The 71757-nt window shown below is 45.1% G+C and overlaps 2 protein-coding genes across 7 annotated transcripts in view; both read right to left on the minus strand.

Moving 5' to 3' along the window:
- Window positions 1–12674: 12674 nt before the first annotated feature.
- HDAC8 (histone deacetylase 8) lies at window positions 12675–54727 on the minus strand. 3 transcript variants are annotated; one of them, XM_066580936.1, is made up of 11 exons: window positions 54583–54727; window positions 50617–50669; window positions 48168–48298; window positions 46457–46598; window positions 45807–45919; window positions 39500–39577; window positions 23915–24023; window positions 22813–22985; window positions 17697–17791; window positions 16386–16491; window positions 12675–12896 (listed from the first exon to the last, which is right to left on the minus strand). In XM_066580936.1, exons 1-11 carry the CDS (start codon window positions 54667–54669, stop codon window positions 12874–12876), a joined length of 1110 nt encoding a protein of 369 aa, XP_066437033.1. In that variant the 5' UTR covers window positions 54670–54727; the 3' UTR covers window positions 12675–12873. The 3 variants fall into 3 exon arrangements, 2 of the variants coding, with proteins under 2 accessions (XP_066437033.1, XP_066437034.1); XR_010786953.1 differs by lacking the exon at window positions 17697–17791; XM_066580937.1 differs by lacking the exons at window positions 12675–12896; window positions 16386–16491; window positions 17697–17791; ... (1 more) ...; window positions 23915–24023; window positions 39500–39577 and having other exon boundaries at window positions 45812–45919; window positions 46435–46598.
- A 6969-nt stretch (window positions 54728–61696) lies between these two features.
- Window positions 61697–71757, minus strand: part of PHKA1 (phosphorylase kinase regulatory subunit alpha 1) — a 70877-nt gene continuing 60816 nt past the window's right edge. For 3 of the 4 annotated variants that reach the window (XM_066580941.1, XM_066580938.1, XM_066580939.1), the window contains exons 29-34: window positions 71051–71089; window positions 67964–67993; window positions 64544–64714; window positions 64390–64443; window positions 64044–64244; window positions 61697–63404 (exon numbers count right to left, since the gene is read on the minus strand). In XM_066580941.1, coding sequence (XP_066437038.1) covers window positions 63231–63404; window positions 64044–64244; window positions 64390–64443; window positions 64544–64714; window positions 67964–67993; window positions 71051–71089 — 669 coding nt within the window. In that variant the 3' untranslated portion in view covers window positions 61697–63230. The remainder of the gene's footprint in view (window positions 63405–64043; window positions 64245–64389; window positions 64444–64543; window positions 64715–67963; window positions 67994–71050; window positions 71090–71757) is intronic. The other variant, XM_066580940.1, reaches the window with a different exon arrangement.

Here is a 71757-nt window from a genome sequence, read left to right on the forward strand (position 1 = left end):
CCACTGATGTTGGCGGCTATGGACATACAGCCTTTGGGACTTTACTGGCAGTAAGTCTTCTTTCCAAGCCCCAGTACTGAGCCCTGTGTGCTTATGGTGCGGCATCCAGAGTTCACGACCTACGGGCGCTCACCATCTGCCCGTACCATCCCCTCCCCGCAATATTACAGCACTACTAATGGGATTAGGCCCAAAAGGTATAAACCGCACCGCAAAGGGCCTGGCTAGAATCCCTCCTGTATGTACAGCGGGAAGCCTATACAGACCTGCAACATGATCACGGAGATGGCCTGGGACTTTTAAAGTGGTAGGCACCCCCTTTTTACTTGCTAAATCTCCACCATGACTAACCAATGAAAAAGGGCCCTGAGAAAAGAGAGTTCTACTGGGGGGAACATGATGGCTTATTATTGATGCCACAGAGAAACATTTTTACTCTTACCCTTGTTATACTACTAGCTAAACTTATAAAGAGCATTTACCATCGTTGTTGCATTGTTACATTAAGCCATCGTCTCCATCTAGTGGCTGTAACTAGACCAGCAGCCCATACCCCCTAGCTAAAAGAATAATTTTTACACCCTTTTTTTGCATTTATTGCTCCTGGGCTGTTCCCTTTTAGTTAACCAGATTTTCTATTCACATATATACTCTATGTTGACCACGGAAATTGCACTACTACAAAGTCCGTGATCACCAACTGTTGTGGCAGGAAACCTCTCCCATCTGCCTGAAATGCCTTCCATGTCACAAATGTTTGCTGAAATTGCACCATCCACTTTGACCAAACACAAGGCATTGCCCCCCTTTGGACATGCCCTTCAGACAGCCATTGTGAAATACACACGGGGCTTCTCATTTGCTCTAACCTATCAGCACCATGTGTTGGTCATACTTGGCCAAATTTTTGGACGAAGCCCATCAAATCCTGGAAACTACACAAATACAGATAGCACCTTCTTCTACACCCAAAGCACTGCCACCTCTTCTCAGACGTGCCTGAACCTTGACCCGCTCCTCAAGACGGCCACCCAGATTTTCAGATAGCAATTCCTGAGTTGGTACTTCCATTGCCATCTGAAAATTAAGATTGGATTTCCTCTTGCCCCTTTGGAATACTTTCCCTCTGAACCTTGTTGAATTAGGTGAGACCACTCTAATTCTTTTTGCCTTTTATTAACTTTCTGATTTAATGTCTTACTCTGTGATTGACCCTTGGATGTCTGCAATACAGAGGACATGTGGATGCATGTGGAATCATTTTATACCAAGAACCTATGATGTGTTCTGATGTACTATTTCCTATTTTATAAGCCAAATAAGCAATTTAATAATCCTACAGGCTGTTTAGATGTTCAGTTGTCCTCATCAAGTAGCAATTCTTGTACTAACAACTCACCTCCCTCCCTAATCACCGTTTCAGATTTGGTTGGTTCTCACCCTTTGTTATATTTCATCTTTTAGGTTAGCGGGTTCTTTTCCTATGAATCTTAAATTTTGACACTCCTTCGGTGTGCGTTCCGTTATGGATACTATGTTGCTTTTCTTACTGATGACTGCTGGATGCCTGAAGTTAAGGCCCGCTGTCCGTCTTAGGACCCTTGTTGTCCTCTCGTTTTCTTTGCTATATGTTTCTTGTGCTTGTTTGTTCTATTCTCCATCACCCTCCTTCCCCTCAAGGTCATCATATCTTCTCATGGCTTGCCTGTTATTCACAATCGAGGACTCTCAGCTCTATAGGGTAACTTACTCTAGGTCCCCATTTTTCAACCCCGTGGTCTGTATAATCTCTCATATTGTTAGGGGGTTTAACTCCCCACGCAAAAGGAAACAAGCTTTTATAACTTTCTTGAAACACCAACCTGATATTATATGTCTTCAAGAAACCTATTTCTCCCATTCTTCTTTGCCTAGTTACTTTCATCCACACTATTCCAGAGTTTTCAGGCCTCTGCATCTAAAAAACACAGTGGAGTCTTAAACTCTTCTCCATAACTTAATACTGTTGATCAGCCGATGGTCATTGTCAATGTCTGTGTCCCCTCTGAAAAGCCCTTAGCTACCCTCATGCTTATTAATCAGAAATGCCTGAAATATCCTCTAGTAAAGATTATTTGGGCAGGTGATTTTGACTACCCTTTCTCACACACTCTAGATAAGTCTAATTCATGATCTGACCGGTTTACCAATTCACAATGAGCTGAGTGGGCGAACACTTCTTTAGCTCTTGCACCTAACATAGATATTCTAGGCTCGATTACATCCTAGTTCCCAACTCCTTGTTACCTTTTCTGGCTGTGACTTGACATCTCCCTTGCTCCTAGTCAGGTCACGACTTTTTTCTGGCATCGATCATGTGCAATTCGTTAACTTCCCCCCACCTTCAGATGGCGATTGAACGAATCCCTATTGCAAGATTCATTATCCTCCCACATGCTCTCCAAACATATTTCTGAGTTCTTTGAGCTTAATACAACTTCAGACTCTACTGCAGCATGAATATGGATTTCACATAAGGCATTCCTTAGGAGGCTTCTTATCCACTTTGCTTCAAAAAAAAAAAAGAGAGAAAGATCTAAAGTTCACAAAGCCTTACAGTAGAGACAATTCCAGTCTCCAAAGACAACAACTATTGAAGAAATTAGAGGCCCTAAACTTAAGATGAACGCGTTCTTATACTGTTGGGTTGAGGAGGCTCTTCAGTAGACCACATCTTTCTACTTCAGGTATGCAAATAAATCAGATCGCCCATTAGCAGCTGAACTCAGGGAGAAGGAAGGGACGAGTTTGTCTTTGATAGCAACACTACTCCAGGCACTACAACGACAAACCCTAATCTCATTAACAATACGTTCACTTCTTACTATACTAAATTATATAAGACGCATTAAAGCAATATTTTAACATTAGGGCACCGTTTTTGGAATCCCTCTTAAATCCTATCTTAACACCATCCCAAAGAGCTGAACTAAATGCCAAAATAACTAGATGAGTTTGAACACACCATAAAAAAGCTCAAACTACGTAGAGCGTCAGGAGCTGACTTCTTCATCACTCTATATTATAGAAAGTTCAAAGACCACCTTGGCCAGCCCCTTGCAAATACGTTCCATAACTTATGATGGGATAAAGCCCCCCACAGGAGTTTTGAGATTCTTATCTTACTGTCATTCCTAAAACCAATAAAGATCCTATGTTCCCTAAAGACTACAGGCCAATTTCCCTTGTAAATTTGGATTATAAAATATTTACTTCCATTTTGGCCGCATGTTTAAACTCTGTCTTACTGAGATTAATTCATACAAATCAAGTTGGGTTTATCCCATCTCAACAGGTTCCTGACAACATCCGTAAAGTCCTAAATATCATAGGCCACACTGATAAAGCAAAATTCCCTATGAGCCTATAGGCCCTGGATACAAAGAAATACTTTGACACCCTTTCATGGAATTATCCATTATATAGTCTAGAACATGTTGGAATTAGGGGTCCTTTCTTGAAGGCCCTAACTGCGCTATACTTCACCTCCTCTACTTTACAAAAACTTTTAAGTAATCATGAATTACCTATTCCCTTTAGATTCAGGGCTATGCAGGGATGCCCCCTATCCCCAGCATTGTATTGCTATCACTATTGATGGCATAGCCATCAGATCTAACCTTTACATAAAAAGTGTCACAGTGGGTCGCCAAGAGTATAAACTTAACGTCCAATGGCCGACACTCGTCCCCGTGTACACTCGCTCCCGTGCTGTTACACAGGAGTGAGCATCGCTGGATAACTCACAGCGCGGCCAGCAGGGAGGCGGGGCGGCTAGAGGAGAGTTCTCTCCCAGCTCTTCCCCACCCCTCTCCATTCACTGTAAGCAGAGGCCGTTCAGTACTGACCGGCTGCTGTTTACACTGAACGATTGTCGTTCAGGATTTTAAGCATGCTTAAACGGAACGACTAAACGATTCTTGTCCAGTCATTTAGTTTCTACATGCTTTTACACGGGACGATTATCGTTCAAAACCCCGCAGGTTTTGAACAACCAGAACGATAATCATCCCTTTAGCCCTTTTGCAGATGATTTATTCTTAACTTTCTCTCACCCCTTAACCTACTTACCTAATCTAATGCTGATCCTAGACAACTGGGCAAACCTTTCTGGCCTTAAAGTCATTAAATAGCTTTTATTAACTCCCCAGATTCCCTAGTTAAATGTATTAATCTTAATTTTAACTTTAACCATATTATATAACCTATTTAGGTATTAATCTCACCAGCTCTATGTCTAAGCTTTACAAATAGAATTACCCGTCTATGATCAAAAAAACTAACGCTTGAAATTACTGAATGGGAGAACCCACTGCTGTCTTGGTTAGGGAGAATTAATGTGATAAAAATGGTCACACTTCTCCAAATATTGTATCTATTTCGAATCTTACCTATCCTAATTTCCAGGCTGACCTTAGAAAACTTTCAACATGCAATCTTCAAATTTATATGGGCTCATAAACGCCCTAGGAGTAAGAATATAATTATGCACCATCATAGTCAGCTAGGAGGTCCCAAATCTCACTAATTATTTTAAATTGGCACAGATTGCTCAATCAGCGGCCATTTTAGGAGGTTCCTTTAAGGGTGGAGATTGAAGAAGAACACAGGATCTTCCCATATACTCTTTCTTTCTTAACCTGGTCCCCAGACCCTATGATACCGAATCTATACGCGAAAAGTCCACTTACTCATTATTCTATTCTGCTGTAGAGGAATGTTTGGTTCAAATATGGGCTGGCTTTTAAATCTTTACTTTTGCCGATTAACCCTAATCCAAATTTTACCCCCAACTTAGATCTGCGCCTTTTCTATTAGTGGAGAGCTAATAATCTGACAGCACTTGGTTACTTTGTCATTAGGTCTAAGCTCCTAAATCTTCAACAATACATTCAAAAATGTTGCTCTCCTGGAACAGAGCACAAAAAGTTAACCAAGTGTTTCATTTGTTACATTCTTTAACTCCACCATCTTCTATCCCGCATCCTACATTTTGGAGTCCTTATATTTACAAGCCCTTTTGCAGAAAGGCATTATCTCCTTTATATATAGTGTATGAAATCAGCCTCTTTCAAATACCAAATTGATATTTATGTGGAGGTGGCAATTGGTCCTACAGGTTGCTGTGAAACCATTACGTAAGACGGTCAACAAGTTTCTCTAACAATCATTTACAGAATCTACCTTGTTGCTCAACGTCTTCATTATTGTTATCCATCTTGCTCTCCCTCTGTTTTCGGGGTTGTCAAGAGGTTGGTTCTCCTTTATATATTTGGTGGACCTGTCCAGAAGTAATACATTTATGGTCCTAGGTTCATAACGTATTGAATTGCTTGTTTGTTTCCAACAATCTTCCTCTTGGGTGACTGTACGCCTAGCTTTAAAAAATCAGAATCATAAACATATTTATTTGGATGGCAGCAAGGATTCACATAGCTTCAAGATGGAAGGTGGCATCTTTGTCCACCCCTCAAGTGCTTATCAGAATCTCTACTATAATGTTGTTTAAAAAGATTCATGCAGCATGAACGGATACTATGCAGCTTTCCTCAATACCTGGCAGCCATGGATCACTTATTTAGATGTTCCAGGTCTTTAACACAATGTCTCCGAAACCGAATGAAATATGCAGAAACATTCTAGCCCCCCCCACCGCACTTATGGCTATGCTGTCCATGGAATCCTATGTGAGTCCAATCTGACCTCCTGACCTATATTGCCTACTCCCTCTTCTTTCCCCTCCCTTTGTCTTTATTATTTTATTGTTTATCCTAGTTGAGAATTACTCATGAGCACATTGCTTTAAAGCTTGTTTTATATGCCTAACAAAACAATAAAAATCTTTTTTTAACCCCTTCCCGCTCCAGGACGTACCGGTACGTCCTGGGAGCCTGGTACTTCCTGCAACAGGACGTACCGGTACGTCCTGGGGATAGCGCGAGATCACATAAGATCCTGCGCTATCCCGCAGCGGGAGCCGGCTGTCAGTCACAGCCGGCGTCCCGCTGCAACAGCGGGGGGGCATCGGAGATGCGCCCCCCGCTGTCATCCCCTTCCCTGAGTAGATCGCGGCAGGGAAAGAGTTCACAGAGGGATCGCACTCCCTCTGTGTCTCCGGCCGGCTCTCGCGATGTCATCGAGAGAGCCCGGCCTGTCACCATGGTAACAGGACGCCAGACACTGGCGTCCTGTATTGCCTGTGCCTATAATGGCTGTATAAGCGATAAGGCATGGCAGAGCAGTAGCTCTGCCATGCCTTATGACAGCGATCATAGGCACAGTGCTGCAAGTCCCTCGGAGGGACTCGAATAGTGTAAAAAAAAGAAAAGAAAAATGTAAAAAAAAGAAAAATGTAAAAAAAAAAATGTAAAAAAACCCCTTTATGCTTTTTCTAATATTAGCATAAAAAAAGGTAAACAAAAATTAAAACCCCACATATTGGGTATTGACACATCCGTAACGATGTGTACAAAAAGTTGAACACGCTTTTTATTTTGTACGACAAAAAGCGTAAAAAAAAACGCTAAAAAACAGAGGCAAAATGCTAATTTTTAGCATTTTGCCTCCCAAAAAATGCAATAAAAGTGATCAAAAAAGCCGTACATTCCCCAAAATGGTAGCAATAAAAACTACAGCTCATCTTGCAAAAAATAAGCCCACATAGAGCTCCGTACATAGAAAAATAAAAAAGTTACAGGACTTTGAATGCAGCTATAGAGAAGAAAAAAAGATTTCCAAAAAAAGGGGGTTTTATTGCAAAAAAGTGTAAAAACCTCAAAAAAATATAACAATTTTGGTATCGTTGTAACCGTACCGACCCGCAGAAAAAATTTAGTGTGTCATTTATGCTGCATGATTAACTCTGTAAGAAAAAGAAAAAAAAATCTATGGCAGAATTGATGCGTTTTCTCTCCCTGTTATCATAAAAAAAATAATAAAAGTTTTACGATATAGTCTACGTACCCAAAAGTGGCACAGATAAAAACTACAGCTCGCCGCGCAAAAAACAAGCCCTTATACGGCCGCGTCGACGGAAAAGTAAAAAAGCTATGGCTTTTGAAAAATGGAGATGGAAAAATACCAAAAAATCGCTTGGTCCTCAACGCCAAAATAGGCCATGTCATTAAGGGGTTAAACTAAAATTGGAAAAAAACCTTCTGAAAATGTTACCTTCTTATTGTAGATTTTGAATCCATGTCTCATGTAAATATACACTTTGTAAAAAAAAAAACCAAGCACCTAGAAGTTGTTGTTTTGCCAATAACTCGTACATAAATCTAGGGTAGAAATATAAGCTGCATTTCCTGACTTATCGATAAGATCATCAATGCGAAGTATTGGGTAACTGTCAGACCTGGCTATCGCATTAATTTTACGAAAATCTATGTAAAATCTAATTGTTCCATCTTTTTTACCGCCCATCACTACTGGTAAAGACAAAGGACTTTTAGATGGTTCAAAAACTACCAATTTAAGCATTTCCTGAACTTCATTTCCTGCCTTGTTCTTTAATTTTTCTGGTATTCGATAAGGTTTTTGTCTAATTGGTCTCCAATATTTATTTCATGACAAATTAAAGACACACAACCAGGCTTACTGCCAAAAACATGAGAAACCTAACAAAGTCAAGTTCACAAGTCACAAAGTTGCGCTTCTGATAATTTTGCATTTAGGGTAACATCTGACCACTCTCAAATCATAAATCTCTTCAGACCAATCCTGAGAAGACTCTGTGATAATGGTACAAGTAGTATTATTTTTTAGATTTCCCTTTGGTTCAAGCCAACGTTTTAATAAATTTATATGGTAGACCGAACTTTTTAATCTGGGGTTTCAATTTCAAAGTCTACAGGACCTGTTTGTCTGAAAGCTTTATAAGGTCCTTTCTAGAGATGAGCGAGTATACTCGCTAAGGCACATTACTCGAGCAAGCCTTGCCTTAGCCAACTATCGGGGGCTGCCGCGGCTGACAGGTGAGTTGCGGCGGGGAGCAGGGGAGAGCGGGGGGGGGAGAGAGGGAGAGAGAGATCTCCCCTCCATTTCTCCCCGCTCTCTCCGCCCCCCGCCGGCCCCTGAATCTTTAGGGACGAGCGGGGAGAAAACGGAGGGGAGATCTCTCTCCCCCCCGCAACTCACCTGTCAGCCAAGGCGGCCCCCGAATCTTTAGAGACGAGCGGGGAGATACTCGGCTAAGGCACTACTCGTTCGAGTAATGTGCCTTAGCGAGTATACTCGGTCATCTCTAGTCCTTGCCATTTCACCAACTATTTTCACTGCTAGAAAGTAAGATGAGAACCTTATCACCTGCTTTTATTGATTTATTCTTGCCATGTTGATCATACCTTTACTTTTGGTACACTTTGGCTTTGTAGACATTATCATGGGCTACTAATTTCAATAGTTTCTCTCTCACTTGTAACACATGTTTTACCTCTCTGATAACATCCAAAAGTCCTCTGGGTCATCTACCACATAACTATTCAAATAGACTAAACCCCGTAGACTCTTGTGGAACCTCCAGGTACGCCAAGTAGTTCATACACTTGTGACAGGAAAGAATTACTACTTTGATCAGTGAAAATATGCTTAGGTAATCCAACCCTGCTAAACACATTTAAAATTTCCTCAGCAACCCTTTTAGCAGTAACTTCAGGCCAATATATAACATTATAAACTCCAGGCCAATAGAACTGATAAAGTACCAATGCCAAAGTCTTTTTATAACCCAAATGACCAGCAATGGGAACATCACATGCCAATTTCAGAAATTCTAATCTGAACCTCCTTGGCACAAACAACTGTTGTACTTGCACTCCTGTCTTTGGAGGACTACACTACACACTCAATCCTATTTTCAACTAGGAAGAAAGGTGTAGTAGGCTGTCTACCAGTCTTAACCTCTTTAGTTAGGTAAACCTTCCTTATACAATGGGTGTATATCAATGTCCCATTTTTGCTCAAATCCAATATCAATGTCCCACAGTCCAGCATTCATATACTTGCCTTCCTTGGAAAGTCCTTTCCTGAAGACCTCCTGCTGTTCTGGAACACTATGAGACACTTGGTCTTTGGTGACTCCATGATGTTCTCATAAAATTGGAAAACTTCTTCAAAGATTTCAGCTTTATCCTGTGTCGTGGCTTGAGCTCTCGTAGTCACAGCAGACAACTGGCCTACTCCCATTAGCCAGTCCTTGAATCCCAAAGTGGTTCTGCCAAGAATCACTGGTACTTGTAGTTGAGGAACAACAACTGCTGGCATTGTAAAACCTTTTTCATTCAACTGCAGTTTAATATTTGATGCCGAGTAATTTTTGGTATCCCCATGAACACAAGTAATAGGTACTTTTAAAAAACTCTGTTTTCTGGGTTACCCAGTCCTCCTTTACCAGACTCTGTTTACTGCCAGAATCCAGCAAAGCAGCCACAGTCTGTCCATTAATTTGAACTGGCTGGATAAAGTCATTGGAAACAAAGAATGTTGTTGGACTTTCAGTGCTTTTCCTGGGGCAAAATTTGTCTACATGTCCCTTCGCTTGACAAATAAAGCACATTTTTTCACTGCTAGTTGTTTTTAATGGTGTCTGGGCATCTTGACCTCTCCCTCCTGTGATCATTGTGGATGGTCTATGGGAACCAGTTACATGTTTGCTTATGTCTTTTTTTGTAAGAAGAGAGTCATCTGCCAAAGATATTGCTTTGTCAACATTTTTGGGTCGACCCAGGTATGAACATCAACTAGAAGAATTGGTAGAAACTGTTCAAGTATTATTGCTTCACTGATTTGTTCAATCATCTTGGTGTCTGGTTTCATCAATTTTATGTATGAACCTTGGAGACGGGTAAAAACTTCTCTTGGGCCATCAGTGTAGCAGTACTTGAGTTCTCTGAACATCTGCCTGTAGATTTCTTCACGGATGTCATATCGCCTTAAAATGGTCTCCTTAACCAAGTAATAGTCACTTACATGTTCATGTCGCTGTATGACAGCTGGGCTTGTACGGTAAGATATGATGTTCGTCTTACCACACACTGTTCCTCAGGCCACTGACGGGTGCTTGCGATCCTTACAAATGGTAGTTAAACATGTCTCTATATCATCTTGTGAGGGTCTTTCCAAGAAGACACAGTCACAGGTGGAGAATGAGCATGTAAAACTATTTGCTTTTCACATACTGTTTGGAATAGTTCTGTCCAACATTCATCCTGACGTTGCAATTCTGCGCGATTTCTTCTGGATTCCTCCATTTGTCTTTTTTTCCGCTTCACTCTATTGCACAGCCATCCATTTAATCAAATCAGCAATGCTTTCAGGTAGTCTTTTCAGCAGACCTGGACCTTGGATCTACAGCACTTGGACCAGCTCCCTGCACCTCTGCTTCGGGCATCTCTTTGTGCAGTCTGTCTGACTTTAGGTCTGGCAGCTTGACTTTACATTTTTTTGCACTTATACTCAGCAATTCGCTTTGCAGATACACCTTCTTTTGCCTTACCACAGCAGGAACGGGTCTTGCACATAACTCCTTTAATTGCTTGGAGCAATACTCATGCTTGATCTCACTGCTGCCACCATATGTGAAGCTTGGGATTTCTAAAGAAGCAACAGACCTTGCTTTACTGAAAATATGGCGTTTATTGAAAGCAGCGCATCTTTACATGGGCAAAAACAGAGTCCTTGAATCCACAAACATTTTCTGCATTGTCTCTTGATTAATTACCCCCTGGTTGCTTTCTGTTACTCTTTTATATTAGTGGAAACTCCCACAATCCTTTTCATGGTCTCTCTATAAAATCATTTAATTGCTGCGGGTCTGCCTCTTATAGCTTCAGAGCAGACATCCTGCTGCAGCTTCACCAGTGCAGGAAAGTGATATTATAACACATAACAAAACATATCGACACATTGTCTTTAGAACATCTTCCTCAGTTGTCATACATGATTCCCAGGTGACAAACCAAAAAGAAGGGAATAGATACAGTACTAGGTGGCCAGTGGAAGAACCATTTCCACTTTTTAGTACATAGCACTCATTGAGAAGGGGTTAAAACCGCTTGTCCTCCGGGTTCTCAGCTGTGACTAACAGCTGGGGACCCAACCTGCTTCTGCTTGATTGCAGGAACAGAGGTTTTGATCCCACAACATATTTTTGCTATTTACCGGGATTAACGCCCAGGATCAAGCGTTGTACATTTCCCACTCTTGGTACTTAAGAAGTTAAAGTTTTCTAATACATTATTAGGAGCATTAAATGGTACCATTAAAACATACAACTTGTCCTGCAGAAAACAAGCCCCTTTACGGTTATGTTGACCGAAAAATAAAAAAAAACGTTATAGGTCTTGTAATGCAGGGATGAAAAAAACGAAAATGAAAACTGAACAACGCTACCGCTGCACCCTTATATTTTTCCCCAGCAAGGATTCTAAGCAGTGTGAACAAGTCCCAATCCACCCCTGATTTCTGATATATTTAATACTTTCCTACTGGTTTAGGCTAACATTAGGCCATACTGCCCTCTTTCTTTAAAAAAAGAAAAAAAGGTCACAAAAACCGCAATTTTTCCATAAAAATGTTATGTAAAAGTACCAACCCTATTGGACCAACATGGGGTCTATGTAACTCCCAGGGGTTGTTTTTTGTATAGTATTGTCATATAAGATGCAGAAGTGATCTTTATTGTAATCTCATGTGCTAGGACAAAGCTTCTAAGCTTGGTGGATTCACAACCAAATGCAATGACATTATTTTACTCTCCCAACAATCTCTACTTCCCTCATATTAGCATTTTGCTTTGGTGGTATGCTGGACTCCAATGTTAACATTCACTTTCAGAGACTGCTTTGGTACAACAGGGTTAAAAAAGGGCCTCTGCCATCATATTTGAGCCCCAGAAACTACATTATGGGGCTCAAAAGGTAAGAGGGTTCCAGGGAGCTGCTTTTTATACTCACCGAGTACCCCGTTACAGCACTGTGCTCCATTCATGTCTATGAGAGAGGCGTGAGCACACAGCCTTGTAAAAAGAGTTGCACTGTGCATGCGAACTGCAACAGGGGACTGGGGAGTATAAAAACAGCTTCCTGGACCCCACATCCCCTCACCTTTGAATCCCATTATGTAGTTTATGGGGCTCAATTACAATAAGCAGAAATACATGGCAGATCTCGGGGCCATCACAAGGTCCCAGCCTACCATGACATCCCAAACGGCACTTTGCAACCTCATACCCTTCTTCTGTCGGACCATTTAAATGCTTCTGTCAGTACTGACAGCAGCAGCTAAATGGTTAATGGCCAGGATCAGAGTTATCGCCAATCCCCACCGATGCTGAAGGGTGTCATCTGTCAAAAACAGCCAGTATCCACTATGGGGCCAAATCTGCTCCCAAGCATGCTCCAAACTCAGGCACATGTTAAATATACATGCAAGTTGGATGTTGTCAAGGGAGTAATGGACTGTCCAGCCTCTGTATGATGTATGCATAGTTCCCTATTTACCCGATGAGGCCAAAAGAGTATCCTTTTGACCTCATTAGGGCCAATGTACGACACTAAACCTTTTTCCTGCTGTATTGACCCTTGTAAATAAATAATGAAGATGCAAGAAAAAATAAATAAATCCCATGAAATTTTTTTTGTAAACAATGTTTAATATTCACAATACAAAAAATTCTTCCAAGAAAGCATGTAAAAAATCTGTGTGTCCATCATAGGCATCAGTCAGCAATATGGGAAAACAGCACTCCTGCAGAGTTGGGAGTTTGATGCATATATTAACACTTGCACACTGTACACGGACTGCAGTATATCAGCAGGAAATGCGTCGGCCATGGAGTTACACCATACGCTTCAGGTTATCTGAAAAGTGAGAAAATACCAATGACGTTTGGGAGAGCTGTAGAATATTTATTAATAATAATCTTTGTTTATATAGCGCCAACATATTCCGCAGTGCTTACAAAAACAGGGGAGAACATATACTAAAAAACCAAAGATACCTTATATCAGCACTCTACACACATCTGCTGTCAGCCCAAATGGACCATGACCCGCTCTCTATTTACGATAAATGAGAATCGAATATTCCCACATTGACATCAGAGGACTGGCGGGAGGTGATGGAATCACATCTACGTGTGTCACCGGCAATTAATAATGAACTTATACAACTATATATAATGCATCAGGTATATCTCACAATGGTCAATCTATGTAAGATGGGCAGAAACGATCCTTCATCCTGTCATAGATGCCATCAGTCGGATGCCGATTTTTGGTACCTGATCTGGGAATGCCCCCACATTGGAGATTTTTGGAAAGAAATTTTCACCTTTCTGTCTGCGCTACTGCCAATTCCTCTGGTTCTGAACCCAAAGGTGGCATTGTTCAGACTGCAGGATGAGGAGGCATGAACCCATCCTGACAGGATATTTATTAGAGAAGTGCTGTTTCTGGCCAGGAAAACTGTGGCTATGCAGTGGATGGCACATGGAGGATGTCCAGACAAATTTAGAAAAGTTTGGGGCCTGTGGATAAACTCGCACACCACACTATAGATTAAATAAGCATAGCGAGAAGAAAAGTGGTGGTAAGGGGGGGAGGGGAATACCACACAATGAACCAAGCATATTAGAGGGGTTTTTTGTTTTAAATGTTTATTATCTATAACAAATGATATCGAATTGATAAAGTTTTGCTATAAGATTAAGAACAAATATGAAGAAATGTATATACACAAATGTATGTAATATTTGTTTTATGATCTGCTAATAAGACAAAGTTAAAAAAAAACAACAAAGATACTAAAACCGGTTACATAAAGTAATCAATTGATGGAAACAGTAGGGGTGAGGGTCCTGCTCCAACGAGCTTACATTCTACGAATGGTGGGGTGATACAGAAGGTAAAGGGCTGGAGATGTGCACGGTATGGTGAGGTGGAGAGTGAGGGATTCTATACACATAAACAATGGTCAGGCCGTATAGTGGCTGAATCGGGATGACTGCAGGTGGCGGTTGATTATGGCTAGCAGGGATTGCAGTCGGTAGGACAGGGAGCATGTTATCAGGCGGAGTACAGAGGGGTTTGGTTTAGGGGATATGGTATGCCTCCCTGAAGAGGTGCGTTTTTAGAGCACGCCTGAAGTTTTGTGTGTCGGGGACCGCCTGGATAGTTTTGGGTAGCGCGTTCCAGAGGACTGGTGCTGCACTGGAGACGTCTTGGAGGCGGGAAAGAGAGGTTTGAATTAAAGGGGCGCTTAATTGGATTTTGTTAGCAGAGGGCGCGCACTGGGTGGTGGATTGAGATGAGAGAGGCAATGTAGGGCGGTGCAGTGCTAAGGAGAGCTTTATGGATGAAAGGTAGTGAGTTTGAATTGAATTCTATATTTGATGGGCAGCCAGTGCAGTGACTGGCACAGGGCAGAGGAATCCAAGTAGCGGCTGGACAGGAAGATGAGCCTGGCTGTCGCATTCAGGAAGCATTGGAGAGGGGGAGAGTCTGGCGCGGGGGAGGCCGATCAGCAGCGGGTTGCAATAATCAAGCCGAGAATGGATGAAGGCAACCATAAGCGTTTTTAGCATGTCCACGGTGGGAAAAGGGCAGTTTCTTGTGATGTTCTTGTGGTGCAGGTGACATGTTCGGGCAAGAGATTGGATGTAGGGGGTAAAGGAGAGATGGGAGTCAAATATAACCCAAACACAGCGGGCGTGCTATCTGGGAGTTATAGTGGTGCCATACACTGAGATGAAAATGTTAGGAGGTTGGTTAGTGGAGGACAAAAACGCCAGTAGGTCAGTTTTTGAGAGGTTCAGTTTTTAGGTAGAGAGAGGACAAAGTGTTAAAAACAGTGGACAGACAGTCGGTGGCATTCTGAAGGAACGGTGCTGTGATGTTGCGGGGAGAGATGTATAACTCGGTGTCGTCAGCATAGTGATGGTACCGAAATCCAAATCTGCTGATGGTTTGTGCAATAGGGGCTGTGTAGAAGGAGAGGAGGAGAGAGCCAAGGACCGAGCTCTGGGGGCCCCAACAGCAAGGGGAGAAGGAGGGGAGGTAGAGCCAGCAAAGGAGACTCTGAAGACAGGTAGGAGGAGAACCAGGAGACAGCAGTGTCCAATGAAGGGAAGCATACTGAAGAGGACTTTGTGGTCAACAGTGTTAAATGCTTCGGAGAGATCGAGGAGGATCAGTAGGGAGTAGTCACCCCCCGATTTGGCTGTCAGGAGGTCATTTGACACTTTTGTAAGGGCGGTTTCTGTCGAGTGTATAGGGCAGAAGCTGGACTGCATGGGTTCAAGAAGAGAGTTTTCTGATAGATAGCTCATAAGGCAGGAGTGAACTAGGCGTTCTAGTAGCTTGGCGATGAAGGTGAGATTTGAAATGGGTTGGTAATTGGCAGCATCCGTCGAGTCAAGAGTCTGTTTCTTTAGCAGTGGGGATAGGATAGCATGTTTGAATGAGGAGGGGAAAATGCCAGAAATCAGAGAGGTTTAATATGGTGCTGAGATGGGAGATAACCCCCGGGGAGAGGGACCGGAGGTGGTGGAAGGGAAAAGATTCGCTAGCGCAGGTGGTGGGGCGAGTGGAGGAGAGCAGTCTGGAGACTTCTTCCTCTGTCGTTGGTCTGAGTACAAAGAGTGAGCAGGAGCTAGATACAGTACTGATGAGACTAGGGTCAGGGCTAGTCTGGGATTGGGAGGTTATTTCCTGCCGGATGTCGTTGATTTTCTTTTTGAAGTAAGCAGCCAGCTCTTCAGCACTGAGATCCCTCACCGGAGGCTGCAATTTAGGGCTGAGAAGGAAGTGAAAAATATCAAAAAGCCGTTTAGGGTTGTAAGATAGTGAGGAGACTAGAGAGGTGAAGCAGACTTGTTTGACGTGGTGGAGGGCGAGGTTTATATCTGCAGTCTCCTGTTTCTGACAGCTCAGCACCCGCTTTTCTCCTCTTAAATTGCAGGGGTAGGGCTATACATTTACAAGGTCCTGGGTTTAGTATCCAGGACCACACAGTACAAGTACAGCACATGGTCCTATACAGATTAACTAATCCAACAACTGTGTGAACATTACACAACAGACAAGGGTCTCAATATCTGGAAGTATACATTGAATATTCTCATATAGCAAGTAAAATCATGAGGAACTGATACAGAAAATATAATGGAAAAAATCGCTGAACATTTCATTGACCTAAAACTGTTAGGTATAAAGGGGAATATATATATATATATATATATATATATATATATACATATATACATATATATATATACACACACATACACACAGTGAAAATGAGACGAAGAGGCATTGCCCAAATTATGGCTTGGTGTTTCCTACTCTTACCTTTGATTGCCGCCAAAATCTCTTGCACTCTTTGAGGATCATTTCGGTCCGTCCGACAACTAGGTGTAATCTCAAGCACGTAATCTGGCCCATACTCTGTGAAGAACTAAAAGAAAAAACTACTCAGGTATATTGCAGCCTCTTATTTTAGCATTTTCAAACAAAAACTTTCAAGAAAGTGGACAGGTCCCACTAATGAAAGCCTATTATACAGCGCCATGTCCTGCCTAAATCCATGAGCATATTAGCACCGCTAAAGGAGCATATTAGATTAACTAAACTGTTGAGATCGGACAGTGTCTGCACTGACAGCAGGACGGGTGATCAGCTCATCGCCGGGTAGGTCTACTGATAAGTAATCAATAGTTCTTGTCCGGAAAACCCCTTTAAGGGGTCATGCCAAGATGCGCAACCCTTTGAGAATGTAGAGCTCAGGGCGATCAGCTGATGTAATGTATTATTACAGAAGGCCCACCAGGACAGGAACGGCTCTTACTGAGTGGCTCCCCATTTTGGGACATAAAAGGGGGTCCCAAGCAGGAAACCCCGCTATATAATGTTGATATGCCCTAATTGGGCATTTAAACAGGGGATGCAGTCTTTAATGAAAAAAAATGCTAAATTAAAATAGGTGGAACAGATCATAGTTGTGCATTACATAACAGACAAAATTAAAGTTGGCCTTGCAGAACTTGTAATTTCACGGCTAGACCAGTCCTTAGTTGACTTGTGTCCTCCTCCTGGCTTTCCTTATCATAGACCATTCTCACCTTTCATCTGACTCAGATCTGTATTAGTCTACTGGACTGAGTATAGATGGATAGATACATATGACATCTGGAACGATCTTCCATCCTTCACGGCAGTGTATGCTATACAAGCTCCATCTCGCTACTACTTTAGGGTTATTTATATTAACTCTTCTTTTTGGAGCATTGTGCCGTAAATTCTTAAGGTTGTAAACAAGATATTATAACAGGCCTCTTTCAATAGCGCACAGGTGAAACGAATACCAGTTTGCAATTATGAAAGAATCCAGAAGTTTATTAGCTTAAGAAAGACTTTGTAAAAAAAAATGTAGAATGCAAGGAGGGCAGCCAGCAGATATGATGAGGAGGCAGACTACCAAGCCAGGAGAACAAGGAGTCAGTATGTAAGTCACGTACAGAGGACTCTTTGTTTTATAGTGTCTTCTAACAAAACAAGCATTCACAAGCTTGGAAGGGCTAAAGCGATTCAAGATTAAATGTGTATCATTCAGGTCTTTCCCCTTTCAAAACGCTTGAAAAGTGGCCTAGGAATATTGTGTACCTCATGGTCTGGGATTTCAGAAGATAAGGTTCGGCCTAGGATTACTGCAGTCAAGTATGTCCAGCAGCGAGCCGTATTGGGAAGATGGTATCCCCCTATAAATGGAGAACAATAGTTGTCTAGTAGGAGCTGAGATGATGGGATCGCTGGTGATCCATTTAATAAATATAGGAAAATGCCTATAATGTTTATTAGATGGATATATGTGCCGCCAATACATGACACTTCCCAAAATCTTAAGGTAGCAAAATTTGAAAACATTAAAAGGGGTTCTGCCATTACAAAAAAAAAAAAAATTCTATACTCACCTATTCCTCCCCAGGCAGACTCCTTACCGCATCTTCTCCTTGCTGATCTTCTCCAGCCCCCCCCCCCCCCCGGGTCAACTCACCTCCAGCCGGCCAGATCCTCTTCTTATGAAGTCTGCATTCCTCGCATTCTGCAGGTCAGTGCCGGTCACGTCCCTAGCAAAGATGATGTGGCTGCATCAAAAGGTGCAAAAAGTTGTTAAGAACTTTATTCTCCCATAGCAGAAAAAATGACAGCTACGTTTCGACCTGTTGGTCTTTATCAAGCTTGATAAATGTAGCTGTCGGTTTTTCTGCTATGGGAGAATAAAGTTTTCAACAACTTTTTGCACCTATTGATGCTGCCGCGTCATCTTTGCTTTGGATTTACCTTGTGAATATTGTTCATATTCCGCTGCGGCTGTTGCATTCCTGCGGTCCTACCCAGATTGGGAGTTAAACTGTGCTGCAGGTAACTATTTTTCTACTTTGAAGGTCCAGTCTCTGTGACGTAGCGTTTACTGGCTAGGAAGGAATGCTGATCTATTGCAGAGACAGCGTGCATTCACAGTCTCTGCAATAGCTCGGCACTCCCTGCTAGGCTGTGAAAGCTATGTCACTAGAAACCTAGTATATATTGCTGGGCAGGAAGAAGAATGCCTGTGAATGGATGATTTGTCACAAGAAGCAGAAGAATCAGCCAGCTGGAGGTGAGGTGACCCCTTCTTCCCCAGGGACTACAGGAGACAGGAGAAGATGATGTTAAGTAGACTGCCTGGTGAGGCATAGGTGAGTATAGAATTTTTTTTTTTTTGACAGAACCCCTTTAAGGGCTCATTCCCACAAGCGTAATACGCGGTGAATGGAGTCAATGAAAGTACATTGATTTTCATTGATCCATTCACATCTAAAAAAAAGAACGCAGCATGTTGTATTTTACAGCGTATTACGTGTGTACAGCCCTATGGCTCTCTAGGGGTTGCGTATTCAACATTGTATATACACAATACATTGCATATGTGCGGCGTTTAATACACAACTCCAAGCTTATCCAAAAAAGGCAGCAGGAGCATTCAGGTGCAGTAAAACAGGTATTATTTTCTTTATTCCATCCTCAGTAATCACGCAACGTTTCGGCCGTTACAAACAGCCTTTGTCAAGCATGTTACAAAAAACCACAACCCCCCTTAAATAGTTTAAAACAAGGAGAGTACAAGCATAACATTGGTTAACAGGTTGTTCGAGGAGGAGGACTCTGGATCCCTGGGTTGTCCTGGATTGGACACAGGAGCGGCTACGGCGCAGCTGATAGCTGATTAAGTGGTAGGAGGAACAACCTGTTAACCAATGTTATGCTTGTACTCTCCTTGTTTTAAACTATTTAAGGGGGGTTGTGGTTTTTTGTAACATGCTTGACAAAGGCTGTTTGTAACGGCCGAAATGTTGCGTGATTACTGAGGATGGAATAAAGAAAATAATACCTGTTTTACTGCACCTGAATGCTCCTGCTGCCTTTTTTGGATAAGCTTTGAGATTTTGGAAGATTTGGATCCGTCTCCTGGTCAACGGCTGTGCAGAGAGAGCCTCCCCTTGGATAAGGGTTTGCTGTAGTGCTGCGGGTACTTGTGTGTTTTTGGAATACACAACTCCGCCATGAGACAGAATTGGTAATTTAACAAAATTTAATGATAAATCACACGGCACATGACAGCGTGTGTGAGATACGCTGTCATGTACAGTGCACTACCACTGACGTACGCAGCAATAGCCGGCTCACTGCCAGTTCACGTGTCAATAAAACGCTGCACTATACATGCAGCGTTTTACACAAACAGCCGAAGGAATGAGACCTTGTGGAAAATGAAGCTGTATTTTGTAATCAGATAATGGCTTTAATTTTTGAACTACTTTAGTTTTTACAATGTAAACCAAAAAACAGGAAACTATAATTACTTACTCAATTTTCAAGTAGTCTCCATCACAGCACCACTTTCCTAGTTGGTACCACAGAGTCTGACATGCCAAAACTTACCCTATTTATTATAAAGACAACAAGGTGATTGAAAGGCATGTCCGACCAGTTGATTGCTGGGGATCCACCACTCAGGATCACAGACCACCCAGCCCGCTGCACAGACATTGTCATAGGGGTGACAGCAGGTAGTCTAATGAGCAGCCACCTATTACACTTCTGTCTCCACACTGGGGTATTGAACATAAATTTGTAAAAATAAACGCCAACTGATGATCTAGCAAGTTTTAACATTTTGCAAGACACAATTTTTATTACCTATTATAAATTTGTATTTTTTCTTTGCATAATTTCAATCGCTTGTTTTTCCTTCTGTCTCCTCTGCTAATGACTAGTCTGTGCCCGTTTACACAAAGAAATGTAAGGAACACCCTCTTCTTATTGGGTTGGAGAATTTTGCAGGATCAACAGAGTCTGCATGTATACTGAGAGCACTGGCCCTTTAACAAATAATGCAGGAGAAATCATAGAAGATGATGGAGGGAAGTCAAATCCATTAAAGGGGTTGTCCCGCGAAAGCAAGTGGGTCTATACACTTCTGTATGGCCATATTAATGCACTTTGTAATGTACATTGTGCATTAATTATGAGCCATACAGAAGTTATAAGAAATTTTTCACTTACCTGTTCCGTTGCTGGCGTCCTCGTTTCCATGGAGCCCGTCTAATTTTCGGCGTCTAATGGCCAAATTAGAGGCGCTTGCGCAGTCCGGGTCTTCTTCTTTTCTCAATGGGGCTCCGTGTAGCTCCGCCCCGTCACGTGCCGATTCCAGCCAATCAGGAGGCTGGAATCGGCAATGGACCGCACAGAAGCCCTGCGGTCCACCGAGGGAGAAGATCCCGGCGGCCATCTTCAGCAGGTAAGTAAGAAGTCACCGGAGCGCGGGGATTCAGGTAAGCGCTGTCCGGTGTTCTTGTTTAACCCCTGCATCGGGGTTGTCTCGCGCCGAACGGGGGGGGCTGTTGAAAAAAAAAAAAACCCGTTTCGGCGCGGGACAACCCCTTTAAATACTTTTTTCTCAAGTGTATTCACGAAAGCAAAAAAGAAATATCACACGAGATGCAGGAGGATAAAACGAACCCCCCCAAAAGATCGCCTGCTTAACTGAGGAGGAAGTGCAGAGCCGGTTGAAAAAGATTCAAATCGACAAATCGCTGAACCCAGATGGAATACACCCAAGGGTTCTAAGGAAGCTAAGTGATGTGATAGACAGACGGCTATTTCACTTCAATAATTGGAAAAATATTCGAGGGGTTTCAGAGAGACGCCATCTTGGAATACCTCAAGGAAAACAATGGCATAACTCCTCATCAGCATGGGTTCATGAGGGGTCGATCATGTCAGACCAATTTAATCAGCTTCTACAATGAAGTAAGGGGTGGAAACAGGCTGAACTAGATGGACATTGTCTCCTTTCAGCCTAACATACTATGTATGTCTGTCAGCCAGTAGACACCATGAAGAAGCAAGTGACTGCAATCAGAAGCAACACCAAAGGCTTTATCAGAATACAAAAACAAACGGCAAGGGTTAAAAAAAGCAAAACCCTTTTAATCTGAAATTCATAATTGGCACCAAAAATTGTGAACTGCCCCTATAAGGTGTGGGCCCAGTATTCCACGTGAGCTGGACGGTGCAGTAACCGAGACATCATGTTAAAGAGGGATTTCCTTGCCAAAGGCATTCCCTGAGTCCTACCCACATTGCTTGGTCGGTGCCGACATGGGATCTATGTCTGTGATCCTGAGAGCCAACGGCAGAATTCCCTTCAGGACTTGAGCCTAGGAGGTGCAGAAACGGTCACTATGGAAAACATTTCTCACCTCTGACCTTGTCTGCTACCCAGCCTGATATCGGAGGCAGGAAAAAGGACAGAGAACCCCCACCGGCAGGATGCTGCTTCTTCATATCATAAGGGGCAGGTAACAACTGGGAAACGTAAGTGAGAGGGGGCATTAAACGTTTTTTTGTTGTTGTTTGAGGTGTGGAAACCCTCCTAGTGGTGCCGTCATGAAGACATACTGGAAAAAAGGTATTACCGTGATAGGATGGTCAAACACATCAGAAGACACCATCTGAGCAGGTTCTAGAGCTTAGTATCCTACTTATGTCCTGGCGCACGCATTCTCGTGATCATTTTAACTGCTACCCATCATGCCCCTGCCCTTTCATGTCCTAATGGATGTGACACTTTCCATTAAGGGCCCTTTTAGATGAGCCGCTTATCAGTTCAACGTCTGAGTGACGTCATCGTTGGCTCGTTTGCTCTCATTCAGCCTGTTTGGACAGCTAATGCATCGTTGGCTCGTTCTAATGAGAATCGTTCACTTATACAGCGAATGTGAAAGACGGAACGAGAGGGACTGAAGATCAATATTTAACCTGAAAGAAAATGAACAATTCTGGTTCACCGTTCAGCCGTTGGTTCGTGTTTAGACCAAATGATTATCGTTCCCTTTCACTCGTTTGAACGCTTTTTCGAACGATAATCGTTTCATCTAAAAGCACCCCAAGACGTAAAAAGTCTCCGCTAGTCCTCCTCTGGAAAACGGTGTCAGGCTTTCCCCGCCTCTCTCACCCCGCTCACTTTCTGCAAGTATGGACATAGCAGAGAAGGGAGTAAGTGGCGGCTGGTGTACGTTATCAGATTGGTTAACTCTTTAAATCATATCGTGAAAATGGCGCACACACACAAAATGTAATAGGAAACAGTTGACTACGCAAACAAACACAGGAAGAGCGAGTGTGCATAATGAAGGCTTACAACACTAGTAAAAGAAGAATACAATGTCTTCACCTCCTCCTAGGATGAGAGTCGGCAGCTGCCACTGTAAAATATACTTCAAGCATTTCCCAATGCCCTTAGGCGTCATGTTAAACGAACACATAGGGTCTCCTGCAATCGTATCGGCCCCCAACTGCAGGACAACTGCTTCTGGGTTAAATGTTGTAAATACCTCCTTCAGCACCCTGTAAGAGAGAGGACAGTTCATGCAAGAAAACCTGACATCTTAAAGAGACTATTATGATGAACAGTCATTTTAGGAAAATCTATATACATAGTATGTTAGGCTGAAAGGAGACAAATGTCCATCCAGTTCAGCCTGTTTCCACCCTCCCTTGTTGATCCAGAGAAAGGCAAAAAAAAGAGGCAGAAGCCAATTTGAGGAAAAAAATCCATCCTGACTCCATAATGTCAGTCAGAATAATCTCTGGATCAGCGTTTGAAAGTTCCTACCTGACTCCAAGACCCGGATCAACAACCCCGCTGGTTATTTAATGTCTATATCCTGTAATATCGTACAGCTCTAAAAAGATGTCTAGTCCCCTTTTTAAACTCCTCTATTGATTTTACCACCACCACATCCTCAGGCAGAGAGTTCCATAGTCTCACTGCTCTTACAGTAAAGAACCCCCTTCTATGTTGGTGATGAAACCTTTTTTCCTCTATACATAGAGGATGCCCTCTTCTTACCGTCACAGTCCTATCACAGCAAGTTATCTGCTATCCACAGGATAGAGGATAACTTACTGATTGGTAGGGATCCAAATGCTGAGACCTCCTACTGATCCCAAGATTTTAGCACGGGCGCTTCCCTAATAGTAGGCAGCAGAGGGCATGCATGCGAGTCTCTGCTCTGTTCACTTCAATGAGCGTGCCAGAGACTTGAGCTCCGCTATCTCCAGAACTTCCAGTGAAGTGGGTGGACCAGAGGCACGCATGCACGGCCTCTGCTGCCCGGCATCTATGGTGTTGTCAACAGTCAGACCCCAACCAGTCGGCACATTATCCCCTATTTTGTGGATGGCAAATAACTTGCTGTGATGGGAATATTAAGAGAATAACCCTTTAAGCGAACTTAAAAACCCAACATTCCTTGCCAAGTGAGATTTCTTACCCTTCACAGACTTGGTAATATTTGTCATCCGTAATTCCATCTTGTAAGGGAACATTTACACTGTAGTAGCGCCCCTTCCCGAGGCCAATGTCACTGACATCACCCGTCCCTATAAAAGGATAAACGGAGTTTCAGACTTGCATAACAATATTGTGTGAGGGCATTGTAAAAAAGCAAATAATGGACTAGTATGCACACTTTACTTTACAACCCTCTTCCTGGCCAGCCTTCGATTCAACAAGAACAGTACGTCCCTGACAATGGCCACAACATATTTAGGTGGAAAACCTACTGAGCCGCATCACGAGACAATATATGGCAAAACCATGCCAGGCACTCACTGCCATGCAGGCGGAAAGTCAATAATAGCATCCAGTGTTGAAGCCCAAACAAAGTGATTTTTTGTGAGAGAGGATTCAAAGCCGGCTCTGTTCCTGACATCTGAATCCCTGACTGCTTTCTTTGGAACTGCACAGAATTTCAGGATCTCTGGACTGAATGTCAAAAGAATTCAATCCTGCTTAGAAAGATAAACAGAAATGTGGACTTCTTCGCTGGATCTTGGATACTTTTATTGCATCTCATTCGTAGCGGAATACAATGCAGATCTTTGTCCTGGCTGGAGAAATCCCGCTCATATATTTCTATTTCTTATTGAGAAGACTAAATTCAGGTGCAAGAAATGAAACGACTGCATTAAATCAACCACACGGCCATGTACCTGCCAAAGAAAAGCTTGGTAGTGTTAGGTATGGCTTGTACTGAAAGCTCACCAACTCTAATGCAGTGTAAGAGTAGAGTTTGCCACAAGTCAGGGTGTGACATTTGTCCTGGTAACTAGAAAAGCCACGATAGCTCCGTTGAGGTCAACTATAAATGTCACCATAGTTCCGCTGGGGTCAACTATAAATGTCTTGATAGTTCCGTTGAGGTCAACTATAAATACCACGATAGCTTCATTGAGGTCAACTATAAATGCCCTGATTATTCCGTTGGGGTCAACTATAAATGCCACGATTTTACCGTTGAGGTAAATTATAAATGCCACGATAGTACCATTGGGGTCAACTATAAATACCACGATAGTTCAGTTGGGGTCAACTATAAATACCACGATAGTTCAGTTGGGGTCAACTATAAATACCACGATAGTTCAGTTGGGGTCAACTATAAATACCACGATAGTTCCGTTGGGGTCAACTATAAACCCACGATAGTTCCATTGGGGTCAACTATAAATACCACAATAGTTCCGTTGGGGCTTCTAAACTGCGTCTTGAAGTAACAAGAACTGTGCACTGGGAACCTCATGAAATGGGTTACCACGGTTTAGCATCTGCGTAGAAGCCCAAGATCACCATGTACAATGCCAAGCATTGGCTCGAGAGATGTAAAGTATGCTGCCACTGGACTCCGGAGTGATGAATCACGTTTCACCATCTGGAAGTCTGATGGATGAATGTGGATTTGGCTGAGACCTGGAGACTACTAACTCCTGAAATACATAGGGGGAGAGTTCTGAGGAATTAAGTGGCATATAAAAGTTTCAAAATTTAGCACAAGCCCTCACTGTGCAAAAATGATGCAACTATTTTTTTGAGCCACCCTACGCCACTCTTTTCCTTAAATGGGCATGGCTGCCCCATCCTGACACATGTATAATTTACTCCAGAAATTGATGTAAATAATACTAGAAATCTACTCCAGCTCGTAGCTGGCATAGATTTCTGTGGAGGCGTACGGAGAGGCCAGGATGTGCCTAATGTATGAAGAAGTGTGCGCCTATTATATTAATGAGCAATGTGTGGCAGCGGGGATCGTATCAAGACCAATGCTTCAAACACTAGTCTAATAATTTTCCCCATAGTGGCTACTGTGAAATTTGCTAGAGGAGAGAAAATTGTACGGGACAGAATTTCACATGTGTGGGTTCAACTCCTTGTATCCAGTAAAGGGTAATGGCAAACGCGATGGACAACTTTGACATGGTAAAAAAAAGGGTTACATACTGTGGAGTTAAAGGGGTTGTCCAGTTCTAAACTATTGGTGGCCTATCCTAAGGACAAGTCATCAATAGTATATCAGTGGAGCTGCAGCACTCAGGATCAGCTGTTCTCCGTGCCAGCAAGCTCATGTACGGAGCTAATTTCCACAGAAAGCAAACAGCTCCATTGTTACTGCAATGGCCAGGCTTGATATTGCAGGCCAGGTTCCCATTGCTAGGCATGGACTGCAAAACCAAGTTTGGCCACTGCAGTGGGAACATAGCTGTCGGCTTTCTGCAAAAATCAGCTCAGTGCACAAACATACCGGCTCGGTAAAGACCTCATTGGCAGGGGTCCTGGGTGACGAACCCCTGCTAATCTACTATTGATGACCTATGGTTAGGATAGGCCTCAACAGTTTACAACTGGACAACCCCTTTAATAAAGTTGCATTAAAGTTTCAGCATGCAATCTCCATTTCTTCATTAAATTCCAGGACCTCCAATATCTAGTTTGCAACCTACTCCTAGTGTTAGACTTTTCTCATGTCAGTGTGCTCCTCCCAGTAATACATGTCGGATATGAGATTTGTGTGTCCAGGATGCTGCTGCCTTCACTAGCTCCCATGTACCAGCACAGCTTAATTACTAAACTAGTCTATCCGTGGTGCTCTCCTTTCACCCTAAACTCATACAGAGCCTGTGTGATCCTTGCCCCCTGCAGACTAAAAACTGGGAAGTTTTCTCTGTCTCCACAATCTGATGTAGAGTGTACATCCCTATAGAGGGACAGAGCAGAGAGGGCATTTACAGCCCAGCGCTGTCAGATCTGTCACAAGGACATAATAATAATCTTTATTTGTATAGCACCAACTTATTCCGCAGCTATATGTAGAAGTTAGTGTCGAGTAAAATGGCAGGGAATTCTTAAATTTAGAAAGTTTCTTAATTTTACATTTAGGAAGCAAAAGAACAAAGAAAAAGAGATTTTTTTTTTTTAAATTCGTTTTATTTTAAGAAAACTGAAGCATTGTAGAATACAGAATACAAAGAATTTGTTAGTTGTATCATCGTTCATGCATATATTTCCATTGTATTTAAATCCATATAACTTATTGCTGTATTTCTAGAATAACTTGACAACAATAAACTTTATAACTTTTTCAAAACGGTTCTGCTCTGGTTTGTTTCGGTCTTAATAGAGGAACTGTGGTGCAGGTCTGCTGACACTTATCTGAGGGGGGGGGGGTGTAAGTCGGGATTCGGGGCTATTCCATTTGTAGGGTAGAGTGGGAGTCAATCCATATCCCCCATACTTTCCCGAATTTGGCGGGGCATCCTCTGTTTTGGTAGATGATTTTCTCGTAGGAGATTATGGTGTTTACCATTTGGGTCCAGTGTAGGATGGAGGGAGCCTCCACCGCCATCCACTTCATAGCTATTGTCTTCCGGGCCATGAACAGGACCTTTTCAAGAAAGGTGCGGGTATGGTGTGGCCATATTTCCTCCTCTAATAGGCTAAACAGCGCCACCTTGGGGTCTAATTCAATAGTCAGTGGGGGAGGCAATAGTGTGTTTATGAGGTTGGTAATTTCCGACCAGTATTCATTAATTGGGGGACATTCCCATATCAAGTGCCAGAAGTTCGCCTCTGGTTGACGGCACCTGTGGCAAGCATTTGAGGATGTGGCGCCCATTCTGTATAAGCGGCTAGGGGTGAGATAAGCTTGGTGTGTTATGTATAGTTGGATTAATTTATTATTTACAGCAGGGGAAACTACCAGGTGGGATTCGGAGATGTCCTGCCATTCCTCGGGTGTGAGAGATGGAATAACTTGCTTCCATTTATCATATGCTACAGGTGGGTTAGGGGCTATTTTGGCCGAGAGGAGATGTGTGTATAGGGCCGAGATTAGCCCCCTAGGTCCCTGAGACTTGAGGATGCCGATTGTAGGGAATTTAGATATATGTGTTGAAGCGGGTGGGAATTGGGTATTTAGGGCGTGTCTCAGCTGGAAGAATCTGAATAGTTGGAGATGTGGGGACTGCAGCTTATCGCGTAGTTCTGTGAATGTAGGGAGTATTTCATCTGTGTATATGTCGTTTAGTGTGTGTACCCCTTGGGCCATCCAATATTGTGGATCTGGGATTGATTGTAGGGCGGCGAAACCAGGGTTATTCCAGAGACAGAGCTCGGGTATTATGTCTTGGTATCGTTGTAGCGCTTTCACCTCCCTCCACACCCCAAGAGCCAGTCTGTGAAGTGGGACCACGTCAGAGGGGTTAGTATATTGTGGGAATTCTAGGTAATTTAAAAGATTATTGCCTTTTACTTGTTTCGCCAGTTGTTTGTCTGCTATGGGCAGCTCCCGGTTCAAGACCCAGGTCCGTATGTTCCTCAGCTGTCCTGCCAGGTAGTAGAGTCGGAGGTCCGGGAGGGCCATTCCGGCTTGCTCTTTGGGTCTTTGTAATGTCGACAAGCTTAGTTTGGAACGAGTGGAGTTCCATACAAAGGAGATGATCAGGGAGTTTAGTGTCCGAAAGAGGCGTTTGGGGACTGTTACTGGCATGTGCTGTAGTATATATAAACATTTAGGCTGAATGGCCATTTTAATAAGATTTATGCGCCCCGCCACAGAGAGTGGTAGTTTGGTCCATCCCTTTAGTTTGTGTCTCATATCGTCCAGCAACGGGTCTATATTTTCTGCTATAGCGTTGTTGTGGTCGTACGGCATTAGTATTCCCAGGTATTTGAATGTCTGGACTGGTCTTAGCCCGTATTTAGTTACGTAGGGGTCGTTTCCGGGGTTGGAGTTTGTGTATAGGATTGTCGATTTAGACCAGTTGACATATAGACCTGAAAAACTGGAAAACCTGTCTATGTGGGTCATGGCCTGGGAGAATGAGTTCGTTGGGTCTGATAGGAAAAGAATTGTATCGTCCGCGTATAGTCCCACCTTACTCTCAATGTCCATCCATCTAATACCTTTTACATTAGGGGTATCTCTCAGACGTATCGCCAACGCCTCAATAGCTATGGCAAATAGGGCCGGGGACAAAGGGCATCCCTGCCGGGTGCCTCTTGCCAGTTGGAATTCGGGTGATGGGATGCCATTTACCACTACGTTCGCGCTCGGGGATTTATATATGATTTTGATCCATTGTTGAAATTTCGGTCCAAATCCAAAGCGGGCCAGACAGGCCTCAAGAAAAGCCCACTCCAGTGAGTCAAAGGCCTTTGCCATGTCCAGTGAGACTAAAGCCCAGGGCATATTATATTGCTTTCCCAGTTGCATAGCTGTCTGAACTCTACGGATATTTATTGTCGTAGATTTCCCAGGCATGAAACCCGTCTGGTCCGGATGGACAATGGATAGGATCACTTGATTTAATCTAGTTGCTAGGATTTTGGTTAGGATTTTGTAATCGGCATTTACCAGTGAGATTGGGCGGTAGGAGCTACAGTCTGTCGGGTCTTTTCCAGGTTTCTGTATCACTACTATGGAGGCTTTGTAGAATGAGGATGGGAGGGTGTTGTCTATTTGGGCTTGATTTAATGTCTCTAATAGTAGCGGGGTTAATTGTTCACTGTATTTCCGGTACGTCTCTATTGGGAGACCATCTGGACCGGGTGATTTATTAGGGGCCATATCCTTAATTACCTGCTGGATCTCCTCCAGCGTGATAGGGGCTTCCAGAAGTTCGACCTGATCTGCGGATAAAGTTGGGAAGTTTAAATCCTCCAAGTAGCTCAGGTTATCCGCCACTGTGCTCTGAGAGGAAGAGTTATATAGATTACTATAGAAATCTTTGAAACAGTTTGTAATGGATGGGCCGTCAGTCAGCTCTACCCCGCTTTGGCTTCTGATCCTAAGGACCGTATTTGTTTTGTTTCCCCGCCTAATGAGGGTGGCCAGTAGGTGACTGGATTGATTTCCCAGTTCAAAATAATATTGCTTTGTAAAGAATAATTTGCGTTTTGCTTTAGCATATATTTGATGTTTATGAAGTCGAAGTAGGCTGAGCCAGGCTGTTTTATTGGCATCTATGGGGTTGGATGTGTACATCTTTTCAGCCTCTATTGTCTGGGTTTCAAGCTCTCTGTCAGCCTGAGCTGTCGATTTTTTAATGTGTGAGATGGTGGACTTAAGGAATCCCCTTACATAAGCCTTCAGGGTATCCCATTTCAGGGCGGGGTGGGTATTCTCGCTGTGAGCCTCTAGGAACAGGGATATGTGAAAAGGCATTTGGTCGTCTGGTCCGATTAACTTCAACCAAAAGGGATGGAGCCTCCAAGTGGGTACTATAATTTGTTGAGGGAATTTCAGCGTTAGCAGTATGGGGCTGTGATCGGATATGCCACGTGGGCAGTGCGTGATGTTAGAGAGGTATAATGCCAGATCCGCTGAGCTAAATATGTAGTCAATCCTTGCCAGCGCGCTATGTCCTGGGGAATGACAGGTGAACTCTCGCACGTCAGGGTGTTTAAATCGCCAGAGATCGATCCAGCCGACACTTTCGATTAATTGTTTAAGGGAAGAGTTTTGGGTGGAGGTCGTATTAGGAGATATGTGGAATCTGTCTACAGCTGAGTCCATTACCATGTTAAAGTCACCTAGGCAAATCACCCCCGCCGAGGGGTATTGATGTGCGTATGTTATAGCGGATTGTAGAAGGTGGAGGTTATTATGTGGTGGGTTATAGATGGATAGGATAATATAGGGTTTGGAGTCGATTTCGCCAAATATGAATATGAACCTGCCTTCTGGGTCCCTGCGAGTATTGATAGGGTTCCAACGCAATGACCTATGGATGAGCACAGAGACTCCTCTAGAGAAGGAGGTGTGAAAGGAGTGGGCAGCCCATTGCACCCACGGTTTTGCAAGGGCGTCGGCCTTTTCTTTAGTTAGGTGGGTTTCTTGCAAACTTATTATGTGTGGGTTAGTTTGCCGAATATAGGTAAAAACCGCTCTTCGCTTGAGGGCGGTGCCGAGACCCCGGACGTTCCAACTAAGGCATTTTAAAGCCATTTCTGATTATGTGAGCATGTACTTGAAGTGTTGCCTCTGTGTCCCTGGGGTAGGGAGAGAAGGGGGAGATCGGTAGGTGTAGGGAGGGGAGTTGTGTCAGTGCAGACCTGCTAAGAATATTGTTAAAGAGCAGATTACAACAGTTTAAACCTTTAACCTTTGACATTTTGCTTAATTTCGGCATAAATGTCAAAAACATCAAACAGAAATAAACAGTTTAGCTACAATCTATTCAGAAGTAGCAGATGTTTCTCTAATATGGGGGGGGGGGAATATCCCGGTGGCCTACAGAGGATCGTGGGTATTTGCCAGATCTATTGGCGATTCTAAGGTGTTGTTGCCCCACGCTTCACCGTCTATAGGTCAAAGGGGTATCAGTCGCACAAACCATGACTGGATATAAAGTCCTGCCGTAGATGTTGCGGGATCAATCGTCCTTCGGTGCTTGCGGGTGCATATCCAGCCACTCCGAGGCCTCGGTGGGGGATTGAAGAAAAATCACTTTTCCTTGGGCCACAATGCGCAAGCATGCTGGGTATGCCATTGAATACGGGATGTTTCTTTCTTTGAACTTTCTTTTGGCTTCTATGAATGTGGCCCTTTGCTTTTGTAGCTCGGCGGAAAAGTCTGGAAATATGGAGATTGTTGCATTGTTGTGCTTTAATGGGCCCTTTAATCTAGCCTGACGGAGCGCCGCATCACGGTCTCTGCAGTTGAGAATCCTCACTAGGAAGGGGCGCGGGGGGGCTCCCGGCTGCGGTGGTTTTGTTGGGACCCGGTGAGCTCTTTCCACTGCAAAATGCGTAGAGAAGGTTTCGTCGCTTAGTAGGGACTTCAGCCAGGTTTCGGCAAATGTTTCTGGGTGGGAGCCTTCTGACTTCTCGGGCAGACCAATTATCCGTAGGTTATTACGGCGCGACCTGTTTTCTAGGTCGTCCGTCTTGGACTGGCAATATTCTGCTACCCGTGTGGCTTTTTTAACTGCTACAGAGAGTGGGCGTAAGGAGTCCTCTGCGTTGGAGATGCGATCTTCCATTTCTCGCATTCTACCTCTCATGTTCTGCAAGTCCTGTCTCAGTAACGAGACATCGGACTTTATCTCTTCTATTTTATTGGTGAGAGAAGACTTGCAGGTATTGATTGCTTCAAGGAGCTGTCGCATGGTCGGTTCCGGAGACTGCCCGCTCTCGTCTTCAGGCTCCCTCATCTGGGTAGGTCGTATTGGCCGCGGCGTATGGTCTGGGGTCTTAGAGTGGGCAAACTCTTTTAGCTTCTCCGCTGCTGAGCCACCCCTGGCCCGCGTGCTCATGGTGGAGGGCGTAAATTGGTGTGGTGGTTTATGGGAGTGGATGCTTTTCTTCTTTTTCGTTTTAAGGTTTTAAGTTTCGGTGGTTTAATACGCCTCTTACAGAATTTGGATGTTGTCGGTTAGAGTCACTATGGTTGTACAGTTGCGGTGGTTATTAAAGGATAAGGGACTTTTTCCGCTTGGCGTACTGCGATATATGAAGTATCAAGGGTTATTGATGTGATGAGGGCCGGAGGGCAACTCCAATAGCTCGGCGTGACTTTGCAACGCTTAGATGTTGATGGTTATACAGTTCTTGTAGTTTTGCGCTTATACTGGCTGTTAACAAGTGAAGATTTCTGTCTTTTCCCGTTCAGTGTAGTATAATATAGAGGGTATCAATGACGTTACTTGTGGCAGGCAACCAATGGTAGAGCCAACCGTTTGATGCGACTTTGTGGGATTTAGATTTGGTTAGTTATTCAGTCCTTGTAATTATGTGGTTGCAGTGATTGTTAGAGGGCGGAGGTCCCGCGGTCCGGGTCGCAATTATATAGAGTTTGGTTGAGTTTATGTTCGATTGCAATAAAGAGATAGGAGTTGGTGCCGGTTCTATGTCACAACACTATTCGCCGCGGGGAGTGGGTCGAGTAGATGGGGCTGTGGGTCCAAGCGGTCCGCTCCTCACGCACTCCCCCAGATATTGTTATGTGGTAGTATAGGCAGCTACAAATGTTTTTTTCTCCTCAGGGGGGTAGTAGGGGCCTATTGTTGTGGGCAATTTGCCCGGTGTATAGTCCCGGAGGGGTCAATGTCCCTTGATGAGTGCGTTGTCCCTCTGCTGTTTACTTACAGTTTAGCTGCCGGCTCCGCAGGGCCGGGTCCGGGGGAGGAGAGCACCGCGGCACGGAACTCCCGGGGTCGCCGGGTGTCGCGAAATGGGTCGCGGATAACTGACTGGTAATGTGGTCGGGTCGGCAGCTGTCTGTCTGGTAGCTGTTGATAGAAGTCAACCAGCCAAGGAGGTTCCCAGCTCGCCGGTCCGCAGGTGAGGCAGCTGTCAGGACTGGAGTTGGGGCTCTTTGTGGTGCCCTGTGTCACCGGAGGGCCGTGGTGAGGTATAGCAGGACGGTCTGTGCGGCCGCGGTGTCCGTGCAGCCTCTGCACGGGAGAGAGAGGGTCGGAGGCTGTGAGCCAGGCAGCCCCCTCCGTTCGGGAGGGGCCAGCTCCCCGCCAACTGCAGAGGATCTTCAGCCGCTCCGGGCCGGACGTCGGATCAAGCCGCAGCTCCGATCGGGGCCCCCGCAGCAGGTACTCCTTTCAGGATCGTGGATTGAGTCCTCCCGGATGGGTCTCGTGCGGTCCGCGCGTCAGCGCGGGCGGGCGGCAGCGGAGGTCTCGGGACGGCGGGGCGGCCGGAGCGGCTTGCGAGTCACGGCTCGTCCCCCAGCCCCAGCGCAGCTGATTCCTCCCTCGCCGGGAGGGCAGGTCGTCCCGTTTCAAAGGCCGGGGTCCCGCCGGCGGGGGTCTTCCTCCACCCGGGTCGCGTCCGGCCGGCGGTAGTCAGGGAGAAGAGTCGGCTCGGGCGATGACCGGGTCCTGGGGGAGGCTCGTCGGGCAGCTCTCAGTGGGCAAGGGCGGCTCTTAGGTCTCCACTTGGCCCCTCAGGCAGGGGAGCCGGGGAGATCCACGTCGGGCCGAGCGCGGGAAAATAGCGGGGCACTGGCGCCGCTCCCCCTCGGTCCGCGGCTCCGTTATGGGTTCAGGGGGCTCTTAATTGCTTCCGGGCGCGGTCCCAGCGTCCCCTCAGGAGTTATGAGTTCCTAGGCGATGTCTGGGATCTCAGGATTTGGATCTGGCCAGGATTTTTGCAGGATTTTAGATTTTCTCCTCGGGAGCCCTCCTCACGTGCGACTGCTCATGTCGGTCGCTGGCCACGCCCCCAAAGAAAAAGATATTTGTAACCCTTTCCTGCTGTACTTAGTTTTTGTTTTTCTTATCCCCACTTTCAAAATAATCAGAACTTTTTTATTTCCCCGTTGACATGGCCAAACAAGGGCTTGTTTTTCACTGGAGAGGGGTGTTTTTAAGGTATCATAGTCAAATCTTTTTGTTTTTCAAAAAGCGCTTTCTGTCACCATCTTCTGACCCTCACAATTCTTCTTCATTTTTTTTTTTTCCATCGATGGTGCCCTTTAAGGGCTTATTATTTCTGGGACAAGCTGTAGTTTCTATTAGTACCATATTGGGATATATATGACGTTTTGGCTACTGTATGTGGCCGCGCAAGCGTTTAAAGGGGTTCTGTCACTAAAAAAGAAAAATTCTATACTTATCTATTCCTCCTTTGTCAGTCTACTTACCAGATCTTCACTTCCCCATCTTCTCCTGTCTCCTGCAGTCCAGGGGGGTCACTTCACCTTCAGCTGCCTGATCTTTCTGTGAGGTTACGTACATTGGTTGGCAGTCTTCTGCCTACCAACCAATGTACGTTATGTCACGTCACAGCTCACAGGCCAGCAGGGGGACTGCCTATCTTCTTTAGAGATTGCTCATGCGAGCTGTCTCTGAAATAGATTACAATTCCTTCCTAGGCAGTGAAGCTAGAGCACAGGGACCTGACCTTCACTGACCCAGCTGGAAGGAATTTGAGGAATGCAGCATTCATAACAAGCTGGGCCCAGCGTGCGTGACCCAAGACACTGCAAAAGCTCAGCTAGGAGAAGATGTGCTAAGGAAACTGACAGGGAAGGAATAGGCAAGTATAGATTTTTTTTTAAATGACAAAACTCCTTTAAGCCTGTAATACATGAAAGAATAAGTGCAACTGAATAGAGTCAGATAAATGTGACATATCTAACCAACGAATGCAGGGCAAGCACTATACTAAAGCAGGGTAGCTGGATAAACTATTTGGGAATAGATTAGATTAATTGTTTGGGCATGCGCTATGAGAGTTGTTAAAACTAGACCCCATAACTGAAATGAATCAGAAAACAGCCCATAAAGTCCGTTCTGTGTTATGACTGGTCAGGAGTCATGTGACCTGGTATAGTAGACAGCGCATTGGTTGTCCGATCAAATGAGAAGAGGAGACACAGCTTGAAGAACAAATGTGATAGGCTGCAAAGGTAGGGGAGTTTTCTATCCTCTCTCTTAATGGCACGTCCTGGAGGGTTGCTGGTGGTGTGTACTGCAGGCATACCATCACTGCTAAAATTGTACATATATATCCTACTATAGTACAACAGTTTATTAACTTGCCATTCCAGCTCAATACAAATAATAGGTTGGGAAGGTCGCTATATTTTAATCCTTTCCTTTTGGTTCAGCTTTAAGGAATAGTTCAATAAAAGTGAAGTTTTAAGATAGTTTGGTGGATAATTGGTAATTGCTTGCCCTCAGGCAATTGGTAAACACAATTATAAAACACATTACCATCCAACTAGGGTCCCTTTGGTATTTTTCTCTTTGATCTGAATGCAAGCCTGAAATACTGCAGTTTTCATATTGTCCACTAGAGCATGGTTCCCCAACTCCAGTCCTCAGGGACCGCCAACAGGTCATGTTTTCAGGATTTCCTCAGTATTGCACAGGTGATGCAATTATTGTAGTTGCCTCAGACATTGCCACAGGTGTTCTCTCTATAGGATATCCTGAAAACGTGACCTGTTGGTGGTCCCTGAGGACTGGAGTTGGGGATCCCTGCACTAGAGCACATACAGTAGACTGGCATTTCTGATTTTCTTTAGCTCACTTTCTAAATTTGCTGTGTCGTCTCATTGCATTATCATTAGAAGGTGGGAGATTTTTAATGACATCTCTGTTGTACTGCTGAAGGCCTAAATAAGTGTATGGACAGTTTTTGTTTTTTAAACAATAAAGTTTACAAAGAGGAGAGCGCTGATAAAAAGGGTCAGTCCAAATTACATGCATTTAAGTGAAAAAAATTGCCCCCCAGGTACAATGGCTGTGATTGGCTCATTGAGCGCTGCAATGATTGGTTCTCGTGCGCCGTGGCTCAACCAATTACTGCAGCGCTTGATGAACCAATTACAGCCATTCAATGCGATGGCTGTGATTGGTTCATTAAGCGCTGCAGTGATTGGCTGAGCTACAGCGCTCGAGGACCAGACAGAGCCAGCGCTTCCTGGAGGCTGAGTTTTTGAGCCTCTGGCCAGGAAGCGGTGGCTGAAATCTACAAGCAAGTGTGCCGAACCTGCGGAGAAGAAGTGTGCCGAAGCGGACAGCGACTGTAAGGTGATGTATTGTTTTTTTTTTGTTTTTAAAGGCAGCCGGGGCTTATTTTCAGGGTAAGGCTTATATTTTAAGCCCCTTCTGAAAATCTTGGCAAAAGAGTGCTATAAAATCACGATATTGCGGAGAGAAAACGCAGCGATATCGCACAGAACACAGTTGCAATTTTCTTATGGCGATATTGCTGTTGCCCGTGTGAAAAAGGCCTAAAGCACATGTATCTGGCAACACCATCTATAGTGATTATATCAATTAATATAAGCAGCTAAACTAATAAAGATAGACAAATTATTTTTCTTCTACAAACTTACAATTAATGAACATAAGTTAAAAGTCAAATACATGATGATCTGATACTCTGGCTATAACCACACACAGTTACGAGAAAAATTAAGTGAAGCCTTTGGAAATACCTGGATTTCTGCATTGCTTATTAATAAAATATGGTCTGATTGCTGAAGTCACAATTATAGACAAATACAATGAAACTAAGCTAATCACACACAAACATTTGTACCTTTTGATGCCTTGTTACGTAAACAGAGTAAACACCCGCAATACAGGGAGAAAGAGTAAAGGTCCATTGAGACACAACGATTATTGCTCAAAATATGTCTTTTGAGCGATAATCATTGTGTCCATTTACAGCGCAAGGTGATCGCTCAAACGTTGCGATCTGAGCGGGGATGCAGAAGACGAGCGGGGCCGCTTGTCTTCTGCATCCAGCTGTTTCCCGCTCGGAGCGCCCGGCTGTTATACAGCTGAGCGGGGCCGCTTGTCTTCTGCATCCAGCTGTTTCCCGCTCGGAGCGCCCGGCTGTTATACAGCTGAGCGGGGCCGCTTGTCTTCTGCATCCAGCTGTTTCCCGCTCGGAGCGCCCGGCTGTTATACAGCCGAGCGCTCCGAGCATGGTATAAAGAACGCAGCTGGACAGCTGTGTTCTTCATACCCCACATGTGTTCAGGGAGCAGGATACAACTGAAACGATAACATCAGCTGTATCCCGCTGTGAATCCCTGATAAGGCTCATCGTTATCTTTCAGAATGCTGAAAGACGAAAGGTTTAACGAAAAAGGGCACGATGTCAGTGCAGTTAGAAACAACGATTGTTGCTCAAAAGACGGCTTTTGAGCGATAATCGTTGTGTCTAAATGGGCCTTAAGGCCGCTTTCACACGGCCGAGAAAATCGCGCGCGATTTGTGCGTTGCAAGACGCAGGAATATGAACCCGTTCTTTTGAATGGGGTCAAACATATGAGCGATTTTTACCTGGGGGGAAGGGAATTAAAAAAAAAATTGCAGCATGCCCCATCTTTGGGCGTTCCCTCGGAATGCCTTGCATCGCCCATTGTTTTCAATGTGGCCAGCAACGCATCACACAGTGTATGAGGTGCATGTGAGTGCAATGCAAGGTTTCCTACTGAAAACAAAGGGAAACAGCCTGCGATCCTCTTTGGTCTTTTAGCCACGGTGGAGGGTCGCAACTTCACTTAACACAAAACCGCATTGCATTTGAGCGGAATTCGTACGTTTGCAGTCAGTGCCTGCTTTTACATTGAACGCTAATTGTTCAGATTCTTGCTGATCATATCAGCCCGTGTTAAAGGGCCCTAAGTGAAACTCTGTGTTAAAGGGCCATTCCGGTAAGATAACGATATCACCTAGCCACAGAAGCTCAAGCACTTGGCTATCACTTGCGCTCCTGAAGAAATGAATGGGGCTGTGGTCAAGCATGTGCGCTACCGCTCCATTCATTTGCCATTCTTTCAGAGGGACACAGAACCCGTTTTGGTGATTGTGAGGGTCCTATCAGTCAGATAGCTAGTAGTCCTCTATCTTGTGGATAGGGAGATAGCTTTATCTTCATAGAACACCCCAATAATGACTTTCCTAAGAACTAATCAGCAAAGGGCGTTTCAAATAAGAAGATTGAGCGTGTGGGTTTCACAAGTGCTTTGCTTCTTAAACAAAGGCACACAAAGCCTGATTATTGTTCTCCAGAAAATTTGGTTAGTGTGTATCATGCTTCAATGCAAATAACTTTCAGAAGATATGTTAGACACATGAGGTTGAAAAAGGTTTTAAAACGTTGGATGTTAGGGGTGTTATTACCAGCAAAAAATTTTCAGCAGCTGGCCACATTGTAAAAAAAAAATAAATAATAGAGTATACTTACCTCTCCTCGCTCCCCCTAGACGTAGCTGAGCAGCTCCCACAGTCCTGGCACCGGATTCTGGGTGTATGGCCTAGCGGAAGTCAGATGACTGCTGCTGATCAGAGGCTGCAGTGTCACTGTCCTGGACTCCTGGCATCACGGTGCCCAGAATGTAAGCGCTGATGTCAGGAGTTTTGATAGTGACTCTGCAGCTTCTAATAGGCTGCAGCAGCCACCACTTCTTCTAGGGTGTACACCCAGAAGCCAGGGACGTGGGTTCTGCCCAGCTTTTATCTGGGACAATGAAGAAAGGGAGGTATACTCTATTTTTGTATTTTACAATGGGCCCAGCTGCTAGAAAATTTTTGGTGGTAATGATAAAACCCCTTTAAAAAGACATGAACGGTACAAGTGTGAGTTATTTATTACTGTAGTTAGATTGTGTTTGTCTGTAATTGTGCCTTAGATAACAATCAGAGCACATTTTATTAGTAATCAATGCAGAAAAGGTTGCCTTATATTTTCTCGCAATTGTGTAATTACTGCATGCAGCTAGGGGTTTAGTCACACGGGCGCCCGTGTTCCTGCATGAAGAAGACAGCCGCACTGCAGGTGCGGATGACTCTCCGCACCGCCCGAAGAAAGAACACGACCGGCAATGGAGCCGGTCACATGTTCTTTCTTCCGGCGGAGAGTCGTCCGCACCTGCAGTGCAACTGTCTTATAGTGCAGGAACACGGGCGCCCGTGTGACTGAGCCCTAAAACTGTGAAATCAGAAGATGCGCGATGTAAAATCCCAACAGTAAATAGGAAAGCAAGAAAATACAAAACATGAGTAATAAAACTGGAATTCCATTGCTTATTACATACCTGGAAAGAAGCCGGGAGAAAATTTATGTAAAGAAACAGTCATAACCTTAGACGTAAAACTAAATGCATCTTCTACCCCTGAAACAAAGACAAACACCACACATAATTAGTTCTAGAACACCAATACTAGTGACAGGTCCTCTGTCACTTGAAATCACACTTTGATTTGACAACATAGAGAAATTATGTTAGAAATTTTGAAGACAAACTTGTTAAAAGGGTCTCTTGACAATAAGCTGCCTATAGAGTGTCCCAACCGCTGAGTCGACCCCGTCGCCCCAACCGCTGAGTCGACCCCGTCGCCCCACCCGCCGAGTCGACCCCGTCGCCCCACCCGCCGAGTCGACCCCGTCGCCCCACCCGCCGAGTCGACCCCGTCGCCCCACCCGCCGAGTCGACCCCGTCGCCCCAACCGCCGAGTCGACCCCGTCGCCCCAACCGCCGAGTCGACCCCGTCGCCCCAACCGCCGAGTCGACCCCGTCGCCCCAACCGCCGAGTCGACCCCGTCGCCCCAACCGCCGAGTCGACCCCGTCGCCCCAACCGCCGAGTCGACCCCGTCGTCCCAACCGCCGAGTCGACCCCGTCGTCCCAACCGCCGAGTCGACCCCGTCGTCCCAACCGCCGAGTCGACCCCGTCGTCCCAACCGCCGAGTCGACCCCGTCGTCCCAACCGCCGAGTCGACCCCGTCGTCCCAACCGCCGAGTCGACCCCGTCGTCCCAACCGCCGAGTCGACCCCGTCGTCCCAACCGCCGAGTCGACCCCGTCGTCCCAACCGCCGAGTCGACCCCGTCGTCCCAACCGCCGAGTCGACCCCGTCGTCCCAACCGCCGAGTCGACCCCGTCGTCCCAACCGCCGAGTCGACCCCGTCACCCCAACCGCCGAGTCGACCCCGTCACCCCAACCGCCGAGTCGACCCCGTCACCCCAACCGCCGAGTCGACCCCGTCACCCCAACCGCCGAGTCGACCCCGTCACCCCAACCGCCGAGTCGACCCCGTCACCCCAACCGCCGAGTCGACCCCGTCACCCCAACCGCCGAGTCGACCCCGTCACCCCAACCGCCGAGTCGACCCCGTCACCCCAACCGCCGAGTCGACCCCGTCACCCCAACCGCCGAGTCGACCCCGTCACCCCAACCGCCGAGTCGACCCCGTCACCCCAACCGCCGAGTCGACCCCGTCACCCCAACCGCCGAGTCGACGTCGTCACCCCAACCGCTGAGTCGACCCCGCTGTAAACTAGATAAAATCTGGCAGCAAGTGTTTAATTTCTTCAGTGTCATCACAGAGGGAATTAAGCATTATACAGTGCCCATGCCGTCCCCATAACCTCCCCAGACCTTCTTCATATTACTGAACATACAGAGAGACTTGTCAATCAGTGTCTGGAGGGAGGATGAATATATGAATATTAAGAAGCTGCATTAAACTCCTCTGGGGCCATGTGCAGTTCTGTTTCAAAAAAAGGGATATTTGTTACTTAAGGGCCAATTACACGTAACGATTGCTGCGCAAAATCTGTTTGAGCGAAAATGAGCGTTAATCAATCCTTCTAAATGTAAAGCCATCCTACATTATTAGTTTACTTTTCGTCTGTTGCTGTTTCGACAAACATAAAAATCATTCGCTCGCTCACTTTCTGCTGCGTCTAAACGCTCCCCACTCAGTGTGTCACATAGAATGTGAAGTACCGAGCGAGAAGTCGGGAGAAGTGAACGATCCTCAGCAATGATCCGCCTGCCTAATGATCTGCACGAGCGCGAACAACTAGTGGTGACATCACTCGCTCATGCGGATCGTTTAGCCGACAGTAAATGGAGTATTACTGTAAAATCCATCTCTCGTCATGTACATTGGGGGACACAGCGCCTAAGATCTTGTTAGGTTACCCCAATGATACGCAGGAGAAAATTGGATTTTTGCCACTCACCATAAAACCTATTTCTCGCCACGTTTATTGGGCGGACACAACAAGACCTTGGGTGCTGTGTCCCCAATACTGATCAGTACAATTATTAAGAGTGCTGAAACCAGTGTGCTTGTCATTATACTGTGCTGCCCAAATCGCCCCTTAGTATTATTAGTGGGGCAACTGTGACTGTCAGCTATCCAAAATGCATATATTAATATGAATGGTTCCTATATCATAACTAGCGGGAGATGAACTGGGATCTCGATATTGAGCTAGCACCATCCAGCTGCAAGCGCAACAGCGAAGCCTCATGTATGTGACTATGTTGGCCAATCAAAACAGTTGTACTTTGGTTGGTCAATTTGAACCATGTGACCTACGAGGAGAAAAGCCGCATCATCCGGGTATGGAGTAATGCAAAAAGCGTCATGTGGCGCTATGTTTGTTGTGGCTGACAGTCATGAAAAAACGGATTTTTGTTATTTACTGTAAAATCCCTTTTTCGTCATGTTCATTGGGGGACACAGCAAGACCTTGGATATACCTCCTGCCACTAGGAGGCGACACTAGACAAAGAAAAAGTTACTCCCTCCTACCAGCTATACCCCTCCTGCAGGCACTGAACTAAATCAGTATGTACGGAAGAAGCAGGAGAGAGAAGACGAACACCTGAAGTCGAGCCGTACGGACTATAAGAAGAGCGATAGTTCTAGGGAAAGAGTCAGGCCGGCTCGAGGAGCGCCTTAGAACAACTGGGTGCGTACTGTGTCTCCCAACAAACGTGACGAGAAAGGGATTTTACGGTAAGTAACAAAAATCCTGTTTTTTTGTCCGTATCATTGGGGGACACAGCAAAACCCTAGGGACGTTCCAGAGCAGTACCCAAAGTGGAGGGGTAAGAAACAGATCATGTAACTAGCCTATTGTTCCTAGTGGGCACGAATAAGCGCTATCTCCATCGCAGCTAGCAAGTAACGTTTGCTATCCCTTGTCAGACATAAAGATATGTTCACACAGGGCGAATTTGCCATAGAATTTCCCTGCGTCAGCTAATTCCGGGATTAGCCAGCCATGTGGACGAGATTTGTCAAAAATCTCATCCACAGGAAGCGGCCAATCTGTTGCAGCAAAGCCGGCATTAGCCGGCGCTGCGGCGTTGATTCCTGGGACGCAGCATGTCAATTATTTTTTTTTTCCCCGTTGTGGCCTCGCTCCTCTCGTTGGGCCCCAACGGAAAAGCATGCGGCAAAACCGCTCCAAAATCTGCGGCTAAGTGCTGTGGGTTTTGAAGCTGCGCTTATCCCGCGTTTTTTTGCTGCAGCAAAACCGCAAGATTTCCGCGGTGAAAGCGTCCCTTAAAGCGTTCCTGTCCGAGGAAGGAAGCAGTTGTTGATGGTCTAGAAAACACTTGCAATTTTCTAAAGGAGAGAGACTTGATCCCTACAGGAGTTAGGGAGCAGGCGAGAAAAATCAAGAAGTACTGTGTGCTTTGTAGTTTGTTACCACCAAGAGAAGGCAAACTACTGTCCTGAGAGAACCCAACGCCCGGTCTGGACTGGGCTGTTCCTGGCATGACACTGGCCCTCCATCTGCTTGCTGTTGGATGCAAAGGCTAAGAGGGCTGCAATGTGGGATTAAGCTCAGCACCGCATGGTGAGAGTGGCATATGGCAGAGGACGAAGTACAGAGGTCTGATGACTGACAAACAAAGGAAACTAAGATGGCAATTAGAGGGCAGGATACTTGTGGAAACTGGCCGGAACGCAAGGAACATGAGTGTCCTGGAGGGCGAACCATGCCGGTGATGAACCAAGTCCAGGATGCCAGTAGTTGATGTGCTATAGTCCATCTAGTTGGAACGGCTCCCAGAAGAATGGGTGTGCACAATTTCTTCATTTATATTTATTACACACACACGTGTATGTATGTATATATTAAATACACACACACACATACATATTTTTTAAAATCAGCCTTGAAACTGAGGATATGGGGCACTGTCACTCATCACGCTATAAGTGTTAGTACAGTACAGATGAGAATCCGACCCCGTACTTGTAAAGGAATGAAACCTGGGGAATGTACCCGTTATACGTATGGCTCTCATGTACTAGCTCTGGACATTATTACTGGTAGTAATGGATTATATACTCTGTTTCCTGGAGAGGCTCGTTGTGGAAACCAAGGCTGGAGTAGACCACCTAGGGTGGAGGTACGCTGCGTAGTAAGTGGGTTCAGACCTTACTATGGCGATACTAACTTGTAGGATAGCAGGAGGCGCCTCAGAGATAAAAGTACCAGTGTAAGAGGCTGGGCTGATAGCAGAACGCCCCACTGTACCGTACGACACCAGGTACTACATCACCTGGATTCCTTTAGAATCTAGAATGGAGAGATATGTGATAAATGATCATTACTAATCCTGAGCCGTATCCACATACAAAAATAGTCTCGTCATAAACCCGGTTTATGGGAGATGATCACCACAGACTGCCGCACTATGGAGTTATTCCTCCCATGGATGGAAGTGTCATTGTCTGAGCATGGTAAAGATACTGCTCTGAAGGGCACTGTTCTTAGCCTATAGAAGGAGATGGGGTTCCCTTACAATTGCGTATATGACCGTGATGCCAGATACTGAAAGGCCATATGTGCCATTAGACACGGAGTCTATCAGCAGGATATTCGCACCTCCTAAGGAGGGGAATAAATGGGCCACCTCACACTACGATGCACTGCATGAAGACAGTAGATATAATGAGTCTCCCGCTTTACAGATGACGGCCGATTGTCCACCGGGCAGTTAGAGTCCAGATGGCCTTCTATATTCTGCCCCAGAGAATAATTAATAGGGGGACTAAAGATCTGCTGGAAGCATATATGATTGAGACCGCATTGCACAGCACCGCCATAATTCCCAGTAAGGAGGAATAATGTATTAGCCGCTGTCTGTCAAGGATGTAAAGACATGAGAGTCATTGGACTAAAGCAGTTGGAAAATAGGTCCGTCTTGAGGGGTGCAACGAGAGGGAAGATGGACGTAACATTGGGTGGTCACTAGTAAAAATGTCTTCTAGAACTCCCATTAGTCCCCTATTCCATGGACGCACAAGGCGGATGCTTTCCTAGCCCTGGCCACGAGGGGATTGCGCCCCCCTGGTCTAACAATTCCTTTTCCTGCAGAGGTGGGCAATGAGAGAGAGAGAATGAGAGAGAGAGAGAGAGAGAGAGAATAAGATAATATGAGAGAGAGAGAATGAGAGAGAGAGAGAGAGAGAGAGAGAGAGAGAGAATGAGAGAGAGAGAGAATGAGAGAGAATAAGATAATATGAGAGAGAGAGAATGAGAGAGAGAAAGAGAGAATGAGAGAGAGAGAATGAGAGAGAGAGAGAGAGAATGAGAGAGAGAGAGAATGAGAGAGAGAGAGAGAGAATGAGAGAGAGAGAGAATGAGAGAGAGAATGAGAGAGAGAGAGAATGAGAGAGAATAAGATAATATGAGAGAGAGAGAATGAGAGAGAGAATGAGAGAATGAGAGAGAGAGAATGAGAGAGAGAGAGAGAGAATGAGAGAGAGAGAGAGAGAGAGAATGAGAGAGAGAGAGAATGAGAGAGAGAATGAGAGAGAGAGAGAATGAGAGAGAGAATGAGAGAGAGAGAATGAGAGAGAGAGAGAGAATGAGAGAGAGAATGAGAGAGAGAGAGAGAGAATGAGAGAGAGAGAATGAGAGAGAGAGAATGAGAGAGAGAGAGAGAGAGAATGAGAGAGAGAATGAGAGAGAGAGAGAATGAGAGAGAGAATGAGAGAGAGAGAGAGAGAATGAGAGAGAGAGAGAATGAGAGAGAGAGAGAGAGAATGAGAGAGAGAATGAGAGAGAGAGAGAGAATGAGAGAGAGAGAGAGAATGAGAGAGAGAGAGAATGAGAGAGAGAGAGAGAGAATGAGAGAGAGAGAGAGAATGAGAGAGAGAATGAGAGAGAGAATGAGAATGAGAGAGAGAATGAGAGAGAGAGAATGAGAGAGAGAGAATGAGAGAGAGAGAATGAGAGAGAGAGAGAGAGAGAGAGAGAGAATGAGAGAGAGAGAGAGAATGAGAGAGAGAGAGAGAATGAGAGAGAGAGAGAGAATGAGAATGAGAGAGAGAGAGAATGAGAGAGAGAGAATGAGAGAGAGAGAATGAGAGAGAGAGAATGAGAGAGAGAGAATATGAACGAACAAAAAAAAAAAAGGCTCAGCACCCAGCGTCCCACATACAAAAATGCTCGAGTCTCCCATTGTAGTCAATGGGGTTCGTTACTCGAGTAGAGCTCTCAAATTTTACGAAAAGCTCAACTCGAATAACGAGGACCCGAGCATTTGGGTGCTCGCTCATCTCTAGCGGCAATGCTTCTTACCGTCTCCATGATGTAAATCCAGATCAATATACAGCACTCTGTCATATTTTTGCCGTAGCTTCAAAATGCCTAGAACAGCATCATTAAGATAACAAAATCCAGAGGCTTCATCTCTGAGGAGGAAAAGAAGAGCCTATATAAAACATGCTCTGTGTAAATGGTATGGTTGAAAAACTGCAGATCAGAAAGTCAGAATGGAATTGATATTTGCATCAACTAATTTTCTCCACTAGAGACATTAATCACTTATCCACTGGATAGATAATAAAGTATGATCAATGGGGATCCAACCATTGAGTCCCCAGGATCACAAGAATACCGCTTCCCGAGTTCCCTTAATGAATGCATTGGTGATCCGGAAATAGCAGAGCTTTGCGCTCTCTCCATCGGCAAGGAACGGAATGGTAGTGAAGGGCGCACCACCTAGGTGGCGCTGTGTTCATGATCCCTGGGGGTCCCAGCAATCATACATTCCCCTCCTCTGCAGTAGATAGGTCATAAATGTATAAGGTGACTAAAACCCTTTCGCTGTAAGTGAAAACCCAAATTTCGTTCCACAAGAACTTTTACTAACGATATGCCAAGGTGCTATATCTATTTACAATAGACTTATTCCAGTTGAATTTACCCAGAGTTCCCACAATGCCTACTTCTTAGCATGATGCCAACCACCTGGCCAGTTAATGGCAATGCGGGTTTTGCCTCCTATTAGGTGTTCAGCTGCGGTGAGTGTTGCTCCGCCTACAGCAGCGGCATAGTCATAGATACCGTCAGTGATGGGGCAGTCATAGCCTGAAATATTACATTAACAAAACCAGAAATTAACATGGCAGCTTCAGCTCAAGTTTACATTAAAAAAAAAATTTCCACAGACAAGACACTAATTTTTAATGGCTACTGAACTGGTAATAAAACATCCTGTAAAAAGCTTGTACAGGGTTGAAAGAAAAACAAATCATGTGGCTGCTTCTAACGGCTTTTTCTGACTACTTTCACTGTGAGAGATCAATAATGCGCTACTTTTCCAGACGCAGTGATACAAAATATGTTTTGGTTATTTATTGTTTGTTTGCTTTTTAATTATAAATATAGGAAAAGGTTATATTTTTACTAATATTTATTTATTTTTAATAATTGAAGTCCCCATAGAGGACACGAACTTGCGATCGTTTGATCGCTCATGCAGTATAATGTAATACCGTGTTTCCCCGAAAATAAGGCACCCCCTGAAATGTGCAGAAGACCCAAATATAAGGCACCCCCCGATAGTAAGGCATAGTAAAGTGTGCAGGCAAGTCAAGAGGCCTGTCTCCTGCTGCCATCCCCGTTGTCTCCTACCTCCAGATGTATAGGTAGATCTGCAGACAGTCTGCTGTTATCCTGTCCCTGCTGTGCTGTACGAGTGTGCTGTTGTGAGCTCCCCTTGCTGGCTGGAAAAGTCCATACTGTACGTTCTGTTCCTGCTGTACATGTCTGCTGTGATGAGCTCCCCCTGGTGGCCGGAAGCTGCAATACCATCCCTGCTTACAAGTGGTACAGGAACTTCTGTCTGCAGACAGGTACGTTACTTTACAGCCCTTATTTTTTTATGGCTCTGTGTGTGAGTCAGGCAACCTGTATGTGATTCTTCAGGCTGGGTTCTCACAGAGCGTATTTCCAGCGGAAATCTCGCAGTTTGGCCACAGCGAGATTTCCGCCGGGAAAGCGCTGCTTCAAAACCCACGGCACTCAGCCGCTTGTTTTGAAGTGACTTGGCAGCACGCTTTTTCGTTTCTGTGACCAGTGAATCCGCACCACAACACCGGCTTCTCCCAGCTTTGCCGTGACAGATTTGCTGTCCCATGTGGACGAGATTTCTGAGAAATTTCGTCCACAAAGCTGGCCAATTGAGGGATTAGCGGCCACAGATGGATTTGCCGCGGCAAAATAAGACACCCCCTGAAAATAAGACGTAGCGCATATTTGGGAGCAAAAATTAATATAAGACGCGTCTCATTTTCGGGGAAACAGGGTACTTTAGTGTTACATTATACTGCGATCTGACAGGCAGTCTATCAAGCTATGCCAAAGGCATGGCTTGATAGCCAATCTGAAATAGCACCCCGAAACTCCGATTGGGGAATTTAAATGCCGCTGCCACAATCGACAGCGGTATTTAGAGGGTTAACAACTATCAGTTAAATGTGGGTGCCAGCTGTTAGTTGTTAAAGACAGCTGGCACCCTCATTGTGTGGAGTGGCATCACCTCCTGCTCCGTACAGACTCAGACCCTCCATGACATTGTACGTCCTATAGCATTAAGGGGTTAACGAACCTCTCACTATTGAGACAATTCTTACACATTAGCGCTTTATTACTTACCTAGTCCATACTCAACAGTTTCGGGATCATCATTGTCCCCTTCTTCGCTAACCTTACGGAGGTGCTGTAAGTAGGTGTCAGTATGGAATGCTGCCATCTCTTCCATAGTAGCAACTTTAGGCTTGACAACCCTTAGGAAAAAGTCAGATAATGAAACATTTCTAAACAAAGAACATGGATTTAACCCTTTCCAATCCACTGTCTGACGTCTGAAGACATTCTGATTGAAGCCTGTACAGCTCCAATGTCGGGAGACGTCCGTCAGGGTATTCTTACTGTATATTACTGGCCGCTCAGTTGTCGGGGGTCTCTCCAGCATGTACCATATCGCAGTACTGGCTCTAGAGAAATCCCCCTAGAAAACCCTGAATCCAAAATTGGATTGCAAAGGGTTAAGCGATGAAAAACAGCAGAATGTGTCCAAGAACATCCAAGTGTTATCAGACTACCGGTAGAATACTGTATATCAGGCTTCACTATAATAGAGAAGAACTTAAATGGGCACTAACTTCTGATCATCTAAAAGCTCATGTTGGTCTCATCAGTTCTGTAATATACTTGCATTAAAAATGTTGTTGCTTTACCACTGTAAATCACATTTGAAGTGGCTGCGACTAGGGGTCTCCCTCCCAGCTTCTCTGCAAGACACTCTCTATTGTTAGGTACAGAGCTACCTTAGTAACTAGGACACAGGGAGGTTTCCATAGCAACAGGGGGGCCATATCTTCACAGGCAGCTCCCTTGCCCTGAGAGGCTGCAGGCTTACAGATCTGCAGACACTGATAAGGATCTCCACAATCTGTTTCTCCCGCTGTAACAGTGCATGTGTGTACACATTGTAGTGGGTTTACTAATCATTTGGCCAGAAGGACTCTAAATAACTGATCGTCTTTGGAAAGCAAAGGGGTGGGCATTCAGATACTGCCTCCCTGGTGACAGTGCAATGCAGCATGGGAAGTAAGGGCAAGGAAGTTAGGGCATGAACTACATGCCCCCTCCCTGAAAGTGGATGGCAAAACAGCAGAGCAACAGGATAATTGGGAAGCCCACCTGAAAATCAGAACTTACAGAGATGAAACACAGTGCAAAGAGCAGCAAATGAGAAGGTAAGGAGAACCTGGTGTATCTTAGAAAACTTTTTGAAAACTCAGGTACAGTCTAAAGGCTATGTAAACCTTTGTGCATTGAAAATCAATATACACATATCTAACTGCAGAAAAAAAGTGTATGCATTTGTCATTTTTTTTCCTATTGAGTTTTCCTTATCATGCATTTAGAAAGTCGCATACTTTGCAGGCCCTCTTATACAAGTTTCTCTCATGAATGCATAAAAGCTCCGTTCCCTCTCCCCTCTTTCAGAGGCTGTGCAACATAACCACACCCACTCAATACTACACAGCTATCTCACTCTTTCTCCGAGTAGCTGCTGGTCCGTTCTACCTCACTAACGGTAAGACCAAAAAATATGAGAGCAAATTGAATTACAGCACTCCATAAGAGTAGTTTTCTCTGCTCTCTCTCTCCTCCAGCATCCCCTAGCACAATCATTCAGCCCTCTGTAAGAGCTCAGTGGAAAGACAGCGAATGCAAGTTCAAAACCAGAGAATAGGGGAGGAGTCAGTCAGTTTACTCTGACAGATTTTGCTAAGAGTCCAGTCCTTCAGTCTGCAGTGTCTTGCAAATCAACTAGGAAGATGAAAAAATACCTATGCAGCGCCACCTATTGGATAGCAGCATTTCTTCAAATCAAAGTGACTTTTTAACAAGTCTTAACAATGATTGGGAATAGGAAACCAATCCAGAATCCATACACAGACAGCTGTTTCGGGGTGTTTGACCCTCATCAGTGTGCAATAGGTTTCTCGCTTAGCTGGTGTCATGTCTCCTTAAGGAGAGCACCCAAAAAATGTGTGGACACCTCTAGGGGGTGAGTGGGTCAAGGGAAGGTATGGTCTCTCCCCATTGAGAACACCAAAAAGGGGGTGCAATCCAATAGGTGGCGCTGCAGAAGTATTTTTCCATCTTCCTTATTTGCATAAATTACCCAGAGGAGCTTGCATGGCCTTATAAGTCTCCTCACTCACCTTCTAAGTGTCCCCACACTCCTTTTAGGTGCTCTCCTTAGGGAGAGACTATACTATCCCCCAACCCACTCATCCCCTAGGTGTCTCCACACACTTTTTTTGAGTGCTCGCCTTAAGGAGACACGACACCCCTCCTGACCCTTGGAAAACAACAGAAGCATAGAAATCAATCAGAAATGTTTAATGAAAACCAATTACAAAAGTCTTAATTTTTAAAAATACATTGATTAAAAAACTGCACAAGTACGCATAGCCTTCAAGCAGGTCCAGTAAATTATAGAGTGGTCTGACTGGTTTACTGACTCATCCATGACCACCATTATTGTACATACAGGAGTCACAGTGACCCATTACTTGGATCTCACCTCATTTCCCTGAGCAGTCCATACGCTTCTATTAAGGAGTGCACCATGCTGGCCTAGGAGTAAAAGTTACCAGACACCATGATTATTACTGAAAGTCACAGATTATTATACACACACACATTATATATATCAGCTGTGCGGATCTATATACATGATAAACCATATTCCCATCAACATCTTTCAGTCAATTTCTGTTCTGAATGTACATTGAAGATGCGGAAAGTGTTGTAGACTCAAAATCACAATTGTAGGGCTCGACTGTAAGAATCTCCCATCAGAAGAGAACCACCAACTAAATTATGGCGGTGTTTTAGTCCTAAATGCACTGAAAAAAAGGCCATTCAGAAAAGGCCTCGTGTCCACGGGTGAATCCCAACTTTCCTTCAGGAGTAAAGACTCTTTTACACGGGCCGATAAATCGTTCAGATTTCCACATTCAGCGAGAATCTAAACAATATCGTTCAGTGTGAAGGCATCCCCCGACTGAACGGTAATCGTTATCGTTCTCTTTTTGTCTTTCTGTTTCTGCAGGCATAAAACAGAATGATGATGAACCTGTGTGAACAGGCAGTCTCCATCTACGAACAACTGCCTATTTACTGTCAGTGCCGGCGGACAGGTCGGAACAATTCCAGCCCGCTCCACCTTCATTCACTGATCGATGATCGGCCTGTCAGGCATCTGCACCCAACAGGTCGCTCTGTGTAAAAGGGCCCTAAGAAGGGTTGGGAATGTTGAATTTCAATACCTGATCCTTTTCTTCCCCGGGAGATAAGCTGGCGCCAGAGCTGTCTAACTGCAGCTTACCTTCCTAAACACACAAACGTTCAGCCAAGCCGGACATCCAGCTGTATGGAGGAATTGGGAGAAACCGCGAAAAACACCAACAACTGCTCTATTAAAAGTTGTTGAAGCTGCACAGACACCTTTAACCCCTTAAGGATGCGGGCATTTTTTTTTTCCTTGTTTTTTTCCTCCTCCCCACTTTAAAAAAAATCATAACTCTTTTATTTATCCATCAAAGTAGATGTCCAAAGTCTTGTTTTTTGCGGGACGAGGTGTATTTTTCAACAGTCCTATTTAATGTACCATATAATGTACTAAAAAATGTTTAAAAAAAATCCTAAGTGGAGTGAAATGGAAATAAAACTAAATTCCGTAATCTTTGGGTGCGTCTTGTTTCTATGGCGTACACACTGCAGCAAAAATGACCCGATAACTTTATTCTATGAGTCAGTACGATTACGACGATACAAAACGCACGTTTATTTTTTTGTCAAAGATTTTTTTTTAAAGTTATTTTCGGCCGCCATCTTCCAACAGCCATAACTTTTTTAATTTTTCATCGACATAGTTGCGCGAGGGCTCAATTTTTGCGGGCCGTCCTGTAGTTTCTATTGGTAATATTTTTGAACCCATACGACTTTTTATTGCATTTTCTCTTGGAGACGGGGTGGTAAAAGAAAAAAAGCACAATTCTGGAGCTCCCCCCCCCCCCCCCGCCATTCACTGTGCAATGTAAACATTGCGTTACTTTGATAGATCAGACTTTGACGCAGCGATACAAAATGTGTTTGTTTTATTATTTTGATTTTATTATAAATATGGCAAAAGGGCATTTTTAAAACTTTTATTATCACCACAGGCATGGCTTGATAGGCAATCTGCAATGGCAGGCCCAGAGCCCTTCAGAATGCCCCAGCTGCATGGGGGGGGGGGGGGGGGTGAGAGATTCCCAAACATTGGTCAGGGCATTTAAAAGCTGTCAGAATTGACCGGCATTTAAAGGGTTAACAGCTCCGATGAGCAGCGCAGCTTATTGGAGCTGTTGCTGGCAGGTGTCAGCTGTAGGAAACAGCCAGCACCCACATTGTATGGGGCGAGATCCACCCGTGATCCTCCTCCATGCATATCCAGAATCTGCAGAACATAACTCTACGTCCTGTGGCGCTAAGGGGTTAATGCCCTGGGACATAGTTACATCAGGGAGGTTCAGGATTTGAATGGAGGAAGATCTGGAGCCGATCCTGCTCCATACAATACGGGTGCAGGCTCTTTCTCACAGCCAACAACCAATGGCAAATGTCAGAATTCAGGGGGCCTGGAAGCCCACCCGCAATGAGATCGTCAAGTGCAGTTAGGTTGCCATGGCAGCTGGGGGCCTTCTGAAAACCCTCAGGGTTGGCACTGCAGATTTCCTATGGCTTGATAGCCTGCCTGTCAGATGGCGATATAATGTAACACTATGGTATTACATCATACTGCCAAAGCGATCAAACCAATCGCAAGTTCAAGTCTCCTCTGGAGACTAAAAAAAAAAACCTAAAATGTAAAAATCAGTTTAAAATAGTTTATTATAAAATGAAAAAATGAAATAATAAAAGCAACCTGTACCCTTAGTCAGGATTTTAAAAAATCTAAAAGAAAAATATTTTAGGTATTGTTGCATCCATCCAATATATCGAAGTAACACGTTATTTACCCCTCATGATGAACGCAGTCAGAAAAGAAATACACGTCAGAATTGTGGTTTTTGTTCACCCCGCCTCCAAGAAAAAAAGTGATAAAATCCAATCAAAAAGTCATGTATGCTCCAAAATGGTACCAGCAGAAACTAGAGTGCGTCCCACAAAAAAAGGAGCCCTCGCACAACTAGGTTGATGGGGAAAAAAATATATATATGGCCGTCAGAAGACGGCGGCAGAATAATAATTTGATTTTTTTCCCAAAGATATTTTATTTTTTAAAAGTAGTACAACAAAAAAAACTCCATGAAATTTGGTATTGTCGTAATTGTAGAACGACGGTAGGACATTTTTGCTGCAGTGTGTACACCGTAGAAACAAGACTAGAGATGAGCGAATATACTCGTTTAGAGTAATTACTCAATCGAGCACCGCGATTTTCGAGTACTTCAGTACTCGGGTGAAAAGATTCGGGGGGTGCCGGGGGGCGGGCGTGGTGGCGCGGGGGGTAGCAGCGGGGAACAGGGGGGAGCCCTCTCTCTCTCCCCCCCCCACTCCCCGCTGTGACCCCCCATTCACCCACGGCGCCCCACGAATCTTTTCGCCCGAGTACGGAAGTACTCGAAAATCGCGGTACTCGGGCGAAAAAGGGGCGTGGCCGAGTACGTTCGCTCATCTCTAAACAAGACCCTTACAAAAGATGGCAGAATTGCGTTCTTTTTCCCCACTTCACTCTACTTTTTTAGGATTTTTTTTGAAGTTTTTCAGTACATTTTATGGTACCACTGAAATATACAACTCGTCTCGCAAAACGCAAGCCCTCAGACGGCGATGGATAAATGAACGAGTTATGATTTTTTTTAAAGTGGGGAGAAAAAACTGAAAATGAAAAAAAAAAGGTCTGTGTCCTTAAAGGGTTAAAGGCAGAAGCGAAGCGTTAATAGCCAACACTAGATTGGTGCGGTCCAACGGCTCACGCTGACTTTGAGTGGAGCGGCATGCTTGACCGCAGCACTCATAATTCTTCTAGCCACCGTCTTTCAGGGGGGTAAGAAGTCCGGCAGTCGGACCTCTGCTAGCGCGGCATGCGTGGAATAAGCGATGAATGCTTCTGGCTGGAGAATCCCTCTAAATATACATTTTGTTAGTAACCGGCGCAGGAGGCTTCAGGATAAACTTAGTGACATGAAAACAATGATTAGAACTGTCAGAGAGAAAAACCTGTCTTTGTTGCCCGTAACAACCAATCAGAGCCCAGCTTGCATTTCACCAGAGCAGTTTCAGAGATGAAAGCTCAGCTCTGATTGGTTGCTACGGGCACCAAAGCCAGCTGTGTGAGGAGCGCAGGTTACTATCAGCACCACATAGTGAGGAGCCATCTGTGATCACGTTTCCTGCTAGCCGGTCACATCCGCTTCCTTCGGGGTCAGACATCCCGCTCTACTCTATTATCGGTGTCGCCCATATCTCCCCCGCTCCCTGGAGGCACGCAGAAGCTCACCCGGCGGGGCACTTTGCTGTTGACATCGTCGCACAGCTGCACGTATTCGGGGCTGTGGATGTACACAGGGGGCAGCGCCGCCTCCATACCGGCCAGTAGTATGTAGCACAGGGGAAGCGCGGACACAATGTCCGGTCTCCTAATCCTTCCCCGCACAACAAGACACCAAAGAAACGTTCCGCTCTCCGTCTCCACGGCCTGCAGTACTAAATTCTTCTCCACTCGGCCATATAGTGTCACGTGGTTTTGAGGCTAGGTGAGGGGAATCAAAAAGGAGACCGATGCTATTAGTATGGAGGAAGGTAATCAAGGGTTGAGAAGAATAGGATCGAGGAGAAGTCAGTGAAAGAGAGGAGACAACAAAGGATCAGTCTGCGAGAGAGATCGGAGGGGGTCACGAGGGAGCAGTCTGCGAGAGAGATCGGAGGGGGTCACGAGGGGGGTCACGAGGGAGCAGTCTGCGAGAGAGATCGGAGGGGGGTCACGAGGGAGCAGTCTGCGAGAGAGATCGGAGGGGGGTCACGAGGGAGCAGTCTGCGAGAGAGATCGGAGGGGGTCACGAGGGAGCAGTCTGCGAGAGAGTTCGGAGGGAGCAGTCCGCGAGAGAGATCGGAGGGGGCCACGAGGGAGCAGTCCGCGAGAGATGTCGGAGGGGGCCACGAGGGAGCAGTCCACGAGAGAGATCGGAGGGGGCCACGAGGGAGCAGTCCGCGAGACAGATCGGAGGGGGCCACGAGGGAGCAGTCCGCAAGAGATGTCGGAGGGGGCCATGAGGGAGCAGTCCGCAAGAGAGGTCGGAGGGGGTCACGAGGGAGCAGTCCGCAAGAGAGGTCGGAGGGGGTCACGAGGGAGCAGTCCGCAAGAGAGGTCGGAGGGGGTCATGAGGGAGCAGTCTGCGAGAGAGGTCGGAGGGGGCCATGAGGGAGCAGTCTGCGAGAGGTTGGAGGGGGCCATGAGGGAGCAGTCTGCGAGAGAGGTTGGAGGGGGCCACGAGGGAGCAGTCTGCGAGAGAGGTTGGAGGGGGCCACGAGGGAGCAGTCTGCGAGAGAGGTCGGAGGGGGTCACGAGGGAGCAGTCTGCGAGAGAGGTCGGAGGGGGTCACGAGGGAGCAGTCTGTGAGAGAGGTCGGAGGGGGTCACGAGGGAGCAGTCTGCGAGAGAGATCAGAGGGGGCCACGAGGGAGCAGTCTGCGAGAGAGGTTGGAGGGGGACCACAGGGGAGCAGTCTGCGAGAGAGGTCGGAGGGGGCCACAAGAGAGCAGTCTGCGAGAGAGGTCGGAGGGGGCCACAAGAGAGCAGTCTGCGAGAGAGATCGGAGGGGGCCACGAGGGAGCAGTCTGCGAGAGAGATCGGAGGGGGGTCACGAGGGAGCAGTCTGCGAGAGAGATCGGAGGGGGTCACGAGGGAGCAGTCTGCGAGAGAGTTCGGAGGGAGCAGTCCGCGAGAGAGATCGGAGGGGGCCACGAGGGAGCAGTCCGCGAGAGATGTCGGAGGGGGCCACGAGGGAGCAGTCCGCGAGAGAGATCGGAGGGGGCCACGAGGGAGCAGTCCGCAAGAGATGTCGGAGGGGGCCACGAGGGAGCAGTCCGCAAGAGAGGTCGGAGGGGGTCACGAGGGAGCAGTCCGCAAGAGAGGTCGGAGGGGGTCACGAGGGAGCAGTCCGCGAGAGAGGTCGGAGGGGGTCACGAGGGAGCAGTCTGCGAGAGAGGTCGGAGGGGGTCATGAGGGAGCAGTCTGCGAGAGAGGTTGGAGGGGGCCATGAGGGAGCAGTCTGCGAGAGAGGTTGGAGGGGGCCACGAGGGAGCAGTCTGCGAGAGAGGTCGGAGGGGGCCACGAGGGAGCAGTCTGCGAGAGAGGTCGGAGGGGGTCACGAGGGAGCAGTCTGCGAGAGAGGTCGGAGGGGGTCACGAGGGAGCAGTCTGCGAGAGAGGTCGGAGGGGGTCACGAGGGAGCAGTCTGCGAGAGAGGTCGGAGGGGGTCACGAGGGAGCAGTCTGTGAGAGAGGTCGGAGGGGGTCACGAGGGAGCAGTCTGCGAGAGAGATCAGAGGGGGCCACGAGGGAGCAGTCTGCGAGAGAGGTCGGAGGGGGACCACAGGGGAGCAGTCTGCGAGAGAGGTCGGAGGGGGCCACAAGAGAGCAGTCTGCGAGAGAGGTCGGAGGGGGCCACAAGAGAGCAGTCTGCGAGAGAGGTCAGAGGGGGTCACGAGGGAGCAGTCTGCGAGAGAGATCGGAGGGGGCCACGAGGGAGCAGTCTGCGAGAAAGTCATGATGAGGGAGTAATCTGCAAGAGAGAAAGTTGTAACGAGAGCAGTTTACAAGAGAAAGAAGGAAGCAGTGTGCAAAAGAAAAAGAAGGCCATAAAGGAGAAGTCTGTAAGAGAGCAGACAGGCCGAAGGCTCAGAGAAGCTATACTGCAATACCAGTTCTGTTTCTATATTAACAGTGTGCTTTTTTTCAAACTTAAATTTTAAAAGGTCGTTATATGAAGGGCCCATTCACATCAGTGTATATACTCAGCGTTACATGAAGGGCCCATTCACATCAGTGTATATACTCAGCGTTACATGAAGGGCCCATTCACATCAGTGTATATACTCAGCGTTACATGAAGGGCCCATTCACATCAGTGTATATACTCAGCGTTACATGAAGGGCCCATTCACATCAGTGTATATACTCAGCGTTACATGAAGGGCCCATTCACATCAGTGTATATACTCAGCGTTACATGAAGGGCCCATTCACATCAGTGTATATACTCAGCGTTACATGAAGGGCCCATTCACATCAGTGTATATACTCAGCGTTACATGAAGGGCCCATTCACATCAGTGTATATACTCAGTGTTATATGAAGGGCCCATTCACATCAGTGTATATACTCAGCGTTACATGAAGGGCCCATTCACATCAGTGTATATACTCAGCGTTACATGAAGGGCCCATTCACATCAGTGTATATACTCAGCGTTACATGAAGGGCCCATTCACATCAGTGTATATACTCAGCGTTACATGAAGGGCCCATTCACATCAGCGTTAATACTCAGCGTTACATGAAGGGCCCATTCACATCAGCGTTAATACTCAGCGTATTACTCGGTGATCGGAGTCAATGCAACTACATTGATTTCCATGAAACCTAAACAGGACAGCGTGTGTGAGCTACAGTGTTCTGCACAGCGCACAATGGCTGCCATACACAGCGACAGCCGGTGCATACAGCGGGAAGACGCTGCATGATAAACGCAGCGTTTTATGCTTACAGACATGTGAGCTCGGCTTTAGTAGTAATGTTTTTAAAAACACTGCACTAACCCTCCATTCATTGCAGTGGCGCTCCTCAGACGAGCATTTTAGCGCAGCGTTTATAATGTGCACTAAAAGGAACGCTGTATGTTCTTTTTTCAGCGTTGCATCACTCATTGAAATTAGTAGGGTGTGTTAAAAATGCTGCTTACTATGCCGCCGGCGGTGGTGACATCATCAGCTTGCTTTGGCTGCGAAGTTACTGCACATAAAAACGCAGCATTTTGATAAACGCTTGTGAGAGCGGCCTAAACCCACTCTATTGCATTCAAAATTGAGTGCAGTCCAAATAAAGAATCGGTATAATCCTATTGTTGGCAGGAGGGGGTCCAAAAAATTGTACGGTTTTGAATTACAGGGTGCATAGAGCGGCTGCTCTAGTTGGCGTTGGGTCATTTTCTTACTACTGGTTTATCTTGTCTCCACCACAAGTATGGGTGGAGACCTACTGATGTGCTGTATATGCCCAGTGTACGCCCACAAGCTGCTGATTGGCTGCCTGGAGCAAGGTCCTACCAGCGTGGGGACAGAGTTTCCCCATCGCCCTCCACAGTGTGCTGCTAGTGTTCCCGGCTAAAGTATCTTTCCAGCCAGACGGACAGCGATGCAGCCAATCAGCAGGTAGGGGCCTGACAGGGGCGTTCCCTCCTGCTAAGGACCGTCAAACCCCTAGCTTGCGGTGTCGACAAGGTACAATAGTACCCATTTTCTTTATGTATATATTTTTATTTTATTATGCAGTTTTTTTAAAACTTATTTTTGTAACTTTTTTTTACCATCTACTTCGCCCATAATAATTTAAAAAAAAATAAAATAAATCACTTTTCCACTGTAGCTGGGGCATGCATAGCAGCTCCAGGAACATGTAAAAACATCCCACTGTATTGGCAATAGTCACTAACAGAACTGATTTGGGCCTGCTAGGACCCTGCAGCTCTGCTGTGCAGGGGGCACCCGGCACTCATGGGATCGCTGAGTCAAATAGAGGAAGTGGCACTTCTGCTTTCTCTCTGTGCTCCATAGCGCTATGTAGCCTGGAAAGGTGAAGGCAGAAGCTGTTAAAAACAGCTTATCTAACAGGACTCTACCTTCTCCTGCTAGACTGCAGGAGCTTTAATCCTGTGCCATACTATTGCTTTTGTAAATATACGGCGATTGGTCCTTAAAGGGTTTCTACAGAAATTGAAAACCATTGCCACTGTCTGTACAGCCTTCAAGAAACCCATTTTGGCAATATAACCTGGATAGCTTGAATGTAAGGGGAGAGGGCAGGACCACAGACTGAGCCTAACATCACACTGTTCCTGTCTGCCTGGCACTTAACCTAGACAGGAAAGTTGGTGTTAGGCTCTGCCCCTAAAAAAATAATATCTAGGCATCATTTTCCCCTAGGAATAGTGAAAATCCTGGAGTACACCCCCTTTCCCCTTTGAAGGGTGAGGACGGGCTATAAAGCACCTTTGCAGTAAATTCTTTAAGTCCATACCTGGATTTTGGCCTGTGTTTATAAATAAGTGACATAGTGGAATTCAATCCAACTCCGATTCATATCCTATTTTGATAAAAGGAAGAGGTTCCGGAATTGTTTCCCAACTTATTAATGGTGGTGGCGGGAATTAGGCATCCTAAGTATGTCTGACTTTAGGCCAGCAGATTTCTTTTTGGATCAATAGACTTTCACACGAACGTATATTGGCTGCATTTTCATGCCTGGCGGATATACGCTGCCCATCTGATACATTGGTTTCCAATGCAGGTGTTCAGATGGGTGATTTTCCACTGCGTAAAAGCGCCCAGCAGGCCAAGATGGCACATATGGTGCGCATTCCAGCCAGGTGCTTTTTTTGCCAGCCGGAAAAGATAATTCTTGAACCATCTTCCAGCCGAAATATGTCGGTGAATCCCATAGACTCCTATGGGAGCTACCAGAGAAGTAGGTCTGCTAAACTTCCATCCCCTTCCTTCCTTCTCTCCGCTGGCTGTCTGCAATGGGAGGGGCTGGGAGCTAGTGTGCTAAGCTCTCGCCCCCTCCCGTTGCTGGCAGCCGACAAGGGGCGGGAGTTTATCACACTAGCTCCCACCCCCCTTCCGTTGCCGAAAGCCGGCGAGGAGAAGGCAGTTTAGCAGTGCTAAACTGTCTCCGCCCCGCCCGACAATATTCCAGGTGCGGAGTGTAATTGCCGCACTCGGTCGTTTGAACGGGCGCTAAATCGGGAGTTGCAGCCATGACTTCGTCACGGCTCCCTTTCGTTGACCCGATTTTCGGTCCCGTTGTGGCCGTGGCATGGGCGGCGGAAAATCTTCACACCCGCGTGAATTAAGCCTTATACTGTGTTAAGACAGAGCAATTAACGCTAAAAAAAAAAAACCACGCAAGCAAGCGAAACTGAATAGTTTAGTCTGTACGCGAGCCGACAAACAAGAATCGTTCCGAGTCTTTCATAGTGCAGGCATAAAAATGGTTGGCTCGTTTGCTTATTGGTCGGTTTAAGCAGCAATAATTCAGTCCCTGTGTAAGAGAATACAGGGACTGAACAATTCTTGCTCAAAACAGACAAATGCAATGGGCTGCACGAGTGCGAATGAGTTAGCGGTGACGCCTCGCACTCATTCAAACGAGAAACAGCTCATACAGAAAGGACCCTTAGACCTGAATTGGCTTCCGTTTGGGATTTTTCTGAGGTTGGGAGACCTCTTGGGTTGGGAATGAAAAGGCTTCCAAGAGGTTTTCTGCAGCTCATGGACAGGTAACCAGTAGGAGTATGCAGTAATCTCTGCTTCAAAGACCGCTCTGGCCTGAGATCTGGTGACTAGGGTACCTAGAGTTTAGTTCAGGCAACCCATGGAGCAGGTCTTCAGGTATCCAGCACAACCTGCAGACATTCTCTTCTGGAATCAGCTCTATATGGATCTCCAGTTGAGATTACTCATTGAATTTTGCAATTTTCTATTCTCCACTGTTGGAACAGATCAACCTTTCAATTTCAAAACTATCCCCTCTTCTACGCAGGATTCCCTGTTCTAACAACTTAACGGGTATTCAAAAGCACAAGAAAGAGATTTTGAAGCTAAAAATGTGACAACTGAACTTCTGGAGTGGGAGAAAACGGTTACGATAGCGAGTGTCAATAAGTATTGCAAGTCCTTAAAGATGAAGCCCTTTTCGCCTTAATGACCAAACAGGAGCCATAACATTTTTAAAGTTTCCATCGACATGAGGGCTTGTTTTTTGAGCGACAAGTTTTCTAATGGCGTGACTATTGGGTACATGTAATGTATTGTATAAAAGTTATTACATTTTTTTGGGGTGATTGAGGGAAAAAGGAAAGAAAAATTCTGCATTTGCTTTTTGTATTTCATTTTTACAGCACTTGGATCACATTATTTATTTTGTGCACTGTTTATTCTGTAGGTCAGCAGCATTACCGTGATACCGAGTTCATGCAGTTTATGTTCTGCTGTTTTTGAACACAAACTTTTTTTCTTCTTTTTAAGATTTGCTTTTGTGTCACAGAATTCCAAGAGCCGTAGCATTTTTTAGTTTTTCATTGTTGGAGCTCTATGGGGGCTTGCTTTTTTGCGGGATGAATTCTAGTCTTCATTTATCAAAATTTTGGGAACATAACATTTTGATTGCTTTTTATTCTTTTTTCCTCTATAGGAAAGATTAACAAAATCTGCACTTCTTTATTGGCAATGCATTTGTGCTCCACTGTTCAGCGCACCTTTCATAGCCGACTTTTCCTCTCAAGCATTTTTTTCTGAAACAGAACTATAAATTTGATGAAAAACAGTCAAGCTCAGGTCACAGGAGAATTCAGTTCTATTTATTTTTGTTAAATAACATACGTTACACTCTCAACTTCTTGCAAAATACAGAAAAATTATCAAACAGTAGTAAAAATACATAAAAGTGCAAATAAAGAAACCAGACAACCTATCCTCCAGAACCCCAGGGCTAACATACCTCATATTGGTTACCTAAAAGAACAAGAAAACTAACTAAAACTTGCTTGCAGACTGAAACAAACCTTTAAACTAATCAATAGTAAATCCCTCTATGTGTACAAGCATGGAGTAAGGACACTTGGGTCTCGTTCACACCAACAAAATCCATGTTGATTTGTCCCACAATCAGCGGAACAAACCAGACATGTCAGTATCTGTTCTGGGGAAGCCACTTTGTATTCAAATAAACGGTCTTAAACTAAAGTTGGGCGACATTCACGGTCAGCGCAGTGCAATGAGAAGTCTTGGCATCTCACTATAGATTTCTTGTTTGAGAGTTTGAATATAATGAGACTTTTTTTGAAGACTTAGAAACAAAAAAGTTCCAATTAGAACACTATTTTTGAACAGTTGCAGCATTTCAGGAAGTGATTATATTGTCACAGTTTATATTAATTCCGTAACGCCAGTACCTTTCATAATAAGGAATCTGAGAATCAATCAATCTATGGACAACTCTGAAAATCTAGCCATCTATGGACAGCTGACAGAAACCTCTCTGAGTCTTCTTCTATTGGGAAGCGGTATAAAACATGGAAATACAGGGAGAGTCAGAAGTCCTATATTTCAGCTTTGGCCTTCATAGAGTCAATATTCGACATGCAGTCTTCTGATTGGGTATCTCAGGTTAAACTCCCTAGAACCCTGCTCGGACAGTCTCTTAAAACAAATTGGACCATTTCGTTTACTTTCTCTCAAATTTCAAAAAACACTTGCTTGGTACTTTTCTTCACTTTAATTGACTCAAATTGATTCTGGTTATATGCAGTTTTATATCAATTCTATATATTTTTTTGCTGGGAGCGGTATCACACAGAGCGGTGAAAACATTACATAAAAGCCTGTCTTAAAATATACTGGAAACAGCAGTTTTTTTTTCAGTGCATTATGGCATGTCTGCTAAAGTGGGTGAAATGGTGCATTATCAATTAAGGCCCTGCTCATACTTGCCAGGTTTCTATTGATTGCTGCAGTACTCTATTCAGTAACAGAAGCCTGAACGAGCAATTACAGGTCAATGGCAAGCACTGCGAAACAAATCCCAAGGTACATTTATCCATCACAGCTCTTGCTTAAAATTGCACTTTAGGCTCTGTTCACATTGGCATCATGGCTTCTGTTTTCACACCATCTATCTCCTCTTAGATGGTCTGCAAACATACAGTAGGTTGTTGTAGTTCAGAAACAGACTTTTGGCAATTAACAAGAGAAATAATTCACAACTATCAAGTCATATAGGTTGCAAGGCTTCAATTTGTAAGCATCATGAAATAGCAGCAGGAAACGGATGTGTTATTACATATTAATCCGCTTTGTAATGTGACGAGTGGTCACTGCATGGCGCAACCCCCCTGTGGAAGGGAATCTTGTAACGTCATCGCCACTGATTTGGAGAGGTAGGTCATTGTGCCAAAACGTCCGCTGGGAGCACTGTCATAGAGCAAGGCACAAATTCCAGTTTTCGGATCAACTTTCAACATGGTATCATCCGCACCAAGCGCTTTCTGCAAGCAAGAGAAAGCCAAGATTAAAAAATGGTAACTAAGAACAATTCTTAATTGCAGATGACCTGATATTACATTAATTATATTCATCTCTGAACATGCAGTTGTAGGAGTACGCCCCAAAAAAACTGAGATTGTGAGAATCAACAATCAGTAACATTCCACCACCGCTGCCTGGCCTGCTGTTGAAGACTCTCCATTCCTGTTAATATACTTGAAAACTAAACAGTCATAGGACCGAACTATTTTTTTTTTGGAAGTTACCTGAAATACACTGATCACTCACAATAAAGCCACCTACCCAACATTGTTTAGGGCCCCCCTTTTGTTTCACTAAAATCGCTTTTGACTCAATGAAGCAGCGATCCCACAAAACCTCTGGTGCCCTATGAGGGTTGGCACCTAAACGTTAGCAGCTGACCCTGTAGATCCTTAAAGATGGGGCCTTTATGGATCCAAGTTGTTTTCCCAGCACATCCTACAGAAGCACGATCAGGTTGAGATCTGTAGGCCAAGTGTGGTGATTGCCTTAATGGTCTTGGCCTCCAGATCTCAAATAGAATCTCACTAAAAAGTGAAACAAGTAATACATGGAACTAAAAGAAAAAAAAAAGAAAGATCACACACAAAATGTAATACCTGCTCTTGACAAAACAAGTCATTAGCAGTGTGCACAATCTGCTCCACATGAATGATGCCACCGACACTCTGGATTTCTACATCTGCGAGAATAGTTAAAACCAATATGGCTTCCACTAGGAGTTGGCGATACTCTGGCTGTGGCACATGGTTAAGGACAGACTCTACATGGGCAAAAAACTTCAGCTCGCCTGGTGTCATCTGTGGGTAGAAAACAGAGGATTGAAACAGTCGATGATGAAAGCACTTATGATCTCCTGGTGTTGTGTCATGGTGGAAGTGGTAAATATGCACTTTTATGTTAGGAAAGAAGATGATTAGGAAACAAGCTGAATATATTTCTTACCTCACGGGTGCTGGAGGACGGCAGGACATAGCCCTCTATAGACAATCCATGGCACTAAAAGAAAAAAAAAAGGGGGGGGGGGTGTTTGTTTTGTTTTTTTTCACATATCCCATAACAAAAAAAAATAAAAAATACAAATTTTGTAATGCTTCACCTTTTGTAAGATTGTCCAGACTTTCTGATAAAAGCCTACAGGAACTCTATTCAGAGCCCCATCCAACTGTCGTCTTCTGAGCCATTGACCTTGCCGGCTGTCATAAGCGTTGTCGACATCCGAGATGGTGGATGTAGAGAGGTCACCATGAGAGGACAGAGTGTCTCCAGCCTTTTGTTTTAGAAGAAGAAACATGATGTAAAAAAAAAAAAAAAGCTGCTTCTGTATCAACAAAAGTGGCTTTCCACATAAAAAAAAATAATCAAAAACCCTTCAGATATCTTTGTGAACACCGTTTACTTTAAAGGGATTGTCCAGGCTTACAAAAACAGGTCTGCCTTTTACCAGAAACAGCACAGCACCCCCTACACCCCCACTATGTCCATTGGGGACACTCGGAGCGTCTCTAAAGTCCCATTTTAATATTACTCAGTAACCAACGTATACAAGAGGCGGTTTTCTGATATGTTGATCCCAAGTTTTATCCACATTACATTGATTCAGTGTGAGCCCCGTGGGGGACGTGACAAACATTGATGTGGTAATCAAAATACAGTCAGGCTCTGCCTAAAAAGCCTGGCGTGTGTCTGCCGTTTCCTGAATTCTTACTTGCAATTCATCAAGTTTACATGACAGAGTCGTTTTGTCCTTGATGTAGTCCCACAAGTAAACATTTGCTTGTGGTTAAGTCTAGCGATCGCGGGCGCCATTGCATAAGGTCCTGGTTGTTTCTCCCACTCTTCCTATCCAGGGTTGAGGGAGGGCATCGTTGAGGTAGGTACTAACTTGAATGTGAAAGTAAGGTGGTTAACAGTCCTGCTGGTAGACGTCAGAGACATCAGTCGGTTGTGGAATTAACCAATTTCCTAGCATTTTCAGATAGAGGCAGTTACTGCGAAGTAGAACGGCCCGTACAGTCTGCGGTGACACACGGCACAGAACACATTCCATTTTGGATTCTTGTGCTCAGTCATGGCGTGGGGATTCTTGGTTCCTCAAATTTTGCAATTGAGCCTTCCCACTTGCATGGATAAAACCTCTTATCTTTTTGCATTGTATAAATCAGAAAATAGTCTCTTACGTTTGTTGGTTGCCGAACACATTTATTAAAGTGGGACTACTTTAGAGAGAGACAGCCTCTTCTGTGCAGTGACATCCATGTTGTACTACATACCCCTGTCTGGCTGCAGCTTCCGCAGGTAAAGCCAGCCATTTACTGAAGGTCCAGGAGCCGGACCAGTGGGAATCAGCTGAAGGCTCAAAATCTAAAGGAGGTGGTCGGCTTTAGAAAAACCCATCACCACAATTCTGAGTTACCCATTCAAAATGTTCCTTTATTAGCCAAAGTGCAGAGCAACTCTGTAAGGGGTCTCTAGAGGATCCAGCTAGTCTATAAATTACACAGACAACCTGTGCATCTCAAATGGGAACGGCTTTATTTGGCGCTGTAATAGAATTTATCATTTCTGGACATTTTTTTCCCTTATAGCTAATAGCGGATTGTTGGGGGCCCAAGCAGCAGGGCACCCCGTGATCACGTATTGTTAGGGAACCCTTGTAACAAAAAGACATTGTTTTATGCTTAAAAGGGTTCTTCACTTTCGGCCTCCTTCACACGGGTGGGTCGGACCGCACTTTCGGGATTTCCGCAGTGGAGTGCGATCCGGTGCCAGGCCTGCTTACCTGTCCGGCATCTACTCCTGTGCTGCTAATGCGCCGGCCGGCAAATGCACAGTACAGGGGATGCCGCACTGTCAATATGGTGATGATGCAGCCTCCTGTGCTGCGAATGTGCCGGCGCGTGCGCAGTTAAGAGGACGCCGCGCCATCGCCATTGTGATTCCGTGGCTCCTGCGGCAATTCCGCAATGATGATTGCAGAATTGCCACGGCACGGACGGCTTTCATTAACTTCAATGGAAGCCCGCTGTGTGCATCACGCAGTAAAAAAAATTTTAAAAAAATTAAAAAAAATCGCAATTTACTCGTGGGCAGAAAAATCGCGTTTTTACATAGCATGCTATGGGCTGGATTTGCTGTAAAATCCGGAGGCGGAATGCCACTCCGGATTTCACAATGCAAATCTGCCCATGTGCAGGAGGCCTAAGGCCTCATGTCCACGGGCAAAAGAAGAATTAAAATCCGCAGCGGATTTTAACTCTTCTCTTGCCCGCGGATCCGCATCCCATAGGGATGCATTGACCACCCGCAGGTAGATAAATACCCGCGGATGGTCAATAAAAGTGATTTAAAAAAAAAAATGGAGCATGAAAAAATCTGGACCATGCTCCATTTTCGTGCGGGTCTCCCGTGGGCTTCTATTGAAGCCGTCCGGATCCGCGGGAGACCAAAATCAGAATTTACTCACCTGCTCCGGATCTTTCCTTCGCTGCGGCTTCATCTTCTCTCCGTCGCGGACGGATCTTTTTTCTTTGGACCGGCGCATGCGTGGGGCACGCAACCGACGTGCCCTGCGCATCCGCCGGGCCGAAGAAAGAAGATCCGGCCGTGACGGAGAGAAGATGAAGCCGCGGCTAAGGGAAGATCCGGAGCGTGCGGAGAGGTGAGTTAATTCTTATTTTTAGGCCTCATGTCCGCGGGGCAGGAGGGACCCGCTACGGATTCTACATGGAGAATCCGTAGCGGGCCTGATTTTCCCCGTGGACATGAGGCCCAAGGCCTCATGTCCACGGGGAAAATAATTAAAATCCGCAGCGTTTTTCCCGCAACGCGGATCCGCGCCCCATAGGAATGCATTGACCACCCGCAGGTAGATAAATACCCGGCCCGCGGATGGTATTTCAAAGTGAATTAAAAAATTTCTGGAGCATGAAAAAAAAAATGGACGTGCTCCATTTTAGTGCGGATCACTTAGGCCTCATGTCCAAGGGGAAAATCATATTTGCTGCGGATTTGGGCTGCGGATGCACTGTAATTGTCTTTTATTTTTCATGCGGGAGATCAATTGAGCCATGTGCTTTATGAGCTCCCGCACGCGTGATCCGCACTAAAATGGAGCAGGTCCATTTTTTTTTCATGCTCCAGAAATTTTTAAAGTATTTATCCACCCGCGGGTGGTCAATGCATTCCTATGGGGTGCGGATCTGCGTGAGGGAAAAACGCTCCGGATTTTAATTCTTATTTTCCCCGTGGACATGAGGCCTTAGGCAAACACAACTGTCTAATGTACAAATATATATCCCCATGTGTAAACCAGGAAAATATTTCATTAATTTATAATGTTTGTAATAATCACTTAGAATTCTCACCATACAGGAACTGCTGGAGAATTCTGTCATATTTCCTCAAGTGAGTCAAAATGTGTGAAAAATGCCAAAGGCACAGGTTATTTTAACGGCCACTGAACGGATTTCTGCTGGGATTTTGTTTTAGACATTAATAGAAGCAAAATGATATTTACCAGTGATGCAAATGAAAAGGATTCTGTATCCTGTTTTGGGAAACAAAATAAATTGAATTAGCATTTGAAATGCACAGTATCAGAATTTAAGGGAATCTGTCAGCTGGAACGGGCTGTCAAACGGCAGACATTGATTTATAGAGCAGGAGGAGCTGAGCAGTGCAATACATAGATTTATGGGGGAAAGTCCACAGAACTTTTAGTCTGTTCAGCTCAGAATAAGTGAAGGTTTAAATGAACAGTCCAATGGGCGGTCCTATCAGTCATGCACAGATAGCTGCCACTCACTAATGGCTCCGCCCACTGGACTCTTCAGCTCAGAATTAGAGATATAAATGAATAACTTACAAGTTATACTGAATCTTTATCCATAAAACTATATATCAATCTGCTCAGCTCCTCCTGCTCTATAACATATCTTCAGTCTAAGCAGAGTGTTCCGAGCTGACCGATTTTCTTTAAAGCCCAGTTAATTAGTAAAGCAGATATGCAAGTGACAGCTCAAAAATTTGCTGTTCTCACCATCATCAATAAAAAGGTCCCAATGCAAGGAACCTCTGAAACAGCTGAGATTTATCAATTACACGAATCATGCAGTACTGCAGAATTAACACAATTATTTAGACCGGTAAAACAATATCTAATGAGACACTAAATTAATTATGTAGTTGACACTTGCCAAATACAGTCCATCATCACAGCTCTGGTTATACATTTCGGAAGACTATGTTATGCTATTAAGACTCCCACCTGCAGACAAGCATCCCAAGATGTAAGCAGCATCTAGTTAGTTGGTTGGTCATCCTTATACAGGTAAATCTTCAAAGGGTAATGAGATTCTCATGCTACATGTCCTTTTATTGGACCCAATTTAGTTGACAAAGAATACGTTCATTAACCTACCGCCACCCACTATCATTTCAACGACCACCACAAACCTGTCACCTCCTTGCTGTAGCTTTTGCAATTTTTTGCCCGGTTTGAAATTCATATTCTGGAATATTGAATAAGATTTGTGTTGCGAAAACACAACATTTCGACAAGTGATCACAGAAAGTTTCCCCCCCCCCCACACTTTTTGTTTCAGTAACACAAATTCTGCTACTCAATTTCTTATGAATGCTTTTGTAGTATGGGAGTCCTAAAACAAAAAAGTGTATCCCGAGCCTAAGGGTTATTACAGGGTTACCATGTCATTAGTTATAGGCACTGAACACTAGTTGTTCCAGGCCACATCCCTTAGTTTAACAAAACGTTGATTTTACATGAAGTAGCGCAGATGTGGTTTTTAGTAGAAAAACGTATAAATATTTAGCAAAAACTTACACATCACTTGCAATCCCAACCATTCTGAAGTGGACCCAGCACACCCATAACCCTTGGGAGACTGCACCCCTTCTCACTTGCATTAGTCACAGCAGTTTCTCCAAGAGCAGGCAATGTGGTTTCCCAAAAGGTAATCCCTGTATTGTCCCTATAATTCCTACAGTATTTACAGCTGTGTGCATGAGACCCCAACGGAAGGCCATATTCATTCACACAGCAGAACGTGCCATGAATGCCATATGGATTCTGTGCCAAAGTATCGCCATTCATTTGAAGGGGAATCTGTGGCACGGTTACAACGCTGCAAATTTTCTCCATGCACAAGAAGTTCCCGTTTTGGGATGTTGTGGATTCACGGCAGCCGTGATGCAAATCCGCGTCAAAAATCCATCTTCCTAATAAGTCGATGTACCTCCATGAACAGGTTCCAAGAGCATGCCACACCACGGAGAAAGTGACCAGCTGTCCATCAAGAGACAGAGGGCGGTTAAAGGCCCATTGAGACGATTATCGCTCAAAATTTGCTCAAAAGCCATATCTTGAGCGATAATCGTTGTGTCTAACTGCACGGACACCGCACAGTTTCCGTTTAACAGTCGCTGATCGTTCTCTTTCAGCAAGCTGAAGGAGAACGATCAGCCTTATCAGGAGTTCACAGCGGGATACAGCTGATACCATTGTTTCAGCTGTATCCCACTCGGTGAACACAGTCGGGGTATGAAGAACACAGCGGTCCAGCTGTGTTCTGCATACTTTGCACGGAGCGCTCAGCTGTATAACAGCCGGGCGCTCAGAACAGAGAACAGCTGGATGCAGAAGATAAGTGGCCTCGCTTGTTTTCTGCATACCCCGCTCGCAGCGCTCAGCTGTATACCACCTGAGCACGCCGAGAAGAGACCAACCGGATGCAGAAGACAAGCGGCCCCGCTTGTCTTTTGCATAGACAGCTTGAATCGAAAAGTGATTGCTCAAAATGGTCAATCAAACCGACGTTTGAGCAATCACGTCGCCCTCTAAATGCACACAACGATTATCGGTCAAAAGACATCTTAAGCGATAATCGTTGTGTCTAAACCAGGCTTAACTCAGCAGTTTGTGAATCAGCACAACTCTTCTCAGCCAGATGACTCCGCTGTTGGTTTCTAGAACCCACAATAGGACTTGGGAACTTAAAAGTACATAGGCTTCTTAGGAAACAACGAGGGGGCATTAAAAGTTATTGAGATTTCACCCTTGCTGGACAGTGAATTTAGTTTTGGGGGTGAGATGGTGGTGACAGGTCCCCTTTAAGTACAGTTCAATTTTGGCTCCAAGAAACTAGAAGAAAAATTGAGACTAAATAAAGTAGAAAATAAAGTGCATTAAACCCTAAGGGTGGTCTCACACATTGTTTTGGAGCAGTTTTTGAAGCCTAAACTAGGAGTGGATATTTTTTTTGACAAGTAGGTTATATAGATACCTTCCCTCCCTTTACAATCCATTCCAGGCAATGGCTTCAGAAACTGCATGAAAACATTGTGCTGTAAGCGAGACGGCAAAAATCTCTGAAGTGACACGAGTGTGGTCTCTCCCCCCCCCCCCCCATCCAGTTACAGGTGCTGGTCACCCAAACAAACGTGACACCGCCCATCCGCAGTTACTGTAAGCACCAGGTTTGTGGCACACAATTAAAAAAATTAGCCGGAGTAAAGAGCCCATGCGGTGAATGAAGCAGGCATGTGTGAACTCAATGATTACAAATCTAAGTGCCCATCGGTTCACCTGGCCGTCTGCAGCCAGAGACAGTCTACGTTTATCCAGCTGGAAGAGAAAGTCATTTACACGTCATGTCAAAACATGCAAGGAGAATCATCACTAAAAGACTAGCAATGCAGGAACATTCAACACCGTCAGAAGTAAAGTAAAACTAGACAAGCTTTACTTTAAACACAACCTTTAGAAAGGGTATGTGCATTTAAAAAAAATGCTCATAGGGGGACTTGAACATGCGATATTAGATCAGTCTTATAGTATAATGCAATGCCATAGTATTGCAATATACCACATGCTGACTAGCAGTCTATCAAGACGTGCCACAGGCAGGTCTTGATAGGCAATCAGTCATGGCATCCTTGGGGGTCCTCAGAAGGCCCTAGGCTGCCTTGGCAACCTAACAACATTTCACAACCTCATTGAGGGGGAATTGGGGGGGGGGGGGGGGGGGGGGGTCAAAGACATTCAGGGCCTCCAAACAGGAATCAGAGCATTTAAATGCAACTGTTCGAGTTTACAGCGGCATTTAAAAATGGTCAACCACCATTATTAGCATGAACATAGATTGTGGCTGTTGGCACTCGCTGTGTGTGGAGAGGGATCAGCTCCTGATCCCGCTCCATACAAACCCCACACGCCCAGGACTTTACAATTTGCAGACTGTACTTTTTGCAAACTTTTGACATGTCAGAGTGACATGTTAAAAGTTTTGATCA

Source organism: Eleutherodactylus coqui, chromosome 10 (genome assembly GCF_035609145.1).
Source record: "Eleutherodactylus coqui strain aEleCoq1 chromosome 10, aEleCoq1.hap1, whole genome shotgun sequence".
Lineage (NCBI taxonomy): Eukaryota > Metazoa > Chordata > Amphibia > Anura > Eleutherodactylidae > Eleutherodactylus > Eleutherodactylus coqui.

What these genes read in the sequence shown, in the direction of transcription:
- HDAC8 (XM_066580936.1), bottom strand. Translation starts at nt 54,669, where the DNA reads ATGGAGGCGGCGCTGCCCCCTGTGTACATCCACAGCCCCGAATACGTG. An exon ending in GGACTGCTCAGGGAAATGAG is followed by an intron (nt 48,299 to 50,616) that starts GTGAGATCCAAG and finishes CTTTTTCCTAAG; the next exon opens with GGTTGTCAAGCCTAAAGTTG. An exon ending in CTGAAATCCCAGACCATGAG is followed by an intron (nt 16,492 to 17,696) that starts GTACACAATATT and finishes TTTTTCTTTTAG; the next exon opens with TTCTTCACAGAGTATGGGCC.